The 72,089-nt window shown below is 37.5% G+C and overlaps 4 protein-coding genes across 11 annotated transcripts; 3 read left to right on the top strand and 1 right to left on the bottom strand.

Annotated features, from left to right (window-relative positions):
• The first annotated feature begins 1,528 nt into the window (after window positions 1–1,528).
• LOC139116612 (heparan sulfate glucosamine 3-O-sulfotransferase 3A1-like) lies at window positions 1,529–2,050 on the top strand. Its single transcript, XM_070679210.1, has one exon. It carries the CDS (start codon window positions 1,529–1,531, stop codon window positions 2,048–2,050), a length of 522 nt encoding a protein of 173 aa, XP_070535311.1.
• Window positions 2,051–15,343: 13,293 nt separating this feature from the next.
• Window positions 15,344–17,910, top strand: LOC139115395 (heparan sulfate glucosamine 3-O-sulfotransferase 1-like). Its single transcript, XM_070677479.1, has one exon. It carries the CDS (start codon window positions 15,424–15,426, stop codon window positions 16,636–16,638), a length of 1,215 nt encoding a protein of 404 aa, XP_070533580.1. The 5' UTR covers window positions 15,344–15,423; the 3' UTR covers window positions 16,639–17,910.
• On the bottom strand, window positions 17,168–33,250 carry LOC139115394 (uncharacterized). 3 transcript variants are annotated; one of them, XM_070677475.1, is made up of 8 exons: window positions 33,116–33,250; window positions 29,305–29,515; window positions 27,184–27,484; window positions 26,037–26,200; window positions 23,702–23,751; window positions 23,016–23,165; window positions 21,343–21,428; window positions 17,168–20,136 (listed from the first exon to the last, which is right to left on the bottom strand). In XM_070677475.1, exons 2-8 carry the CDS (start codon window positions 29,481–29,483, stop codon window positions 18,487–18,489), a joined length of 2,580 nt encoding a protein of 859 aa, XP_070533576.1. In that variant the 5' UTR covers window positions 29,484–29,515; window positions 33,116–33,250; the 3' UTR covers window positions 17,168–18,486. The 3 variants fall into 3 exon arrangements, with proteins under 3 accessions (XP_070533576.1, XP_070533578.1, XP_070533577.1); XM_070677477.1 differs by lacking the exon at window positions 33,116–33,250 and adding an exon at window positions 32,851–32,903; XM_070677476.1 differs by lacking the exon at window positions 33,116–33,250 and adding an exon at window positions 32,612–32,675.
• Window positions 33,251–35,755: 2,505 nt separating this feature from the next.
• On the top strand, window positions 35,756–48,160 carry LOC139115392 (uncharacterized). Of its 6 annotated transcripts, none has more exons than XM_070677471.1 (4): window positions 35,758–35,923; window positions 38,188–38,407; window positions 44,747–45,119; window positions 45,904–48,159. In XM_070677471.1, the coding sequence occupies exons 3-4, from the start codon at window positions 44,795–44,797 to the stop codon at window positions 46,548–46,550; spliced, it is 972 nt and encodes a 323-aa protein (XP_070533572.1). In that variant the 5' UTR covers window positions 35,758–35,923; window positions 38,188–38,407; window positions 44,747–44,794; the 3' UTR covers window positions 46,551–48,159. The 6 variants fall into 6 exon arrangements, with proteins under 6 accessions (XP_070533570.1, XP_070533572.1, XP_070533575.1 ...); XM_070677470.1 differs by lacking the exons at window positions 35,758–35,923; window positions 38,188–38,407 and adding exons at window positions 40,882–41,143; window positions 41,631–41,725 and having other exon boundaries at window positions 45,904–48,160; XM_070677469.1 differs by lacking the exon at window positions 38,188–38,407 and having other exon boundaries at window positions 35,756–35,923; window positions 45,904–48,160.
• Window positions 48,161–72,089: the final 23,929 nt, after the last annotated feature.

The raw sequence follows: 72,089 nt of genomic DNA, 5'->3' as shown, positions 1-72,089 counted from the left end.
TTTGTAAAACCCGATGTTCATCTGTAATAATCGTTGGCATACACTTACCTTTTCTGTTGTCTTCGGTATGACGACAATATCGTTTACCAGTAGGGCACCGAAACTCGACAGTATCGTTTCAAACGCTCCCTCATATTTTTTCTGATGCCGACTCCTTTTCTCTAGGTCTGGATGTTTATCTAGCAAAATGGATATTATTATCAGGTACCTTGTGGGCTTTGAAACTGATTTAGGAATAGTTTTTTACGCACCAAATCCCCGATTGACAAAATCATGACGACGCCGTTCACTAATATGCCTAGCTAACAGCACACAAAACACGTGTTCCCACACATAGCACACTTTATCATGAAACATTGAGTGGACCCTCATGAGTCTGTGTGCAGTATTAGCTTAAATTCACCATGGTAACCGACTTTGGGACACACGTCACTATTTGAATATGCAACACGTGTTAAATAGATATGTCGCATGATTAATGCCAATGGCAATAAACTTTTTCATAGTTTTGAGATTTACATATTGAAGGGGTGTATTATGAAAAACATTCAATGTGGAATATTAGATAGAATGTCGCTTGATTTCTAAACTAAAAAGAAAGGGAAGCGATTTCATCTGATTGTTTGAACTGAAGCAAAAATCTCTTTGTGAATATGTGCAAATCCGTTCTGTCTATATTCACTTGCGTTATGCTGAGCAGTTATTTTATATTGATCGACTTTAACAAGCTGACGACCAGATTATCCAAGGGGCTCAGTTTGCTACATGTGTCATATGGACGAAATGTCCATGCAGGGAGACAACCACTATCGGGCACATTGTAGTTGAGTATGACGGAGGGGTATTGCGCCGCTGTTACCGCAGTTGCACGTAAATTGAGGGAACGAATTTTGGAGATGGCCGAAGACATACCCCGTTACTTCTTACCTAGACGTGGTTTCAGATATACTGTGTATTTCTATGCCCTGATATTCGTCCTGTCCTTATTTGTATTGAGATATCTCGAAGCCCCGAAGGGCGACGGAATGACGCTTAAACTATTGGCTGACAAACCATCGTTGAGAGACTACTGGCAGGCTGCTGGCGAATCCACAGTTGCTGCTGACGGCGACGAGGACTGGGACGCCACCACCGCATATGACGAATACATTGAAGAATACGGCAAGCGCTCCTGCTACCATCTGGCCAGATGTTCTTACTGTTTGAAGTTTCCAAGAAATGCAGATGACATGGAGAGACTTGAATGCAAGAGGCGTCTTCCCGATGCAATAATCGTTGGAGTCCGCAAATGCGGCACTGGGACCGTGTCCAAGCTACTCAACATCCATCCTCAGCTTGTCTCACCCAGAGATGAGACGCACTACTTTGATTCAGAAAAAGAGCCAGGTTTGGAATGGTATGCCGAGCAAATGCCCTGTCATCACGTTATCAAATGACCATCGAAAAAACCCCGACCTACTATTTCAGACCTGTTGACGCGCCGAGAAGAATTAGAGAGACCATTTCGCCGAACACCAAAATTATAATCATGGTTTGTGACCCAGTGCGTCGTCTCATATCAGACTACCTCGAGTTTGTCAACAAAACAGATCGCGACTACACTCAGAAGAAAAACATGGCCGACACTGTGGAGGAAACTGTGTTTGAGAGCAACGTGACCAAAAATGTGAGAATATACAACGAAATGGTGGATGTTGGGGTTTATGTCAAACACCTTTTCCATTGGTTGGAGTATTTTCCCAGGAAACAAATGCACTTCATGGACGGAGACAATTTCCGAAATGACCCTGCCGATGAGTTGCGAAAGTTGGAAACATTTCTCGGCGTTGAGCATCACTTTCGGAAGGAACATTTTTACTTCGACAGTTCTAAACAAAACCACTGTGTCGCTTTCCCGAAGAACTTTTGCATGCCTTCCGCCAAGGGGAGACATCACCCTGTAGTAGCCGACTGGGCTCTACAGAAACTCTGTGAGTTCTACAAACCTTACGACAACGCCCTGACAAATCTTCTGCGACAAAGGTTTACATGGGTCGGCAAAAATTGCTGATATTAATAGTATTTAGTCTTGCAGGGATCGCTTATCATCTGCAATATATGCCTCCTTCAAATTGTGGTAATTATCAGAAACTGATCAAGTTTAAGTTTAAAAATGATACCTTATCAATTACTGACGGGAATGTTCAATGGATTAATAAACCTGTTGATGAAAACAGTTTTCAGATGTTATTTTCGACTTTCATTGTTTTCGGAATTTTTATTCCCGATTATATCACACAAATAGTTTTCCCTATGTGCTTTCGTTTCTTAATTATTGGTGCATTCATTCACTGTTACCTTCTACTGTACCTGTTCATGCATTCATCCGTGTCTTCACAAATGAATTCGAAATAACAGCTGATTATTGGGTGTTTTATTTGTTTTTATTTTGTTTTGTCTGTGTTGTTTGTCATTTGATTTTTTTAATCGTACAGATTTCTATCGATGCGAAAAGTAAGCGAGGTTATGATCATGTACATGGTTTCAAATGAAGGAGTCGGATCACCCGGATGTTGACAATTTATCACTGATTTCTTTCTAGTCTTCCTAAACTACGTGTTAGCTTTGAAAAGCATGAAAGTTTTCCTAACTTTAAAGAGAAAACGGTGGCTTTCATCTGATTTCCTACGGCCTCAGCGTCTGTCCATGATCTAAGATTCTGTTTTCAGTCATTTGTGCCTTACTGCCCTATAGAAGTTATATAGATAACACGATTGGAACTAATTTGGGATAATTGGATGGTGAAGTAATGTCTGTTTAATCAGCAAATGTAATCTCATCTGCTTTTCTTTTTAAGTTACACACTTGTTTCTATGAGTAATTTGTAATATTGCAACATTTAGCTGAAGGTCTCCTAACACTTTTGAGAAATTTGAAAAATATAAAGATCCAATTATCCCAAATAAGTTCCAATCGTGTTAGATGTTTGCAATATAAGTTTTGAAATATAATTCAGAATTCGATTTTGCATCCTTTTAAGTACGGTCTCGGAAGGAGTTTTTTAAAGATGATTTCGTCTTTAGAGAAGGGCTGTCTTGTGACAATATCCTCTGCCGTGTCGAGAATATCCGCCAATACACTTTTTGGCCTCGACCACAAACTGTCCTGTCTCTCGTTTGAAACCAAAAGTTTAAAAGGTAGCCCATTGGCAACAGCATTTATTCTTTGCGATTGACGTGAAGGTAATGTACGGTGAAATGAAGGCACTACATGGTTAAATGACAGTATTATACGGTTAAATGACGGAGCAACAAGATTACATAACGATACTACACGCTGAAATGACGGCACAGCACGGTGAAAAATACGCCTGTTAGGAACCCTTGGAGAGTTCAAAGTAAAAAAAGGCTGAGCGAGCACATGAAAACGCACAGAGGTTTATTTGAACACTTCTTTTGCACATATGTTAGACAATATGGAACAGGGTGATTCTTTGCCTTGTCTAATCCATATGGAAAAGAGGTAATCCACCTTGAACCGCTTTTATCCATATATTTACATATTGTGTCACTGCCATTCGTACTTCTTGCAAAGTCTTAGCATTATTAAAGTTGCATATACTATCAAAAACTCTCTATCTCTGCTGTCCATAAAAGATCCTTACATGTTTTGCTTCAATTACTTAGGCCCTTCCTCTCGCTGTATTAGCCCTAGATTCAGGCCTGGCTTGCCTGTAACACGCAAATACTAATGGTAAATATGGAGTGCGAGAGGGTTGATGATGAAATGACATTGGTCATCGTGATTGGTGCTTCAGAAAATTCATTTCACAGTGGGATGTTCATTTCAGTGGCATGTTTACACAAGCATGTCCACATTACATATGTCCAGACATTTCTTGAAGTAGCCTTGACCCAAAGGACATTCCTAAACCTTTTTCCACTTCCATTTTTCGTTTGCATTTTTTCAGGGGTGATATAGCGGAATGTTCTCGAGAAACCAAACTAACATGATTGGAACTAAATTGAGATGACTGGATCTTCATGTTTTTCAAATTTCTCAAAAATGTTAGGTGCCCTATAGCTGAATGTTGCAATTATTACAAATCACTCATAAAGACAAGTGTGTAGCTTAAAAAAAGCAGATGAACTTACATTTGCAGATTAAACCGACATTACTACACCATCCAATTATCCCAAATTAAATCCAATCGTGTTACCTATACACAGTATGTTATCTATAATATTTGTATCGGTGTCATATTTTTACATCGTGATTGAGTGTAAAAACCTATACATGAAGTACGATGCCAAACGACGATATCAATCTGAATAATTTAAAAAAAAAACATTCTAAAAAAGAACACATGTAGCTCATTTTGTAAAAAGACAGTTTCATTCATCAGCACTTTTTAATTCCCCTTTTCACCCCTGCGCCACGTATTCTGTAAAATCTTTTCAGGTGTCGACAACCGAATTGTGGACCTCGACGGTCTGTGTATATTGAATTCACGATACACTGAAGTCTTTTATATGAAACGCCAGTTGTGAAAACTGATGCCGACAGGATGTAAATACGACATTCTGAGAAAAGTCTGAAATATTATTTGACGCCAAAAGTGTTTGTGCAGCCCTGCGTTGTGTAATACAAAACAAGCTTTAATACTTTAATCATACTCTGGTGAGGCTTGTTGCCGTCAAACCGATAAAACCCAACACTGTAAAAAATGTTCGAAGGAATGTTTTCCACAATGATTGATTGAAAGAAACCCTATGAACTTTGACCTTTAAATTTCAGATAAACCACTCTTAACATGACAGCTATGCGCGACATCGTAACTACTTGTACGAAAACTGAGTAATTGAAGTGAAGGAAATTTACCTGCAGTGAGACAATACTATGTAGACGTCTATATGTTGTCATTGTTGTCCACCCTGAGACCCTCACTTATTTTATTATATATTTCCTAGAAATTTGTAAAAAAAAAGATTTTCCCATCTTTCACCTGTCATGCTCCATAAATCGTACCACCGTGTCATTTTAATAGCATGAGAATAATCTTCTGTGACCTTTTCCTTTTCCGGAAATTACAGGCAACGTGATTTGGACTGAAGAACAACAATCATGACAAGATCAGACATTTTACGAAACTGTCCCTTGATATCTTCCAAAATACATTACAACCTACAAAAATATAGAAAATTCATGCAAGCTAAATTTAAAGATATGTAGTCTTATTATTTTAAAGGTATTTGAAACAGTACTACAGGCATTTGCAGTAGGCGTCAGTTATGACTATTAATTACAGACATAAATTGTACGATACTCAGAATCAGAGAGAATTCATAATCTGACAGATGCAACACATGCGTTTGAAGCAGGCTGCAGCTGTGTCCCTGTCATGGTTGGAACTATAACACCTGTCAATTGAAGTAATTATCCAAGAGTTGGCAGTGCAATATATGATGATGCCTGCTAGGGTATCTGCCAGTCCGAATAAACATTGATATTAAACATATACACAATGTCATGTACAAAAATACGCAAAACGGCTTCGAGTTTTAGCTTTTGTCACTTAAGTTTCAAACCATGGTCCCTACTACAAGGGACCATGTACCAGCATGACAGCTCTCAGATTTTGAGTGTGCCAGTGGGGCGCCAGGGAAATTCATCAGTTTAAGCCAAGGATGTACTTTTTGAAGCAAAGAGAGCTCGTCAAAGGTAAACAATGAATAGAGGTTTTGTCTTCTCTCAATTCATATTAGCTAAGGGTAGAATGCGCCCCGGGAACAGATATTTGGACCGTCAAATTTTTACAATCCTTTTCTGATCTACCACTTGTAGGGTTCTTTTTAAAGCTCTTGGTATAAGAAACACTTTTGACCATGGTAGTTTTTCGAAACTGGAAAATTTAATTTTTCTCCATAGAGTTAACACAGGGATGGCGGCCATTTTGAATTTCAAATATCGGTATGAATCTTAGGTAAATTTGCCCTGATTTTTATTCATGATTTTGCAAGACACTGGTTGAATGATTCCTTGACGAAAATTTGAGCTAAAGTTTAAGTCCTTTCATTTCGAAGGGCGTTCTACCTTAATTGAGTCAACGACATTCTTACTAAATTGAGTTTGTAAACAAAACAGATCGCGACTACACTCAGAAGAAAAACATGGCCGACACTGTGGAGGAAACTGCTTTTGAGAGCAACGTGACCAAAAATGTGAGAATATACAACGAACTGCTGGAGTATTTCCCAGGAAACAAATGCATTTCATGGACGGAGACTACTTTCTCAATCAGCCAGCCGATGAGATGCGAAAGTTGGAAACGTTTCTCGGCGTTGAGCATCACTTTCGGAAGGAACATTTTTACTTCGACAGTTCTAAACAAAACCACTGTGTCGCTTTCCCAAAGAACTTTTGCATGTCCATTTCAAAGTGGCATGTTTATACCAGCATATCCACGTTGTATATGCCGATCAATTTCATAAAATGGCTTTGAATCCAAGAATTTTCCTCAACCTTTTTTCACCTCCTTTTACGTTTGGATTTTTTTAGGGATATTTGTGAAGCGAAATGTTCTCGAGAAGACAGATTAACACGATTGGAACTAATTTTGGGATAATTGGATTTTCATATTTTTTCAATATTTCTCAAAAGTGTTAGGTGCCCTATAGCTGAATGTTGCAATATTACAAATTACTCTAAAAAAGTGTACGACTTAAAAAGAAAAGGGGATGAGCTTACATTTGCTGATTAAACCGACATTACTTCACTATCCAATTATCCCAAATTACCTCCAATCGTGTAAACTCTACAGTATGTCATCTATAATATCTATGTGTCATATTTTTACATGTTTGAATTTAAAAACCTATGCATGAACATAAGATACCAAAATACGATTCCATCTGAATAATTTAAGGCGATACCGAAGGATTCAAGTTTCTAGGCAACGGTTGCTAAGGAGAAGTTGAAAAATCCAAGAAAATAAGAGTTTTTGTGCATTTATTGACCCAAAGATGCAAAAATGGCACCAAAACCAAGCAGATGCCATTGTTTGCGGTCATGGAACGCGTGATGTCATAGATATGCAGATTAGCATAGCATGATTTTGAAAAGATTAAGTCACTCCAAATTTGCTCAAAATCCCCTGAAATATTACACAGTGATTCTTGACATACTCCTTCACAGTCCCAGACATGTATTTAGTCAGCCGCGAAACAAACACTATGCTTTGAGGGAAATGGTAAAAATCTACTTTAGAATTTCGTACAATTTTTAATCCTAGTCCTGCCATATTTGAAAAATTATTGAGAATTTTCTAAAACACATGCTCAGCCTTATTTATCTTGGTGATGTTTACAATTCTGCTGAAATTCATTTCAACAGATGGAAAATTGGCCGACTATAAAGCATTTAAACATTTGCACAACAGCAGAAGGCGATAGTACATAGAAAACTATGTAAACGGTAACGATTTTCACGTGCGATTGGAACACTGCCAGCCTTAGCGATCGCGCGCGCGCGTTGAATCCTTCGGTATCGCCTTAACACCATCCAAATAATGAAAAGAATCAATGTAGCTCATTTTGTAAAAATTCATTTCCAAACGAAAGACAGTTACATCAGCACTTTTTTGTTCCTTTTTTACGCTCTGCGCCATGTGTTCTGTAAAATCTTTTCAGTTGTCGACAACCGATTGTGGACCACGACGGTCTGTGTATATTTAATTCACCAGACACTAAAGTCTTTTATATGAAATGCCAGTTGTGAAAACCGATGCCGACAGGATGTAAACACGACATTCTGAGAAAAGTCTGAAATATTATTTGACGTAATAAAAGTGTTTGTGCAGCCCTGCGTTGCGTTATGCAAAACAAGCTTTAACGACCCCTACCTTTAAAGGGAAACCTAAGTCCAGCGACATTGACCGTTTATCCCTTCCAAAATCACCCTTGATTAAAATGCAGCTCAAATTTGCAACATAATTGCACGCGCTGACGACTACGGCGCGACGAAAAGAGAAGTTGAAGTAGACGACATTTATGGAAATGAGCTCGGAATCCCATGGGCGCGAAAGGGCTCATGGGAGAAGCGTGCGTGACGTCATCGGCGATACAGACGATTGTAGCTTGCAGCTGGAGGAGTACCGTGAACAGTTTAGCGCGTTCGTAAGACGACTCTGGAGAGTTCGGACAGCGATATTTCTGACATCGAGTGTTACTTTTCCCACACTGAAATCAAACCATACTAATTTGAACCAAGATATGTAATATGGGAAAGTATCTCCACACATCGTTCGTATTCCGCGGAGGGAGTCACTGTGCTTGTACAGACCCCCGGACTGGATTGGAGACTGACACTGAGTGACTCTGCGATCCTCTTCAGCGTTACGTTTCTAAAACAGAGTTTCTTTATCAGTCGCTTAAAATTAATTTTTGGTTCGTGAATGATACGTAAGTCGAGCTTAGCCAGATACTAGTCGAGCTAGCCAGATCTTTAAGGTTGCGAAATCTTCATATATATCGAAAATATTTATTCGCAATTTGACAAATGTATAGCGTCGTCTTTTTTTCGAAGTGTGTGTCGAACTTAGGAAGTCGGCTTACTCAGATCTACAAAGTGATGAAATCTCCGATATAATGGATATTTGCCCGCTATTTAAAACAATAGTATCGTCTATATTGTTGTAAAGAATGCATTTCATACAAGACCAGCCAAAACTCTCGACGATGTCCGATATGTCCTCTGTTCAGGTCTCGATCGCCAAGTAAAAATGTATTACATGTAAAGAATGTTATTCCTGCAAGGCAATCCCCAACTCACGGTGATATCTGATCGGCCCTCTCGACGAAGTTCCGATTGTAGTGTATGAAAGTTCGTGTGGAAATTTAATGAAAAAAATCCTTTACATGTAAAAAATGTATTTCGTGCATGAATAATTCTAATAATGTAAAACATACATTATTCTTGACTATCGGCCACGGATGCTATGAACTAAGAGTCGGACAGAGGTGGTCGGGTGGTCAGAACTGTTAGGCACGTGGTGGTATCTCCGATATACATCGGATATTTACCCACATTTTGACAAAGTAGCGTCTAGTATCAGAGTTAATGTCCAAAGTCGCCGATATTTATCGGATAAATATCCGTGATTTCGCAGACCCGGCGTGCCGACACCACACAGTGCACGTAAATCTAGTATCGTCTGGTATCGATATCGATATTAGCCTAGGAGTCCCGGTGCAATTGATATTTATTGGGTAAATATAATATCGGCGATTTCTCAGACCCGGCGTGCCGATCGAGACACATTATTCTCGACCGCGGGCCATCCGGGTACTTGCGGATTCTTACGTCATTTTTGCGTCAGCGCCGTTGGAAGTTTGAATTTTTCAACCACCAAAGAAATTTTCGAAGTTTCAATATACATAAATGACATAACTTTTAGTTCTGCTTTTTTCCACACAATTTCTGTATCATTCTCTCTTCTGTATCGTCTGATCTCTCATTCACCTCGCTCGTATGCGTTTCACCTACTGACGTCACTCCGCGGTCGAGAATAGGCAAGAAGTCATTCCAGTATCTTGTAATATCAATATTACCATATATAGTCACCAAATCGCCTATATTTATCGTGTATATAAGAGCGATTTCGCAGATCCGGGCTGTCGAGATGAGAGACGCTTTCTGTAGTTTCGTCTTCGGATTTTAGAGTCCCGAAATCGCCAATATTAACATTTATCTGGTTAAAACCGGCGATAGTAGGCTGACTCAGCATGTCAAGATACGAACCGCATTGTGTAGTACCGTCTTGTATCGGTATCAGAGTCCCGAAATCCCTTATAAAATCATCCTGAAAGAAGTAGAACATAACTTTGTATCTTTTGAGATTTAAAAACTCGCCCGACTTCCTTTAGCCACTGTCTTCGAAAAAGCTGTTCTGTGGGACGACGATAAAAGCTGACTCTGTTTGTTCTTCCTTGAGTGATTTTTGCACTCAACTGAACAACAGTTAATAATTTTTTATGCTACTGATGAGAATTAAAGAGTCGTAACGTGCAGAACTGCACTCCTGCAGTCATAGACTCCAATGCTTTGGTAGGCTTGTCACACACGTTCGTGTATCGCCGATGACGTCACGCACGCTTCTCCCATGAGCCCTTTCGCGCCCATGGGATTTCGAGCTCATTTCCATAAATGTCGTCTACTTCAACTTCTCTTTTCGTCGCTCCGTAGTCGTCGGTGCGTGCAATTATGTTGCAAATTTGAGCTGCATTTTATTCAAGGGTGATTTTGGAAGGGATAAACGGTCAATGTCGCTGGACTTAGGTTTCCCTTTAATCATACACTTATGAGGCTTGTGGCCGTCAAACCGATAAAACCCAGCACTGTAATAAACGTTCGAAGGAATTTTTTCTACAATTTTAGATTGAAAGAAACCCTTTAAACTTTGACCTTGAAATTTCAAATAAACCAATCCTAACTTGAGAGCCATGCTTGATATCGTTAGTACTTGTAAGAAAAGTGGATATTAATCGAAGTGACTGAAATTCACCTGGAACAGTATGATGTACACGTCTCATCAGAGTCCCTGTAAAAAAAGATTTTCCCACCTTTCACGTGTCACGCTCCATAAATTTTGCCATCGTGTCATTTAGCGTGCCAATAATCTTCTGTGACCTTTTCCTTTTCCGGAAATTACAGGCAATGTGATTTAGAGTAAAAGACAACAACCACAACAAGATCAGATACTTCATTACGAAACTGTCCATTGATAACTTCAAAATCCATCACAACCAACAAAAATATAGAAAATTCATATGCAAGTTAAATTTAAAGATATGTAGTCTTATTATTTTAAAGGTATTTGAAGCAGTACCACAGGCATTTGAAGTATAGGCGTTAGTTATGACTATTAATTACAGACATAAATTGTACGATACTGATAATCAGAGATAACTCATAATCTGACAGATGCAACACATGCGTTTGAAGCAGGCTGCAGTTGTGTCCATTTCATGGTTGTACCCATAACACCTGTCAATTGAAGTAATTATCCAAAGATTGGCAGTATTTGGATAATACCTGATATCTACCATTCCGAATAAAACAATAATTATAAACACACAGTTTCATTAACAAATATACACAAAACTGCTTTGAGTTTTTGCACTTGAGTTTCAAGCCACGGTCTCTAGGTGGACCGTGTTCAAGCATTACACCTCACAGATTATGAGTGTGGGGCGCTAGGAAAAATAATCAGTTTCAGCCAAGGATGTACTTCTTGAAGCAAATTGACCCGTCACTGGTAAAAGATGAATAGAGACTTTTTCTTCTCTCAATATATATTACAGTAAAACGCGTCTCGGGGACAATGTTTGGATCTGATCTACCACTTGTGGGTGCTCATTTTAAAGCTCTTGATGAAAGAAATTTGTTTAACCGTCTTAGCTTTTCGAAAATTAAAAATTTCACTCCTCTCCATAGAATTAGCACAGGGATGGTGATCATTTTTGAATTTCAAATATCGGTAAATATTGGGTAATTTTTTCTCTAGGACCAAACTTTGCACTGTGACCCCTGATTTTTATTCTCGATCTTGCAAGAGACTGGTTGAATGATTCCTGGACGAAAGTTTGCGCGACAGTTTCAATCTTCGAAACGCACACTACCTTAAACGAGTCATCGACACACTTTCTACTATTAAACCTTGTGATCGCATTCACTTAATTGATAGTGGGTAGCATTAATTGTTCGGTGATATTGTAACTATGACGTAATTAAAAGTGACATGGTTACATCTGTGGGAGAGGTTCTGTCTTTGCGCGGAAAAGTTCTCCATGGTGACCTTGATGATACGTAGGAGACATGAGGGAAGACAATTGAGACGTGACATGAGCATAGTTGACCTTGTTTGAAAAAAACGCTTACGCCTTGCCAAAGGGTTGTGGCTGACTGCATTGTGCATGACACTCCCGATCAACAACACCCTAAGCTTTAGGCATCGGGGGGGGGGGGGAGGGTCCGGGTCTAAGTTGTTATTATTTTCAATGTTCCATGGCGAGGGAATCATATAGATCTTTCTTCTTCGGTGAGCTGAGAACTTCTTACTCATTGGCATATGGCGACAAAATATTAAACATGTTGCAGATAGATTCACTTTGGGTTGTACGGACTTAAAGTTTTGCTGAAACTTTCCGTAAGGAAACTCTAAATAATTCCCTGTCAAAATTATGGTTACAAATCAGGGGTCACCCTGCAAAATTTTGTACTAAAGAAACCATAGACCCTCGAGAATTATCTACAAATCACCTACACCTGAAATTCAAAATGGCCGCCATCCCAGTGTTATTCTATAAAGAAAAATGAAATTTTCGATTTTCACTAAAATTTGACGATAGAAAATTTTTAGTTACAACCCACCGCGAGCTTCAAAATGAGCCCCACAAGTGATAGACCAAAACAGTAATGTAAAAGTTTGAGATTCTGAATATCTGTCCCAAGGGGCTTTCTACTTTAACTTTCATGAATGGGATCTACACGGCGGTTATGATGCATCACTTAAAGGTAACACAGTTTCATTTGAAGAGGGATAAAATTACGCCGACGTGGAATACCGGCAAACTAAATATCACAAAACTTTATAGAAACTCTTGGGGCTACTCCAAGGATCTTGATTTTTGTACAGAACTATACTATACAGCAAGCAAACAACCTGTCCTGTCTACCGTGCAAGCAAAGTGCAGGGTAGCTGAGAGTGGATTATTTCCCCAAATCCAAAAGGGACATGCGCAATATAAGTGTGGCTGCACATCAAACCAGCTGCATTACCACTCTCGGAAAAATATAGATGACAGTTATCTTAGTCTGATTTCAGGCTGTCCCACATGTTATTTATCGAACTCAAATTGAGTGGTCAAAACACAGTGATTTGCAAACTTAACAGAATCAAGGAAATTCACGCTCAAAATGAATATAAAAGTAAATGTTTCAAAATATTCTGAGTATGTTTTGAGTATGTTTTGAGTATATTTTGAGTATATATTGAGTATATAATGCTGCTCTGTCTGTACAGAAAATCTGTGCCCTTCCTGCTACGGGAAAATTTTGTGAGGGGTCTCTTTCCGTTTTTTTTTGTATTGTAAATAGTTCTATGAGTCAATGCTCGCTTTTGGGGAGCGAATTTCTTTGCTTTTCTTTCATCCATTTTACCTGTCGGAAGTGCGTTGAGTACAACATAATACGATGACAGCTGATACCTAAATCGCATTTTGTAGTGGCGATAAAGCGACGCACGATTCATCTGAAAGCCAAAGATGATTGGCCGAGGAGACCCCTCAGCACTGCACTACTGACTTTCTGATTGTGTGTTTTTCCCAGACTACCAGAGATTGCCTGTTTGCCGCTTGATATTACGTAAAAACATCGAAACATCGTCAAAGAGTAATACATAGTCTCTCCGGTGGGTGGAGGGACTGTAATCAATGTGATGTCTGCCCAGTTAGCCCAGACATTGTTGATGGAGAAGTTTTGTTAATGATCAACACTAAGTCTTGCGGTTTGTGCCCCCAAACTACTCTCCGATTTTACGATGTTGTATCGCCCTTGTATATCACAAGCAGCTTTGTAAAGCAACTTTTGATGTGCATTCGTGTCAGTATGTTGGGGAAAGGATTATTGTGGATTTACTTTGACAAAACATTAATCCAACAATTGATTTGAATACGTTGTTCACAAACAGAGTGCATACCAAATGACGCCAGAATTGGCAATTGACAATCTCCCTTTTCAAACTGTCACACTATAAGGCATCGATGACGTTATTACTAAGGGCCACACCATGCACAAAAAGACATCAATGACGTCATTACTAAGCGTCACACGGCAAGGTATGACTTTGTTACCAAGCGTCACGTCACAATATATCAATGACGTTGTTACTGAGCATCACACAACAATATACCGATGACATTGCCATTAAGCGTCGCACGACAAGATATCAATGACGTTGTTATGACACTACAAGATATCAATGACGTTGTTACTACGAGCCACACCACACAAATGTTAATGAGGTTGTTTCTAAGCGTCACACGGCAAGATATTAATGACGTTTTATAAAGCGTCACCTGATAAGATATCAATGACATTATTTCTAAGCGTCACAAGACAAGATATCAATGACGTTGTTTCAACGCATCACACCAAAAGACATCAACACACCACAAGATATCAATGATGCAGTTATAGTAAGCGTCACACAAGGTACCATTAGTGCTGATACTTAATAGTCACACAGCAAGATAATGACTTTGTCACAGATAGACACAAATGACGCTATTACTATTAACGGTCACGCAGTAGGATACATCATGGACATCCATGGATACATGTACGTGACGCTGTTATACCAAGCGTCACACAGCGATATAGCAATGGTGCTTATATTGAGCATCACACAGGTAGACATAGGTGGCGCTGTAACCAATAGTCACACAGAAATACACCTGTGACACTGCTACTGAGTGTCACACAACAAGTTACCGAATTAAGACGTTGTTACTTAGCGTCACACAGCGAGATAGCGATGATGCTGTTCTTAACCCTCTGAGTACAGTGCCAAAGTCAACTGTTGTCACCTTCATAAAATATAACGCAGATAATTTTTTAAGATCAAGACAATTTCTTTTCAGATTTTCCCAAAATTTTGATAAAAAATTGTAGTCAATGAAAAGTTATATCCTTTTGCTCTAAAATTATCAAAACAATTACAGAAAAATTCATAAAAATTTATAAAATGTTGCACTACAATCTAGATGGGAAAAATTACAGCACTCAAAGGGTTAAGCATAACAGTTAAAGCAGGATATCGATAACACTGTTATTAAGTTACTAACACATACCACAGGACCAGTGAGGATGTTATGTGGTGAGAGCTTACCATGATCATTTTCGAAATCTCATTAAACATATCATATTGCGAAACAAAATCCACATTCAAATCACATAGCATATGATTTCCTCTAAAATTATCAAAACACTAAAATTGATTTGAACAACACTTTGCAGTTTCTGTCTTGCTACCACGCGGTTAATGGATTTGTGATGTTGCCACATGACAGTAAAGACACTTTGAGTTCTCAGCGCCATCGGGGAAGGAGTATATCATTGGCGGAAAATAAGGGTGCACTTTGTGACGTACAAAGTCAACTTGAAAAGATAAAAAAAAATCAATTCAACGAAACTTGAATTGAAACCCGTAAATTCAGTTAACGTACATATGAATCGCATGTCTAAGGGATTACGGATATGTCACGTGATTTATTATATTCTTTCAATCGACTCCCGCAGCCTGCCATACCGGATTAAATACAAAACACTTTACGCCACGACTGCAGTTCAAACATACACACCCGATACAGTCCAGGCTGATGTACAATGAGTGAACGCCCCGCATACCACGCTTTCGTGGCGATCAAGTTGACTGACCTTGGGAACAAGATCGGCAATATCCACCGTTTATGTCGGCCGAGACATTGTTTCCGACCAACCACGTGCGTCTACATTCTCGTCTTCGTGGTAACCACCCTTGTTTTGAGATACATCGACACGCCGAGGGGCGATGGAATAACGAGAAAGCTGCTGGCCGAGCAAACATTGCTTGAAGATTACGGGCAAAATGCTGACGGGTTTAGGGTTGCTGATGATGATGAGAAGCCCTGGGCAGCCAGCATTTCTTCGGAAAAGTATGTGGAAGCACATATCAAACACTCGTGTTATTATCTTGCCAAATGTACCTATTGTTTAAAATTTCCCATGGACGAAGATGACTTAGAAAAGCTTGGATGCAAGAAGCGTCTACCTCAGGCAATTATCGTTGGAGTCCGCAAATGCGGCACTGGGACCGTGTCCAAGCTACTCAACGTCCATCCCCAGCTTGTCTCACCCAGAGATGAGACGCACTACTTTGATTCAGAAAAAGAGCCAGGTTTGGAATGGTATGCCGAGCAAATGCCCCTGTCGTCGCGTTATCAAATGACCATCGAAAAAACTCCGACCTACTATTTCAGACCTGTTGACGCGCCCAGAAGAATTAGAGAGACCATTTCGCCGAACACCAAAATTATAATCATGGTTTGTGACCCCGTGCGTCGTCTCATATCAGACTACATCGAGTATGTCAACAAAACCGATCGCGACTACACTCAGAAGAAAAACATGGCCAACACTGTGGAGGAAACTGTGTTTGAGAGCAACGTGACTAAAAATGTGAAAATATACAACGAAATGGTGGATGTCGGGGTTTATATCAAACACCTTTTCCATTGGCTGGAGTATTTTCCCAGGAAACAAATTCTTTTCATGGACGGCAACAATTTCCGAAATGACCCTGCCGCAGAGATGCGAAAGTTGGAAACATTTCTCGGAGTCACGCATTACTTTCGGAAAGAACATTTTTACTATGACAGTATAAAACAAAACTACTGTGTCTCTTACCCGAAGAGGTTTTGTATGCCTTCTGCCAAGGGGAGACAACATCCTGTTGTAGCTGACTGGGCCTTGCAGAGGCTCTGTCAGTTCTACAAACCTTACGACATCGCGCTCGCTGATCTTTTAGGACAAAATTTGACATGGATCGGCAAAAACTGTTGAGTCGACCCCGTTGAAAGTGCAATGCGTCATAAAGTATAAACTCACAGTAGGACTGATTGTGACGTCAGAAAAAGATAATAATGTTAATGCATTTGACTATACTGAAGGAGCCATTCTGTTATGATAGACAAAACGTGAGGCTCTATTGATGGCCACAAGATGTGACTTCAGTCTATCAAGTGATTCGTCCTTCCCTTCGTGTAATTCCTTGAGTGCATCCTTCAAATGTTGCCGTGACGTCATACAGACGTTCGGTCAAAAGGCCTGTAATCCGTATATCCGCCGGCATCAGCTTGCAAAAGTTTTGACGATATCGTCACCCAATTCATATAAAATCCATACATTATTGGGACCAAAATAATTGAGAATTTTTATCAAATTTTAGATATTTCAGTACCAAGACATCGGCAGTATAGCTCCCCGTGATACTTTACAAAGATGTCGGAGTAATCGCCATTTGCATTCGAAATCTCACGAGACTTTGAAAGCAAGACCTAAGATCTAGGAAATTGCGACTCTTACACACATAAAAGCATAAACATTCAATTTATTCACATTGTCAGAGAAACGTTATATTACATATATACCATTTATCAAAATTATCTTTCGTCACAAAATCAGACTTGTCACTGATGGTTTAAAGCGGCACGATGTACGGGGCGATACGTCCATTTCATTTTGATGGGACACAAAGAAATGTACAGGGCGACATATATCCATATGATTTCATGGGACACAAAGAAAATTGTGAACACATAAATAAATAAATGATGACTTGTTTGACAGTCTGTGCACAGCTTGCAACAAAGTAGAGTTGTAATATTTGATGTAAACGGGTAAAACTCTTGTGGCCTTGTAATAAATGGATGTCAGACTGCCAGGGCGTAAAAATGCAGCATTCTCTTGAGCGCAATCCACTCATCGTTGACCCGAGATGCGGTTATGAGTGAAAACATCTACGAACCAGACATACGAGTATTATCAACGAATAACGCTTTGCTCTACATTCGATTCACATGTACTGAAAATCCACTGTTCCAGTCGATTTTCAAAAAAGTGATTGTTGAGATAAAGTAGTCGAAGCTCCATAAGCTGTAACCTGTGATGTGTTTCATGTATTTTTGTTTAGTTTAGAAAGCATCATTTCTTGTTCTTCTGCAAAAATGAATATCAAAAGCCAATATCAGAGTCCCACTGTTATTGTTGGATGCTGACTTTTAGTCTGAACCAGAATCCATATGTCAACAGTAACATTACATATTTTACACAATGCGTTCTGTTTGTAAGGTTGATTAATTAAGCGATAAACCAAACCAAGCAGCTACGGTATACCACGGGACTTTGGACCAGTTCTCCACATATGTGCACGAGCGATACCGAGTGCAGAGTGGACTGGTCAAAATCGAGTCGTATACCCGTCACTGAGGTGCCTTCATTGCTATTAATCATAACATTAAATGGAATTCTTCTCTATCTGACGCGCATGCCTGTTCAAATCGTGTTATATTGCGAATATAGCACGGTTATTCTCACGTCTCGGCCAATCGGATCGCAGAATCTGCGCCATCAATATACTGGTATGATATAACAGCTTATATTTCAATACATTTTAGGAAGGAGAAGCAGAAAACGCACCTGTTTTCTCGAGAAAAAGAATCTGGTCAAAAGTAAGTTACAGCTACAGACCCTCTAAGTTGAGGTTTTTCGTATGTAAATCATTTCATAGCAATATTGGTCCGGGATGACAAATTGAGAAAATGCGTTGTTAACATCTACTGAAACGATCATATAAAGGACTTGTGACGATTGAGTTATATTCATAAATCTGAATTCTATAGTTTCTGAGTGTCAGTCTGTTTTGAACGGATGGAGTTGCCAACAATTTAAGACCCTGACGTACATTTTATCGACGACTGCGATACTACCGTTTCCGGTCGCAGCGACTCCCTGTGGCTTCGACAGCTTTTTGTCTCCGTGACAACGCTTGATGCGGGCCTTCAGTTCTCCGTCAACGTCGTAGACCCAAACATATCCGAGTTTATCATCGGCAACGAACAGGTTGTTGGAATTATCAATAGCGATCCCGGTGATGGACGGAAATTTCTGCTTGTCCTGAATGCAGTTGAGAGGTGCGCCCTCAGTGTTCAGGATCTGAATCCTGAAATTTCTACAATCTGCCACGAAGAGGTTGCCCTGCCTATCAATTGCAATGAAACTTGGCGACTTAAACTGCCCTGGAGCGCTTCCCTGTTTGCCTATGACCCTCTCGACGTTTCCCTCTCTTAAAACTACGATGCAATGAGATTTGTTGCCAATAACGAAGACAAGTGATTGGTCGTTTTGGACAATGCCCCACGGGCCACGTAGACGCTCTGAGCGATATTGGCCAATCGTATCAACTGTTGACACAGATATTTCGAAAACCGAGTCGCTAGCGAAGTCCGACACGATTATATTGCAGCCATCGCGTGATATCGTCACGTCTCGGGGATCAAAATACACTTTCTTCGTAGACCTGCGGTCAGAGTTGTCTCTTGGAAATCTCCATGAAAAATCTTTCACCAGAGAGAAACCCTGTAATCTATGATTTCCAGGGTCGCAGACGAACACAACGTCATCAGGGGACACTGCCATGCCGCGAGGAGTACGAATGTCATATTTTGGTGACGCTGAGTTGCTGACTTTGCATTTCAGTTCTGGTTCGTACGCACTTGCATTTGATTTCATTGATGTGAGGTTAGGCATTGAAGTGGACGTGTTTGAACGTTTTCGGGCGATGGACAGACTCTCGCCACTCCAAGACAGCTGGTTTAGCTCCTCCGAGTCCCGAGTTTTCCTTCCGCCCTCTTCAAACGTATAGGCACTCTGCGTTCTTGACAATGACCTACTATTGCCAAACCACGACGTCCTTTTCTGAAATTTCTTAGTTTTTTTGCTTTCATCGTTTGGTACAAACCGACGAAAGACTGGTTTTTCTTTTGATGGTTTCTTCTTGCTTTCGAACCGAACAGTCTGAGTATCCCTGGAACTGGCGCGATCCACAGTATGGTCCACTTCAACAAGATTAATGTTTTCCGTGTCTGCAACATCGAGGAGCTCACCGGCGCTCGCCGTTCTCTTTCTGGTTAATTTCTGTTCGACTTGAACGGAATCGTCCAGGGCTAGGAGGCCTTCCAGTACTTTATAAAGATCTGCTGTTGTAGGTTTGCCAACAGATGCACCGGTTGCATTTGATTGTCCCTCCATTTCTACCAGTTGACTACTTTTATCGCTAGAGTGGTTCTCGTGATTTTGTATCGTATCATTCACGGTGGCATTGTCATCCGACGAAGCTGGTTTCTCGTTCCTAACCTCACCCACGAGCGCTCTGGAATCAACAGAGCCTGTTCGGTCGTCTGCCCCGGACAAAGTCACACCTTCAACAATCCCATCATCACACCGCGCATCAAGGTCTTCTACGATGACGTCATCGATACCTGCTCTGGGTGATGGGCGGTCCTGTGTAAGAGATAGGTCCTCTTAATGTTTACATATTGTCGATAGATTACAGCCATTAATTTGAAATGCAAAACTAGCCTGACACTTGACCAAAGTTTCCACAGTGATAACATTTCTTTTTTGTACCGCTATCGCAGTAGCTTCTCAGTTTAATATTAATCTACTAGAATGAAATCGTTTTTCCGAGCAGAAAAGAAGCATTTTTGGACAAAGGTCGGACAGAACAGGATACTGTTGCTAAGATTCTAGTGGTGAGACAAAACACGTCGCGAGTATGTTTATCTTTGCGGAGTGGTAAATTTTCTAATGATTCTGAGATCTTTAATACCAGGGCTGTAAAGAGTTGAACCTATAAAATCGGCTTACGTTCCGTAGAAAATTATTCTCCAATTTTGAACCACTGCTTAAAGGGAGGGGATCGTCGGAACTCTGCTCAAAGGTCGCCAGGGACCCCTACGACCGATGTCAACACTGTATCGATCTAGGGTACGTTGGCGATTGATAAAAGTTAAAACATGTTTGTTAACGATGAATATCCTAAAATTTAAATGTTGCAGCTATGTTGACCTGATGCATATAGATATCATGCATGAAATACATTGTTTATAAACAGGAAAGTCGCACATGCGCAGCTCCGACGACTTTCTTCCTAAAATTCACTGGAATCATACTTAAGGGACAGAAATAATATATTTCCAGGGCAACATGGACGATATCGTTTGCAGACGACAGCCCCGTTTTCAAACAACACTGATACATATTGGTGAATTTTCGCAGTGATTCAAAATTGACGAAGAGTTCTCGGCGGAACGTCTGCCGATTTGGTTACGGCTTTACCCTGGACAGTTACATGTAGAACAACAGAGTACAATTCCGTTAAATCAGGGTTCAAAAGTCTACAGTTTGGCCAAAATACTGGCGTCAAAACTCTACATTTGCGACAAAATAGTGGGTCAAAAAACACGGATCAAAATGGTACAGTTTATCGACATTTCTTTGGTCAAAAGTCCACATCAAGGCGCAAAAGGAGGGCCTAAAACAAGATACATTTGTGTATACGTAAACCTCCCCACAGTAGCGTCTGGCTTTGATCAGAATTCTGAGTTCAAACACGACTGCATTCTCGCCAAAGATAACACCATCAACACACTATTCACACCTGTGAGTTGCAACAACATTTGACACCGTGACCATCGAAACACCTACCAGTATCTCACGGACTTGGAGCACCGCTTCTTCGATCAGATGTTCGTAGTTCGCTCGATACTCAGCGTCAATCCGCTTTTGTAAATCTAAAGACAGGGGACAAGGGTTACAACACTTTTACCTATTTATCGGGCAATCACTGATCAATTAAGAAAATGGCCAGCGCGAAATTGATATCCGTGTAAGCGTTTACGAAAAGCGCAGTATGCAATATAGTCAAACAAATATGCTTTGTGTTCAAGAAATGCAATGTCGTGTAATAAAAGACCGAGTTTACGAATGCGCCCTATATCATCACAAAATATTTATCTGCTCCCTCAAACGAGGTTATTTATTCATTCATTACTTCACCTATCCATGCGTTTGTTGACTGACTAAATATCTGTTCATAGGATCCGACAGTACAGATAATTGATGACGGTTAGTGTGTTTACTTTGATATCGAAGAGTATTAACAGGGAAGTCAATTAGCAATCACGTGACTCCTGCATAGGTGTTTTCACAAAGAATAGCTGTATCAGTCTTGGGCTGTATTACAGCGATAGAACTAAAAATGGTTTCCTTGTAAACTCATCAATCATTCTACCAATGTAAATGGCGGAGACAGGTGCAAAACTGGGTCTCACGTGGATACCAAAACCAAACAAATAACACTTTACACTTCGTTAGAAGGAAGCTTGAAAGAAGACACGTAGAATGCGCATGGGGGGGGGGGGCAGATATTCGGACTCTCAAACTTTCACAAAATGTTTTTGGTCGACCACTTGTGGGGGTTCATCTTGAAGCTTGTGGAGTGCATAAAGTTTACACCAGCTTATTTCTGTGAAAATTGGGAATTTTATTTTTCCACTATAGAATTAACACAGAGATGGCGGCCGTTTTCGAATTGGATATTGGGTAATTTGTTTCTCTACTACCGCATTTCGCACGGCACACCCCTATTTTTATTCTTTATTTCGAAAGGGAACGGTTTACCTTTCTTTACTGAAAGTTTTAGGAAAAGTTTGAGACTTTCAATTTCGAGGCGTAGACTACCTTAAATATAAAAGCGGTTCGAGGTTTGTGTTACGTTCAGAACATTTTCAAAAATTCCTATCACACAGTTGCACAGATGCCAAGGTCAAAATAGATCTCCTTTCTTCGTTGATTATATAAAAAAAAAACGGAATAAAATGTTTTAAACAGTTCACAACTTTTAGAAATTTTCGATCCTTCCGAGAACAGTAGAAATAAATATTACATTTGTGGAACAATGTCCCTCAAAAATGAATGTTTTAAATTTATGCTCATGCATTGAAAAAGGGAATTTCCAAAGTATCCTAGTCTACTTTCCCTTTGAAACAAAAATCAGGGACATTCTGAAATATCATTCTCCTTTTCCTTCAGAGACTGAAAAAAATCACCCCCAGTCCGATGGCATGATATTTTAAATCATGAATAGCAATTCTCTATTGCATAAATATTCATATCTAAATAAGAATTAATGTTCAATTTTTCAGTAAAAACGTGACGGTAAGATTTAAGTTTTCTCATTACAAGAATCAAAACGCGTCAGCACAAACTAGTTTACCCTTGGTATATTGTAGGATTCCAGGAAATCGAATATGTGTTCCTGGGACAATACCCTTACACAGAATGCAACTGTTCTTCAAAGTAATGATGTCATCACTTGCCTTGAAACGATGGACGTTTTTCGGGAATTTCATGCCAACATTCTTGCATGATCGACGTCAGGAACGTTGGACAGTCCTCAGGAAGCAAACTGATATCTGGACGGCATCCTTGACATACGGCAAACATCATGTGTTCGACTGTTTGAGCACCTTAGGAAAAAATTAATAACAATTTCAAAATATATGTGCGCACAGAGTCGAGAACGACAAAAAGAGTAAAAATTAGTCACGTGCCTCTCATGCTGATCCAATGAAAAAGAAACACTGAGATGGTTCCAATTATGAATGATTCATGTACAACCAATCATTGTTTGAAAAGTTTGTTAAAAAGAGGAAGACTTCTAAGTTGTTTTGGCGGTAAATGTATTCCGCAAGTAACATTTTACCTTCAAAAGTTCATGACAGTCACGTGATATGACAAAGACCTGTAAAATTAATGATTCACAAGACTTTCCAGAAGTAATCAGTATTTGTACGTCATCGGTTTCTGTGTTAAAATACCGGAACAAGGCTAAATTTCACTATTTACTAGTACACTGATGCTGTTTCAATGAATATCCCAAGTGAAACTTCATGAACAGGCAAGCTCCAACTCTTCGGATCTGTACTGAACATATTGCGATTCGAATGTGACGTGTAACCACAGTCCCTCCACAAAAGACTGTGGTGTAACCATGGTAACTTACTGGGATAACATTCCTTGCCGGTGACCAGTTCCCAGAGTGCAATGCCAAAGCTGAAAAGTAGACGACAAGACCATGTCATACGCAATCCATTAAGTACAATAACATTAATACTATCATGAAGTCTGATGCTATTAATTATCCACCTCACATAATGCAATATAATCAGTATCGGACCGGACGGAACAGGGCAAAACATGTACTCAACATTTGGCTCTGTGAGTACTGAGTTGTGCATACTGTGAAATTTAAATAAGCGTAAGTAATTATAATTTTCGACATCTCTCACTGTAGTGTTATGCGACATATCTAGTCAATTTTTACTAATCTATCATTAAAAGCATGCCGATATAGAAAGTATTTGGCTTGACATTGCAGATCATATTATATTATATTATCCAGTTGTGATTAATCACCCTGTATCCGTATGTGAACACATGATTACAGACTGTGTTAAAAGTCGAATTTGGGGCATTTCAGCATACTTTCAGCAGTAGACCAGAACATTGCAGTTGATACATGAAGCAAATATCGAAATTTTACTGCCCACCGCCCTGACCGGGATTGAACATTGCGTATAGTTGCCAATTTACAGTAAAAGCTTTCTAGATGCCAGATATAAATTATGTACATATGTTTTAAAATAAACTGGCCTTTCAATCGCGCGGATGAGTGGGCTATTGTACGTACCGATGACGTACGGAATGACCAAAAAAATGCTAATTTTGAACATCGAGTAATTCCTATAGTCATCCAAGCACAGAATGTAACATGCTCAGAGATACATCTCTGTTACTGTTAGACTGTTACAAACAAACAAGTAATAGTTGATCCTGACTGAGGTGACATCATCATCTGACCTCGACCTGCAACTAAAACATCTAAGTCAACTGCAACTTCACGATCCATGGAATATATCTTTGAGTTTGTTTCTGTAGAGTATATGTAATTCAACGCATCATACAGTGAGGCCTGCATTTACAGAAACAAATTCGACAAACAATGCAAATATCAACTTCATGTGTTACACTGTTCCCTCCTACAACTCAACCTCAATCCGAAGTCCAGGAGTAAGCACTGCCAAAGGAAGGGTACACACATATAAACAGGGTCTTAGTCCCTCTTTTCGCCTGATTTAGATCATTGAACGATGTAGAAAACGTTCAATATCTAACACAACTTTTGACCAGGCAATAAAACTCTTTGACATATCATCTTTACGAAAATTTACAGTTTTGACAAATGTATTCGGGCAAGAATGTAGATTTTGTCACTTTCAATGACGGGAACTTGTAGTTTTTGATTTATTGTAGTTTGGATTGTCAAGGTAAAACATTACTGTACCAGAAACGGTGGGGGAGGGGGCTAAGAGTCCCCCTCCCCCGGGTCTAAAGGTTGCCCTTCAAGGGAAACTTTGTCAGCAATCGGCAAAATCAACACAACGTCATATCACCAACAACGACCACAACAAAGCATGAATGAAATTCGGTGAAAACTTGACACAGACACTGAACATCGAATTATAAGGAAAAAACCTAAAAAATGATAGAATCTCCAACAATGGATAATTGATCTCTATAAATTACCTTCCATCCATTTCCACGCACTGTTCAAGATTACTAAATCATTATGCTAAAGGAAAATTATATTTTTCAATAGTATTTGCTTTAAATTACCCATTTCGCCCTGGACAATCTTTTATTTTTGATTATCACATCTTAATATGTTCACTTGTAATTATAATTACTATCCATTGTTATGTAGGTCATTTCCCCCACACTCATCATGACCTGAGTTCAATTAGTCTAGAACATTCTCAAGGTCACTGCCCTTGATGACCTCACAACCTTGAATTCAATTAGTCATGTTTGGAATGTTCTGGAATGTTGATTAGTTGTGTAAGGGAGATAATTTTAGAACAGTAATTAGCATGTCAATAAAAGTTCTAGATTGTTCTTATATGCCTTTATAAAAGGGACGTGCTCAGCTTCCAGTCAGACTTTTGGGATCGTGTCTCTTGTGTGTTACTAAACTCCAGCAGTAGTCATTCTCAAGACCTTTCAAGACCTTCACTGCCAACGCTGGATTTATACTGTGGACTTTGTGCAGTTTCAAGCCTGCAAGCCAAAGGACTGTTCATTCATCCGACTGACTGTTACAACTCTGAGACTGGAGCTCTGCCGTCCCCAGCTGAGATAAGTAGTCTGTACACTTTTAAAGCTTGTACTCTATCCCTGACTTAGCAATTAGTTTTATTTTCGTAATAAATTTTGTTTAAACGTTAACTGCTGAGTTCACCCTTTTGTTCGTTTTTCTCTGCACGTAACACCATGTGTACCTGTAAATATCATAGGATTTATTCATCTGTTTATTAGGATCCATAATATACTCCGGAGGAACGATACTCATGTTTCTTGAGGGTAGACTCCTTCTGTTGTTGTTGACGGGACTGTCTTGCCTTGTGATTTGCGATTTGAGTGACGTCATACCGTAGTCGCTTACCTGCGCAAAAATTACGATTTTCAGAGTTAGATGGTGACTATTCTGACCTAAAATCTCGCAACTGTTAATACACTATTGTCAACGGTGTCATTCTGAGTTCACAGTGAAATTGTAAGACTCAACAAAGGCACGTTTTGTTCACAAGGCCGAAGTATTTAAAAGCCTTTCTTTTGTGTCCCCAACCGCGTAGGTTTTGGAGATTTTCATGAAAAATACAACAGTACAAGTATTTCAATACAATAAGACTTTACCACTCACCCTTTCTGCATACACATTTTTGTTCACACAAATTTTGTGAAATATAGAATGCCAGCATTCTTGGAATATGTAATATTGTAGTGTAAATAGTGCAAATTATAAAGGTGAAGTAGAAGTTTCTGCTTTGATTCTTGAATAGGTACTCATATTACGTGCAAGCAATCAAGTAAACATAAAGCTTGCTGGTGCAAACTGGATTGTCCCTAACTGTTTTTGATACGCAACTACCCGCTTACCTTTGGGACGCAAAACAAAGACTTTAATTATTCTGGTGTAAAATTGTTGTGTCAAAATGTAACATGTATGCGAAGGCAGGTAGATACACTCTCTGATGATAGTACACTTAAATATGCAAATTATGTCGATGATTTGTTTGGAAACGTACGCATAGAAAAGTAATCAACACTTATTTTTTTTTTAAAATAGATCCAAATGATGCTGTGAATTGCTAGGAACGTTACGTTGATTTGAACTGATGGCAGCATAGAAAAGTCATTTAAATTTAAATTTCTCTTAATAAATCACATATTTTACATTATGTATTACACCTTATTTACATTAAAGACCTCCTTGCTAGGATCAGCTCAAGGGTTATTAACCTTTGTAAAGCAATTCTATGATTAATTTACGTGAAAACCTTTATAAAATCAACAAAGTGTTTCTATGATTGAATTATGATGTATAGAGGGCGCAAAAATGAATCAGTAAGGTCACAATTTACATACCTTGGCGTGAAACTCGTCATCAATCAGAATATTGTCACTTTTCAAACTTCCGTGAATGACTTGATGTCGATGGAGGAACGCCATAGCATTCACTACCTCGGCGATTAGACGGTATTGCAATGGCCATGGAGTCACGTGATTGCATTTACTTTGAAACTGTCTCAACGATCCATGTGTTACAAACTCTGTCACGATAGATCGATTTCCGGGTTCTTTAATTATCCCGTGCATCTTCAGCAGATGGTTCGTGGTCGCCATGGCAATCAGTGACGTCACCTCTCTTTCGACTTTCAGCGACTCTCTTCAGGATAAGAAGAAAACAAAGACGTATGGTGCACATCAAAGCTCGGTTCAAGATGTTTCTTTTATGCATAGATGAGTCGGGAGCATTCGTTGCTAGGCAACATAGCATAGAGCATTTGAAGACATCAAAATGATTTTGAAGAGCTGCATCTGGGGATCACTTCAATTCATTGCGTATCGTTGCAGAGCACTGCGGCAGTAACCGCTCGAAATTCATAATACATACACAAGTGTCATTCACGTTAACACGTCGCAAGATTTTATCGCATTTTGAAGATTTGCTGGTGCTTGTAACCTGCAAGGCTGTAGCTTATGTAACCGATACGGTACAGAGGAAAAAGACAAATACCATGCTTCACTGTTTTCATTAGATTTAACGTAGCGCTGAATTCCAAACTTTACGCAATGTACGGAGTTTACATTCGTATCACTTCACGTGTATATTGCACAGAGCTTCCACGCATACAATGTAATGTATCAAGTTGTCGCGAGAGTTGACATGCATGAGAGAGGATACGTTTGATGTTTGATAGTACTCATACCCGACAACTTAAATGATAACGGTGCAGATCATTGTACGGTTAATGATATAATTATTATCATTCCTTTCACAATAACATTTTATCGGATTGTACAATGGAAAATGTAATAAAATTGGGTTTTGTAACAAAGGGGTAAGATATTGAATCACGATGAAGTTGTTTAATTCTTCATTTTTGAATTTTCAAGTATTCTTCGGACCTCATATCAATATCAACGCTTTTGTTTGTGTTTCCCGACTGTTGATGGCCAGGTGGAAGTGACATTTTCGATTCTGTCACGAACACGCGGTTGTTTCATTCATTTCCCATAAACAGCCTATTATTAAATATTCAGCCATCTAGATAAAATAAACGACCTTTCACATAGAAATAACATTTTCAATTGCAGCGAAATTATTTGTGAATACTGAAAAATTTAAAGGGTCAATATACTGTTTTAATCCCCTTTTCTTATCCTCAGGTCGGCCAACAGATCCGATCAGAATACATCTTGAAGGGTCAGTAATTTTAATATTTTTTTAAATGATTTTTAAAACTACTTTTTGTTCTTATTGTCAGCTACGGTTTCTTGTTCAAAACAATATTTAGCCTGTCAAAGTTTACTCAGCCCGTACATGAGTAGACTGCATCATTATTGTTAGAAATACCTGAAGTGAAATCTGGTCCGGACCAGAATTGAAATGTAAACAATAACCGGGCAGGTTACATGTATATACACTGTGCTGACAAACTAGTAGTAGTTGCTTCCAATTGTTTTAGAGGGTAAAACAAGAACTTACAACTGACTTAAAAAACAAAAACAGTGAAACCGTCATCAACAGTTACTACTGTCCCTTTAATCAAATAAATGTCGGCTTAAGATAAGAGACACGGAGCATGTACGTCATAGCACTGATAAACAGACTGTTCACGAGCGATTTGTTGTGTTTTCCACTTGTTTGTAGTGTCATTTGTCCTCTAGTAAGGGGCCGACCATTAGATCACGGGGGGGGGGGTCAGAACGCCGACATGCATATCCACATTTTGCATGGCATGTATCTATTTTTCGCCAATTTCCTAACCCTTTTCGCGAGATCTCTCTCTTAATTTTCTTCAGAAGCGGCGTGGCTGCAAAGTTCAAAATGTTACTCGTCCATCCTCTTCCCCTATATGGTCGGCCCCTTAATCCCTCGCAATTACAACTCTCACTTCACTAGTTCTACTGAATAAATTGTTTTGACTTCCAGAAGCAAGGCAAGCAGACAGATCTATCTACAGTCACTTTATTGACACTTACTTTTCATCTGTCGGTACAGTCCGTACCATAACCAATCCAAAATCTCGATGTTTACCCTGAAACAACTCGCCATAGTTACTAGGACCAATGTACCTGATTCGCTGAACATCATAAGCATCGATAAAGACGGAACTGACGTCATCGCTGTCTTCTCCGTGTATTGCTGTCATGGTTACCATCCATTCATTTGCTTCCGACAGACAGATCTAGACTATAGAGAGACACAAGAAAAAAACAAACAAACAAACAAACACACAAAATCATTCTTTTTGCGGTTGTGTAAGGGGCACAAGGAAAATTAACGAAAGATCAATGATTTTATCTATACAATGATAAAAATAGTTGGTATTTGTATACATTGCTTGCAGTAAATATTTACATTTTAAGAACTTTTGTTCTAATCCACCTTTACAATTACTGGTCATACACCACTTGAATCACAATATATTCTTCGCGCCATATTTGTACAGCGGCCAGCAGTACTCGATTTATCATTGAGGTAGGTTTGCTAGATGCTGTTGTATCTTCAGTTTCCTCCCGTCAAAATTAATTACGCAAAATATAGTTATTAAGGCACCCACACATTTCCTTACAACTCTATTACTTTTTCATTTGTAGGTATTTTCAGTATCTTGTCTTGTGTTTGTGAAATTTCTTGTTTAACTGCCAAAGTCGTGTCGAAATATTTACCGTTTAACTTGTCAACACAGCCTCCATATTTGTAATGTTCTATGACAGTGTTATTGTTGACATTGAAGTCTAGTCTGATAATTCATTTGTCAACAATAGTACTAGATAATGTTCACACTGAATTCAAGCGTGTTTCAACGCGCATACGAGAAACGCACAAACGTACAAACCTGTTTTGCAGGATGAAAATAATCATAAAATTTACGAAAAATTACAGCTACACCAGATTTACACTAGGCACAAACATTTGCCTTTCCCGTAACCAACTTGAACTTTCTAGATAACATAATGTGAACATAATATTTGTACTGGAGAATATTATTGGCCACATCTAACACACAGTAGAAATCAGTGAAAAAGTCTGAAGATGGCTTTCATAGAGAACAAAGTCAAACATACCCCTAAGATAATGTTGAATTGTACTATGGCTTATAATCAACCGACTATTCCCCGAAGTCTTGTTTCAGGGGTCGAGAATGAATTACCGTATGGAGATGAAATACCTTGAGGGTTGTACTATATGAATACACAGAGTGCAATGTTTTAAAATACGAAGTTCTTTGTTAATTGGGACAAAACACGACAGCAGTAATTGAAGAAAGACTGATAAATGTGAAAATTGAAGTTTGATTCAAGCTTCAATCCTCTGACTCAGTTGGAATGAACACAGATCGACAAAGGTTTGAAAAATCTTAACATAAAAATCCTTGTAAGGCATAACTTAGATTTCGACAAACAGGGCAAATTACTGACCTTTCTGTGTAAAATAATTGTTTATTGTCAAAAGTTAGGACAATAGTGAGTCACTGTGGGCTTTAGTGAGTTGAAGTGTCGTAGGTCAGTTTGTTTGCGAATGAATGAGAGACTCAAACTCATTTTGCCAAAGTTAGGCTACGGAGACGGAAGTTCAATAAGTTCACTCCGGGGGCGTTCTCAAACGCCCAGGACCACTCTGAAACATAATCAGCTACACTGAGGCGAAATTTTTGCTTTCGGTTTGTCAGTTGTGAAACATTTTGTCAAAAGGCGAAACAATAAAACAGATTTTATAACCTGTTAAGTGCTTGTCCGCCTAATTTGCAGGCTGTTATATGCGTCATTTTAGAGTTAATTTATCCGACGATGTAGCCAATATTGACGATGTAGGCGTGAATAAATATTTAATAGGTAAATGTTCATGATCCAGCCGAGCAAAGTTTAATGTAGACGCTGTTTCGTGACACAAGATAACATAATTAGAAAACTTGGCTAGACGTCAATTTAAACCACTACGTACAATTCATTAAGGATTATAACAATGTATGATTTTTGTCATTTTTTTACTATCCTATCCTCATGTGTTTATTATAAGCATATTTTCCCGTTTCCATATACTAAGTAGATAATATGGTAGAGAGATTGGGCAATAACAGTTACCTGTCATTGTGCCTTATAAAGTGTCAGCTAAAGGTTTACGGATAATTTGAAAGGCTAAAAATGTTTAAAGACATAATGATGTTTAATATTTAATACTTAGCGTCCATGGCGGCCCGTCGTTTATTATATAGCCACATCTGGTTATGACAGAACCGCAATAGGATCAGCTGTGATGGACTGTTCTCTCACCCAACACCGTCAGGTGTGTCCTCCGGGTGATTTTTTTTCCAGAAATTTTGAGTAATTATGACCCTGAACTGCTTTGATTAATGGCATTAACACAGTAATATTATCAGAGACCGTGACCTATGGAAACCTATCACTGCAATATCAATCGAAAATTATATTGCCCGCGCTAAGTGTTGTTAATGCATTGGCAAATAATTGGCAAATAATTCGATCCGAAGTTGAACATGACCACTTGATCACTACACAAATTTAGACTCACACCCGACACGGCATTATTTATAGCGAGCCACAAATAAAATGGCAGATCGTAAGCTCGAACACTGAGCCAGCGCCCGTTAAATGGAGATGTACGACTTGTCGCCATGGTAACGTAAACATTGTAATAAATAGAAGCTTGCGACTGAACGAACGGCTGCATTTACGGTTTCCGTGAAGAAGTAGACTTCACAATAGCCTTCTTTATTACTGGAAGACTATGGGATTTTTATTTTCGGAGTACTATTCGGGTTCACTGAAGCCGTTTCAGATCCGTTTCAGTCTCAACGGCGCACTGAAGTCATAAATATATTGTCATTGCATGTTAATTATTTTTTGGGGTCACGTTTTGTTCCCTCAACGCGATGTCACGGAATGAATGGAAGGCAGAAAGAATAGAGCATGTACCAGCACGTCTGAATCAATACAATTCAATCGTTTGCAGGGCATAACCAGATTTCTTGATTTATCCCCGTATTAAAACGTGCGCGAACAACGAGTTGGTGCGAATGAGTCTCGAGTAGACGTCGACTACTGTGAAAAGCTTACGCAAGCTCGTTTCTACGAATGCGGATCATTCTTAAACCGAACACCTTGCAGGCTGACAGAGCGACAGGTGGCCATCTTGGCATTGCGTGGCTAGAGATTACATAGTTACAAGGTTTTTTAAAGTGTATTTCATAGTGGCACGTGTTGTGGCTGAGGTACTCAAATAATGCGTATGCAGCACAGCATAGTGAAGGTTTGGCTACTTTACCTGTTTGCTTGTACACAGCAAAATGGACGAACCTACGTTGAAAACGTAACGTGAAATAGGGCACACTCATACCCGTGACGATCACAACAAAGGTGCTTGTGACAATGACTATACGTCATGAGCTTTTGTTAAATTTCTGGTTGAAGACACTTAAATTGTGTTTGCCAACAAATGAATGGAATTTTTCTCCAAGATGAAATCCTTTCAGAGGGGTCGAGAGTAAGAGGTTAATACGGTACCTTTCTAGCTCCATGATCAGAGCAACCATGTCACATATGCCAGTGCGCCACATGACAAAAACAAACAGGTCAACTATTCATTAAGGGGTTAAAGGGCTATACTAGTAATCGACGACGCGATTACCGTATCCCAGACTGTTTAGGATATGAACAAGCTAATAATGTGCTTTGCCTACTGAGTTTGAGAACCCACAACGGTCCAAATCATCGCGTACAACGTACACATGAATTAAGCATAAAATAAAACAAGATATCTCGCACTTACGTATACTTTAAGTAGGCTTGAGGTAGCAGTGCATTCATTGCGTGGCGTACGACACGTCACTGACGCCGAAGTTCTGACCCAACAGGTATTCAGGTCGACATTCCAAATAACAACACGAGGGGCGTCCTAGAAATATCAGAAACCTTCGAGCTTCTTGGCAGACGGTTCAATGAACTTTGACATTAAGTGTGACATGAGAAACCATGCATTATCTGGTAATTTTGTTGTTGTTTTTTATCTGAGCCTGTTCTCATTGACTTTAAAACAGCTAACACGAAAATGCAATGTGTTCTGACATAAACCTGGTCATGAGGTGCCTCCTCTCGTTTAAAACAATCCGAATGGCAACTTAATCAAGCCAGTGACTAAAATAGGGCGCCGCCAGAGTCAAAAGGCTGCGTGTGCAGAACTCACGTTGAGATCACAGCTCACGAAATGCAGTAACGCGTTAATGTTTATACCGACTACATTCTATTTACAAATTTGAATAATTCCATGTGAAAAGAGTTCATCATTTCACAAATTTGGACCAATTTCATGATTTGCTGATTTACAATAAGAAATAAATCAAACTTCTCGATTATAGAATCTATCCCAATGTCAATAGCAACACTGCCATGGACGAGAGGAAATATGGTGGGGGAGGGAGGGGGGGGGGGCTTTCCTACGGACTAATGTAAGTGCGATGCAGATGCCAGCATTAACAGAGAATAAATAAATAACTTTTTTCAGGATCAAGGTACGTGTTCAATAACTTGGATTACAATTTCCAATGACTTGTAATTCATCGTGATTTATCAGAATTAAACAGATGATATGACAATGCCTAATTTAAATATCTGCATAAAAACGAAGGAACGTCGACTAGAAAAGCACACACAATTTCATCTTTGCCGAAATGCAAATTTAAATTCACCATGCGCCCACCGTACGGAGTCACAGTTTCTGCATATAGTAGTAGAAACGTAAATCATTTGCAAAGCGACGATTTCATTTTGATTAATAACTCGAATGTAAACATATATCATGATAGATTTCAATGGAACGTGTTAATGGCTGACTAACATGTCTCGTCTAGAGGGCAAAACGAGAACAGCACACGCGAGATGTTTGCATTACCTTGGTAACGGCACACTTACGATTAGTATTAGAAAGACAGGACTCGGGACAGAGCGGAAACTCCAAAGGCGTAGCTGGGTTTGCTAGTTCTAAGAGTGTTCACTCGTGTATACGGATCGACTGAAAAACACATCGGAGACAAAAATCACATGTTTTCACCTTTAGGGCGATACTGCCGATAGCTATTGATAGCGTAACTAGATGGCTGTGTTGTCATGGATACTGGAAGAGGCTTCAATGTTATCGACAAGCATGGTCCGATCGATCATGATCAGTAGCAACCTCTGCGTTACATAACGCTCACTGCATATATACATAACAAAATTAACACAAACAATGAGAAATAGACACTGGTCTATATACAGAAGACAATAGGAGAGAACATTCAGTTCATCATCTAAATTTTATATAACCATTAAGGGTGGAACTATTAGAAGTAATCTTCACCATTGTAACGTATTTTCTGAAGTGTAAATTAGCTGTAGCTCTCAAAGTGCAGTAGATGTAACTTTTGATTATTTTTTAAAACTATTTTTGCGCTTGTGTGTCAATCACTGTTTCTTGTTCTACTCCCAAAAGCATGTTCAGATACACAGTGTTCAGCGTGTCGACTAAGCCTGTACATTTGTAGACTGAATTGTTGACAAATGAATTCTAATGCGAACTACAAATCAAATGTACTCAATAGTATCAGTCCTCTTTACATGCGAAGACGCTGTACGATATGTGCTGTCATTAAAAAACAATGTATAAAAAAACCCCCAAAATCGACAGGATGCCTCGCTCCCTTTCAGCTGCTTCTCCCATTAAACCTGATAGCAAAGAGAAGAAAAAACAACACGGAATATGCAAGCGCGAACTACATTCAGTTCTTCATATATGTTTTATAAACCATGGAGAGTGATATTTACAATATGGACGGTGAAAAGTAACCCTCCCTGTGGTTGCGTTTATTCTTAAGAGTAAAATAATTTATAGCGTTTTGAGAAGTTTCCCGCTCCCTTTCAGCTGCTTCGATTCTCTCACCGAAGAGACAGGAAATTATATGACAAATGTTTGCATACTTTTACTATTGACACTTTAATACACTAGCATTATGATTAGTTGCACCAGATACACGACCAGTAGCTGTAACATTCGATGTCGTTTCTACCATTTTTCCAACAAAACGAATACATTCCTTTATTCTCCCTCCTTATTTATGTTTAGATTCAAAACGTTAGCCTTTTCAACACAAGGTAGTGTGTGGATTTGACTGTCTGTATGAAAATTCACCCGTTAAGTTTATGACAATACACCTACGAAGACTGAATGTCGACAGACTTTGGGAGTAGAAAGGGCAACTGTATTTCATAAACAGAACCAATATACCTGAAAACACGTAGAGTAGCTGTAATAACATGAAAACCTTATTGCAAAATCCGATGTGAAGACGAGGCGCACTTTTACCGTTGAGGGCGACCTCTAGGACCCTAGTCTGGTTCCCTGCCCCATTTCTACCGCTGACTGCGCTGTGCTAACTAAAAGGGGCAGGGAACCAGACTACTGGGACCCATGCAGCCGACTAAGTTTAGTCCGACAGCAGGATTTTTGAACGCGTGACATTATAGTTGGCAAGCTCGAACTCAACTTAGATTACTCCGCTGCGCGGAAACCAATTTGATGATCACATGCATCACGTTTTTAAAGGTAAGAATGATTGGGTTTCTATGTTACTTTATATGACCTACAGTGCTCGGTGAAATTAAAAAAAGAAATCGGTGTTTCCGGTAACCAGGCCAACCAACCCTACTTGAAAACATTCCGAACCCACCGTATGTATTGGTCTCAGCCAACAAAGAAAGAAAAAAAATTCCTCCAACCTTCCTACCCTTATTTTCGGAGGCATGAAAACAACATTTTGTTTATTTATTGACCTTATTATCATGTGATCGCATGTGACTGAATAGGCTAGAGCAAGTATTGACGAATAGATTACGTTATACCAAATATGATAATTTCCTAAACAAAAGGGCTTTATTTCAACTCCATGCCTGTAAGGCTAAACGAGAAGGACATCTTAGACTATACCGATTGCATAAAAAGTTGTTGATTAATTGGATACGAAAACATTTGTATAAACAATTCATGATTGACAGCATAGCTCCAGTGTTGAACGACGCGATTTTTATCATCAAAACGAAAGTGAAAGTGAAATACCTAGCTTATGTTTGGGGGCCTCTTTTATATACGAATGCAATTTTATACTCGGGGATTTCCCTAAATTCTATTTCACTTTTTCCTGTTAATTAGCCGCCACATCTCCTGGCCTTTTCCCTAAAGAATAACGATGTGTCGTTCGTACAGACTCAATACACAAACTCGTACCCAAACACCCTGAGCTTACAATTCACTACCGGTCTATAATTTCGGGTTCGTTTGAAAACTGTTGAGCTCGAGAAATTAACCTTCTTGTTTTCATTCAACCTGAAAGGCTGTGAGACAAATTTCGAAGATAATTGTATCCCTATCTTAATATCAAATAATCGAAAAAGTTGGGTAATATGCCGATACAAAACAAAATTCAAGAATATTCCTGAACAAGTATCAGTAAACTTCAAGATAAAAAAATATCAACGAAGTGCTTGCTTGAAACAACTCTCTGCCATCAGCGAACAGCTTCACCCTCACCCGACCCTTCTCGATGCATTTTAATATATGGTATGATAACTTTTTGTAAAGCGATGCTGTTAAGGTAGAACGCGCCTCGGGGACAGACATACGGACTTTCAAACTTTTTTGAATTCTTTTCTGATCCACCACTTGTGGGGGTTCATTTAAAAGCTCTTGGTGTAAGCAAACTTTCTACTGGTGTATTTTTTCGAAAATCGAAAATTTTATTTTTTCTCCATAGAGTTAACACAGGGATGGCGGCCATTTTGAATTTCAAATATCGGTAAATCTTGAGTAATTTGTTTCTCTAGTTCCAAAATGTGCACAGTGACCGCAGATTTTTGTACTTGATTTTGAAAGAGAATGATTGAAATATTCTTTGAGGAAAGATTGAGCAGAGGTTTAAGTCTTTCACTTTCGAGGCTCGAACTACCTTAACGCTGCAGTATGCAAATAATTGCTTCAGACCCTGAGTCCTATCTTGCACAAATAAGCTAACTCAACTGACGACCTAGCAATACACGTACAAGGCCAGTTGAGAGTCCGAAGCTTAATGAACAGCTCAAGCTTGTAATAATTATTTAACCATGTAAAGACTACATCTCTCAATTTTATATGTATTGGGGGGCCTACATTAATTTTGATGGTATAGGCCTAAGATAAAAATAGAAGTTTTAAAGGCACAATATAATCGTCGATTTTACTTTCGTTTTATGATGATTATCTGTCAGTTACGCCTTTCATGTGTATGCCTATAGGCTGCTGGGTGTTTCTTGGAAACGGGATAAATTCGCGTTCAACGTAAACAAAGAGTGGTTTAAGCTTACGCAATAAAGAATGAAGTGCCTTGATGACTGACGATTGTCTACGTGCTTTTCCGTACACATAGCCCTGAACTCAAATGACGTCATTTATCTCTTATTAATATGCAAAATAAATATTTGTCCCAAGAACGACGAAAATAAAACCTGCTGGTGCTACTATGGATACCAAAAGTCGCACTAATTTATGGCCCAGACTACAAGCTGCAACAACACTGAGTCACGCATGCAACAAATAAATTTGTCTGAATTGCAAGCAGTAGGCCTGACGATGTTGCGAGCGTGCAGATATAATTTAGTAACAAACCTGAAATCGCGTTTTTAGGGCTATTCTCACCAAAATTTTTCTTCGTTTAGGCCTACATCTTTGAAAATGAAACCCAGCCCGACAATGTCAGAATATTAACGGCAGCCATATTGAATGATGAGTAAATTCGAGGTATTTTTCCAACCCCAAACTTTTCATTGTAATTCCCTCAGAATATTTATGATCAAGAAAGACATTTCCTATGGGGCAACGGAGTAAAGTTTCGTTTGGACTGTTTGGAAGACGACACGCTTCAACGATCAACTTTGACCCCAATATCATGTTTCCTACGTCACACCATGGAGCTTTTGTAGCTCCACGGTAAAGGAAGGGACCTTCCGGACGGTGGAACTGACTTCTTCTTGTCATTGTCGGCTCAGGATAAGCGATCAGGCAAGGTTTTAATATGTATCTACGTGGGTTTGTGTGTCACAGATAATATCGCTAGAATTGTACGAGCATAATATATCGTTGATGTTGCCACGTCAATGTACCGCCCTCGATTAATCTTCAGACAGCGCACTATGTAAGACCAACATTTTGCATCTCACATTTTGTCTTGCATGTCGACAACTAGCTGTGGAAACGCAGCTATCTGTTGGCGGGGTAGCGGGGATCGCTATGCGCGTCAAAGGTCAACTCCGCGTGCCGCATAGCGATTCCCGCTACCCCGCCAACAGATAGCTGCGTTTCCACAGCTAGTCGACAACGAGCATGCCACGGCAGATCCTACTAGAATCAAATGTGCTTGTGGGCCTTTATTGGTGCTTCTTTCTCTCTCATTTGATTGTCCTTGACACGGGTCAAGATTGTAGCTTGATCAGGGCCACGACGTGTCGCTAATTTATGAAAGGATGTATGTCGCGTCGGGGCGAGACTTCATTCCCTTTATTCCTGCCTCACTCGCGTCTACCTACAAGCACGGAGATAAAAAAAAACGGGAAGTACAACTCTTCCGGCTTCCACTAATTGGACCTGCCCACCGGTTACCGTGCCTGCTACTAGTGCTACGCTTCAACCAAAAAAGCGCTGGAGACTCATGGTTGTCTATGGGTAAACTATAAAACATTTTCGCTGACAATCTGTGCATTTATATGTAAATTTTGTGAAATATCATTTATTTTTGAACTGCAATAAGTGTCTTCACAAACAAAAAGTGTAGACTGTCAATAGTCTTGTGTGCCTCTTCTTTCTATTATTAGTATAGTCTCTCACATATCATTACGGGAAGGCTCCAAGTATAATCCATTTCTCATGGTTGTCTATGTGTAAACTATAAAACATTTTCGCTGACAATCTGTGCATTTATATGTAAATTTTGTGAAATATCATTTATTTTTGAACTGCAATAAGTGTCTTCACAAACAACAAGTGTAGGCTGTCAATAGTCTTGTGTGCCTCGTCTTTCTATTATTAGTATAGTCTCTCACACATATCATTACGGGAAGGCTCCGTTAATTCCCTACTTCCCCAGAGGATCAATTTCATAGACCTCCTTTTCCTACAATGGCACTACAATAGCACCAGCTGGATTAGATAAACATAACAATGGAACATTCACACCTTGGGGATTAACAGCTCTGTTTGTCACCCAAGTTGCTCAGGCAAGGACTCGAGTTTCAGGTACCATGCAAGTTTAATGCAGTTGTCCCCTAATGTGGGATTTGGGGTTCACAAGCGTAGAGCCTAAGGGGCAAGTCAGGAATATACCTTAATAGCAAGGCAAATCATTCGACTGATAACAGTCACTTGTGCCAGACATTAAAATGGCCCATGACTCGGCCGTGGCCAGTGTTACTGCAACAACGAAAATGGCGCAAAAGACTGTCAACAGTCTATAATGGTGCTGTCTGTACAACTACCGTACAAGCCAAACTACAAATGATGATAAACATTACAGCTTGTCCCTTTTGATTTTGAGAGCCAATTGTACTTCAAATTTTTAATAGAAGTTTATTGTGAAATATTCTCTTTTATCTTTTTAATCAAATTACTGTAAACCTCACAAATAAGTGATTATTTGTAAATGTTAAAAAGTTTTCTTTGAAAGTTCAAAGGTCAAATGAGAAATGTACATCATTTAAGATACTATTGATATGGACTAGCTGTTACACGCAGGGTGAGAGTCTGACTGTTTTCTGTGCATGGATATTGAGGAGAGTCACTTATTTTCAAAGGGTCACTATTTTCTGTGCGGCGTCGTTTTGAAAAAAAACTGGCCCTCCCTCTTTAATTTTTGTCTAGTCCCTTAGAGGTACCGAATTATGTCATTGCTATATATGTTTTGGCAAACAAGATATGTCATCCTCTTTCTCCCAAGTTGTAGTTATTTCTATGGCTTGTCTGTGGAGCCTGGTAAAAAGAGAATTAAACATGTAGAGGAGGAAAGAGTCTCCCGTTATAACTTTGATATATACCATAGCTGCTGGCCAGTCGTGTACTCGTCATTTTCAGTTTACAGACTAAATCACAGTCAAATGGACTGTATTCTGTACCGATTTTCTGTAGTTCTGTTGAAGGGGTCAAGAGTCAAACAGCCTGTACCTATCAATCTTGGCAGGTTTGTTGGACCTTGTCAAATGTTGTGCTATGCAGCTGCCCAACCGACTGTACCATTATTTTGGGGAGATGGCTGTCGGTGTGAGGGACTGTCCCTAAACTGTGCTGTCTTGAGTTGAAACGAAATGTATTGATTATGATTTCTGATTCAGAATAATGCCAAAAGTTTTGTGGTATAAGTAAGTGTCTAGAGAGATTCAGAAAAAATCCAAATGCATTGAGTTTCCAAAGATTTTTAGCTGCGCAAAGTATACCTTTATAGTTATCGCTTTGCATCCTGTTTCTGTAGGTGAATTGATTAGTGATAAGACAGAACAAAGGATTGATTGTTACCTCCTTGAACGTCTAGGCTTTGTTGAACTGGTCTGTGTGCAAGCACATACAAGACACTGAGCAAGACAAAACACATCTGCACCATGGGCATGAACAGTAGAAAGTTGTAACTGCTGAAAACAATTTGTTATTGTGTGACCAGGTGCAAGGAAATTGGTGACTGATCAGTAGTGGTCAAGTGGCATCCATGTTCTTGCTAATCATGCGGCTCATTTTGTTTGTTGGCTTCCGAAAAAGGTATTGGTATTTTCTCTTTAGTCCCCACAGACAATGTCTGTTGAGACTATACATTCTGTTCTGCCTGTGTGTCTGTGTATCTGTCTGTACATCCATCTGTATGTGTATCTGATCACGAAAATTTCTCAGAGATCCAAGGAACAATTTTTTTCAAACTTGGTATAAGGATTACTCCTTCAGTCATATATATGCATGTTGATTATTTTTGTGATACAATCCAATATGGCCACATTATGGTCATTTTGTTTCCTGTACGTACCGGTATATGGTGTCTACAGTCAATACTCAGACAGGTTTTGACCAATGTCTTTCATACTTGGCACAAGGACAGTTTACATTTGTAACTTACGGTACATTTGGACATAAAATATTTTAACAATATGATCTAATATGGCTGCCATACAGCCATGTTTTGTTTTTGTCGGTGGTGTGTTATTGAATAAAAAATTAAAAATTAGCCTCAATATATCATATACTTTGTACACAGGCAAAATGTGGACAATAAATGTATGTTTGTTTGTTATTATTGACATATTGGATAAAAATTGACCGCGAGGACAAATGTCAGCTCTAGAAGTACCGGTATGTAATGAAATTAATCCAAATCTGATTCTGAAATTTCCTGACTTTCACCATGACATTTCAAAGACCCTTAGTTAGAAAATACAGCTTTGTGAAATGCAGTTTTGTTAGTGTTTGTGATTTTGTTAGTCCCCGTGACGAAGTCCGGCGGGGACTTATAGATTGGGTCCCGTCTGTGCGTGCGTGCGTCCATCCGTCTGTTCCTCCGTCATCAACAGTTTCTCAGACACTGCTGAACCAATTTCGTTCAAACTTGGCACAAAGGCATAGCACTATGACCTACAGATGCACGTCGATTTATTTTGTGATATGATCGAATTTGACCGCGAGGCGGTCATTTTGTTGCGATTTTTCACGTCTTTGGACCATAACTCAGATATCCTTAAGCAGATTCTGTTCAAACTTGGCTCAAAGGCATAACACTATGGCCTACATATGCATGTAGAATTATATTGCAATACGATCCAATATGGGCGTGAGGCAGCCATTTTGTTTGCAATTTTTCATGTCTTTGAACCATAACTCAAACATCCTTGAGCAGATTCTGTTCAAACTTGGCACAAAGGCATAACACTATGGCCTACAAACGCATGTCAAATCATATTGCAATACGATCCAATATGGGCGTGAGGCGGCCATTTTGTTGCAATTTTCATGTCTTTGGACCATAACTCAGATATCCGTGAACCAATTCTGTTCAAATTGGCACAAAAGCAAAACATTATGCCTTTCATATGAACACCAATTTATTTCGTGATATGATCCAATATGGCTGACAGGCGGCCATTTTTTTGCGATTTTTTCATGTCTTTGAACCGTAACTCAAACATCCTTGAACCGATTTTGTTCAAACTTGGCACAAAGGCAAAGCACGTACTATGGCATGCATAATAGGATCCAATATGGCTGCAGAACTGCCATTTTGTTGGAATTTTGCATGTCTTTGAAGCGTAATTCAAAGGTCATTACACCCATTTTGTCCAAACTTGGCACAAAGATCAAGCACTATGGCATACATGTCAATGTACTTCGTGACATGTTCCAATATGGCTGCCAGATTGTCATTTTTTTCCAATATTGCTGCCCGATGGTCATTTTTGGATTTTTTCATGTCTTTGAGGCTTAATCATATGCAAATATTCCTAACCAATGTTGTTGAGACCTGGTACAAAGATAAAGTACTATGGCATACATATGCATGTCTACTAATTTTGTGCTATGATCCATATGGTCAATAGACAGCCATTTGATTTCAATTTTGGTGTGATTTTTTTAATGTCTTTGAAACATAGGTCACTGTCCCTTGATGGACTGATTTTGTGTTTAAACGTGATACGAAGATAAAATACTATGGCTGCATTCTTGTGCACATTAATTTGTTTCATTATATGATCCGAAATGGCTGATGGCTGATTACAACAACATACCCGATCCCATACCATTTTGAAAATTCCACCAAACCATGTGTATAGTATGTGCCGTCATGACACTAGAGGCAGTGAGGGCATCATTATGTGTGATGTAATCAAAAGTTCCTTCAATGGTCATTACCGGCAGAGATTGGTCAATTTATTGAACGTTCCTCAGATTACTTTATTATGCAAGTCACAGGCCTGCGATGCACCCGTTGCATCAATGTCATACCACAGCTACCTAGACCACAGCTACCTAGACACCAAAGATTATAACAAAATGGACAAGCGGGGACTGTGTCATCAACGATGACTTGTTATGGAATAGAAGGGAACTATAGGGATATTAGCTGCCTTTCATGCAGAGAAATTTCTTGTAAAATAACGATGAAGTTTGCTGAATTTTAGTGCTAATCTGAATCCATTTTCCATAAAGCCATTACATTGGCTTATACAACCCTCGAGGAAAGCCAAAATTAACGGGCTCGGCAAACCTCGCCCGTTAATTTTTGGCTTTCCTCTCGCCTTTGCCCACAACTTACGTTAATGGTCAGAGCATCGCCTGTTATTTCTATAATGTGTGAGTTAAAATAATATGCCATTAATGATATGAAATGCAATGAAATCAGATGTTATGAAAATGTGGTGATTGAAGATGTTATGAAAATACATGTACTGGGTAGTGTGACTGAAAACCACACTGAAAAATGAAAATTATCAAAATGTTTTTTCCAAGTGTTTTGCATGGTATCTGTCACAAGAATTGAATTCCCCCCTGCTTGAAAATGCTGAGAGAGGATTTGGTTCTGATCGAGGGGACCTCAATAAATCATGCCAATTTAAGATATGCAAATTATGGGTTTTAAAGGTATTTGCACAATTTAGGTTAAAATGTAGATCAAATCTCAAATTACATGGAGTTCTCTATTTATTGTTCTTCATATGGCGAATATTTAACATATAAAGGTATACAGTCACCTGCAATCTAAATATGCCAAAATATGGTCAAAGGGGCGTTCCTTGGTATTCAAAATGCCAATGTGAGGGTGCTGCTTTTTAAAAGCAGCCACCCACTTAAAACCTGTGATTGGTTAGAGTTTCTCTTTCCATGGTAACTGTGGCAAAATTGGAACAGGTGACAGTATAAGCTTTAAGCATACTCAATTATCATTCCAACTTCATTTACAGCAGTTCAAACAGAGTTTCATAATCTGAAGGCAAAGTCTAGGCAATGGTCCTTCAGCTTCTACAGATGTCTGATGTTTTGTCCTTATTTTTAGGGGCATGTAGATGAAATAGTTGGGGAGTCCCATAATTGCATATTCTGTAGAAAAAACTGATGGTCAATTAAGAGCCCCAGAAAGATGTTATAAAAATGGGGCACTTATGGACATGCTGAAAATTGAAAAGTAATGACTGCAAGTAACTTCTCCGTGCATTAATTTTTATTCCATATCTGCATACAATCTTTTTCATTTTTCATGCAATCCTTGATTGGATTGTTTTGAAACTTCAAGGCAACATCTTCAAATCTGTTTTCTGAATACACTTCCTAGAATATCAAATGGTCCACCCCTGAGTTTTATTCACATTTATTTTCCAATTTCAGGTAATCAAGTTCAGTTATATTATCTACAAGTCAACAGGAGACATCAAAATGGCAGACTCCGGTGCAACTGTGAATTCATCCGAGACAGCCAAATCCAAGGATGCAGTCATTCTGTTTTCAAAACTGCTCTCCTTTCAGAAAGCAAAGTGTGAGGTCAATAGTCAACTTAATGAAATCATTGGAAAGGATCAGATAGTTGAGATAATGGAGGATAATAAGAAAACATACCAAACATGTGATTATCGAACAGTAACTGCAGTGGTTGTAATTGATGCAAGACAGACGCGTACATTAATCACACCTTCACGAAGGGATGCAAATGTGGATCATTGGGATGAGTTGGAAAGGCTAGAATCTGTTACAAAACCAAAAGGTGAGGCATAATCCTTTTCCCACAAAGTTTGAGAGTGTTAAGATAAGGAGTTTCCATGAAAGTCTAATGAAACAATGAAAACGCTTCCATTGTCTGGTCCAAGCATTGTACGAGTAAGTGTACCTGAACCTAAGTAACTGCCAAACAAATGTCAAAATGACTGCATATAGTTAAGCTGACTTAAAAGATCTTAGAAACTGATACCAAAAATTAATACACAGAAATCTATATTTCTTTCATTTCACTTCACATAGCAAACACAAAGTGTACAGTGCATCAAATCTCGCAAATAGCATTAATATTCATGCATTGAACCATGTCTGTATATAAAGGCCACGAACTTAGCACAAACAAAGCATGCCACAGCCATTGTGACACTTTGTTTAGTTGACATATCAGTGCCTTGGTATGGCCAATCAAAACTCTTCCTCAGACAATGTTGTGATCCCACTTCATGAAGAACATGCAAATTTGTCAGTGCAATGCATAATAGAGATAATTATGATATCAGGTATGAACAAATGCATTTTGTGAGTAGCGTTCCCAAAACCTGTGCAATTTCCAGCTGTATTGCAGTCTACATGCAGTTGTCAGGTTCAACCTTCATTGCTAATTCATATTTTGTATTTAAGGGTCTATATAGGGACAGTCAAAGTAAAGGAAAAATGTTCAGCAAAATTCAGTGGTTCTTGAACTTTGACCGCTAGATTTAGTGATTCCTAGGTCATATGGATGATAATTCTATGTAGATAGTAACATTCACTGTATGTGTTCTTTTGTACAGGGTCTATTTTGCTTGTCATCTATGGAGATGAAGCTTCCAAGAGGATGGAAAACAAACTGGTGGCAGATAAATGGTTAACTGTCTGGAAATTCAATGATGAACATGCCACTATGTTTGTGAAAAAGAACCGATGTTTTACTCTCTGGGACAAATTCAATCCGGAACAGGAAAAACAAATCAAACAATACATATACACCTTACCATTTATAATCTACAAGAATCATTTCAATATACTGGTGGTGGGTGATAAGGAGGAACCAGGAAAATACCACGATCAATATTTGAAACTCCATCCATTCTATGATCTGTCTGAACCAAAAGAAAGTAATGGCAAGTCAGGAAAGATAGACGTGTATGAATATCAGTCCTTAAATATCACTAAAACCTCCAAACAGCCACCCCGTGAGAGCTTCAAAGTCCATTACGCTAATGATGACACCATAAACATCTGTGAGAAAAACCAAGATGAAGTGACCAATGAGCTTGGAAGATTGAAAGATCTCATCACCAAGACAACATTCCAGAATAATATTGTCTTCTGCCATTGTATGAGGTGTGTTGAGAAATTGCTCAAAAAAAGTTTAGCTCAGAAGACCTTCAAGCCAAGCACTGTAAGAATATGGCACACATTTATGCAATACATGTAGCTACATGTGGACTGCAATGTCAGAGTTTTTACCAGACATTGCTTAAGACTGAAAAGTGTAGATTATTTTCAGTGAAAAAAGGTGGGTCTACCATCTTACAGTGAGGGTATTATTTGAATCTTTCATAAGTGTTAACCGATAGACATTTGCTGGACATATGTACTGGTACTTTGCAGATTTCCCAAAACAAATATTAGTTTCACTTTGTAGAGTACTAGACAGATCAAATTCTCCCCTCTTGGATGGCAATTTTGAAAACAATTCAACCAATTTCATGCTCTTAGGCGCAATCTGAGAAAAACAAGTGCAGTCCTATTTTTCCTTATGGACAAAAACAAAGAAAATTCACTGTTATAGTCGGCAATAAAGCACACCCAGGAATGGTACACCAGGAGATTTTGACCAGTTCAAGACATATATGCATGAGTGATAGCCAGTGCATATATGAAGTGAACTGCATGGTCAAAATCTAGATAAAGTCTTTCTCTGGTGTAACCTTGTTTAACAGTTTGTAAGAGAGATGGCTATGTCTCTCTACAAAATCACCATATGAATTGCACGCTCTTGCATATAAATAAGCTGGGAAATATACCGGTATACCCCATAAGCTGGTGAGAGTGGAATATTAGTGATGAGGTGTGGGAAATTAATGATATTAAAGTTGAAATCATCTCTCTTGTCATATAGCCTAGTAGAAAGGTGACAATGAAAATCAAGGAAAATATACAGATATGAAGCAGAAGAGGCTGTTTCTGTAGTTTCTTTAATCTCCCATTCTGGAGGATAAATCATAGCGAGTTATTCACTGAATTTGAAGTTATTCAATGAAATACATTGTAACATCGTCTATGTATTTAAATGTTAGGTTAAAAGTTCTAGCTACAGAGACCTGTTTATGTTTGATTAAGTTCTGGATAAATTCTGCCTCGTATGAGTAAGATATAAGTCAGCAATCAAGGGAGCACAGTTAGTATCCATAGGAATTCCTATTCTCTGTGGGAAATGTGTCCTCCAAATTCAACAAATATGTTGTCAATGAGGAAATCGAGCATACTGGTAATGTCTTTCTCTGTATAAAAAACTGTAGCATTGGTAGTATTTTTAACAAAATATGTAGAAATTTGTAAAAAAATGCTTGTTTGATGATGTTTTTCAAACGTTCTTTCAATTGTTCATGTGGTATTGTTGTAGACAATGTGGAAAAATCAAAAGTTTTAATAGATGTTATCTTGGAAATATAACTTTTTATTTCAAATTATCCAAGTAGTCCGTGGGCTAGAGGGGGTCTACGTGCACCCCCCCACAGGATAACAAACCTGTATTTTTCAGAACCCTTGGGATCCCTAGAATACGAAATGGAATTTTAACAGAAAAAATATAGGGACGCAATAGCTGTTATGGTCATGTTTTGAAGGGTACCGAAAAATCACGATTTTCCAAGCCAAATGCATTTTCGTCAAATCTGTCTTCTTGTAAGTCATGTGCTGAGCTCATTTTTTAACATAACCTCACTTGTTTGGTATCATTAGAAAGGAAATTTATTCTTCTTTAAGATGACATATTGCACTATGCAATATCCTCTACAGTTTTTGTCAAATATAACCAAAACTTACCCTTACCCCAAAATTTAACATTACAAATTACAGAAAATCTCAAATTCTACCAATTTTTTAGCTAGGCATAATAAAAAATGCAATGCTTTGTCTGAAATATGTTTTGATTGATACAGGGACATGTCAGAAATATGAAATAGACTTTTAACAGAAAAATATTGGGAATCTACAGCTGTAACAGTCATATTTTGAAGGGTACCGCAAATCACAGTGTTGCAGATTTGCATGCATTTTTGTTAAAACTGTCTTCCTATAAGTTATCTGCTGAGCTTGTTTTTGAATATAACCTGGCTTGTTAAGTATCATTAGAAAGATAATTTACTAATCTTTAGAATGACATATTGTAACATGCAATATCTTGTATAGTTTTCATGATATATAACCAAAATTTACCCCATACCCCAAAGTTTACATTCAAAATTTCAGTCATAGCTAAAACCAAATTCTACCATTTTTTTAGCTTGACACAAAGAATCTGGCCGTTTTAGCTACTATAGACTATAGTCTATAGAAGCTATTGGGATGGGTATCCGTCCGGCGTCCGTCGTCAGTCTGTATGTATGTATGTATGTATGTATGTATGTATGTATGTATGTCCGTTTGTGAGGCGTCCGTCCACTCAAATATCTTGAGAACCACAGTACTTACTGATTTGATATTTGTTGTGTAGATGAAAAATACGATTTTGAGAAACTATTTTTTTTAATTTTTTGATATTGTTGAAAATAGGCAAATTAATGCCAAAAAAGGTGTTTTTGGTAAAAAATCTTCTTCTTCATAACCGCTGGTCAGACAGCTTTGTTATTTGGTATACAGGTCCCTAGGGGTAACCCAACTTAGACTTGTTCAAATTGTGATGAAATATGCAAATCTGTATTTTTAAGGATTTTTTGTCATTATTGGTCAAAATTTGACTTACATTGTATGTAATTCTTGTACTGTATAAACCCTATCAATTCACCCAGAAAAAAATAATTAATATGATTTTAAATAATTGAATTAATTAGGAAATCATCAAAGCCAAAATAATTTTAGTGTAGAATTATCAGAAAGTTCAACTTTTTTGACAGTTCATAGTGAAATGCTTACCATCTTGGAGGATTAAAACATGTAAAGGCAACTTTCCTGAATCCCAACTCTGACATATTCTGAACCGTCATTTATTGTGCCCTGTATGTTATCTAAAAGAAATTGCTCAAAATAGTCAATAGAGATAGAGATAGAGATAGAGATAGAGAAAGTTCTAATTTCCATTATGGTTGACTTGGTACGGATAAAATAAAATTACTTTTTGAGGAAAAAAATAGAGTGGTCAATTAAAGAGTGGTCAAAGTGATAGGGTTTTTATGGTAAAGCTGGGCTGTATAAAGATTCCTCATGTGCTATTTATAGCAATTATGCAATCTGTGTAAACAGTGCAATGAAAGTGTAACATGATTCCTTATAATGCTTTTGATGACCTTGAACTTCTTAAGTTTCAAACCTTTGTCTCTTCAGTGTGCTTTCTCTGAGTATGTACAGTCTCAACTTATTAAACAGAACTCACAATGTTAATCAAAGATATCCACCTTCTTCATCAATACATGTGTCACAAAAGGTTATTCTCTACATAACTCAACAGAGCTCTGTCAACTGTTGAGTTGCTTGTTCTTTCAAAACCGCTGGTCAGACAGCTTTAATATTTAGTTTACTTGTCCGTAGGATGACCTTAGTGAGATAATTTCATACAGTAAGGAAATACTTAATTTTGTATCCATGTCTATAGTAGCTTCAGGGACTTTGGCCCTATGTTTGCTATAAATCTATTTTATTTGTACAGAGACATGTCATAAATATGAAATAGACTTTTAACAGAAAAAATATTGAGAATCTACATCTGTAACAGTCATATTTTGAAGGTTACCGCAAATCATAGTGTAGCAGATTTGCATGCATTTTTGTTAAAACTGTCTTCTTATAAGTTACCTGCTGAGCTTGTTTTTGAATATAACCTGGTTTGTTAAGTATCATTAGAAAGATAATTTACTAATCTTTAGAATGACATATTGTAACATGCAATATCTTCTATAGTTGTCATGATATATAACCAAAACTTACCCCATACCCCAAAATTTACATTAAATTTTCAGTCATAGCTAAAACCAAATTCTACCATTTTTTTACCTAGACATATAAAATCTGGCCGTTTTTGCTATTAAATCTATTTTATTTGTTACAGAGACATGTCAGAAATATGAAATAGACTTTTAACAGCAAAAATATTGAGAATCTACATCTGTAACAGTCATATTTTGAAGGTTACCGCAAAATCATAGTGTAGCAGATTTGCATGCATTTTTGTTAAAACTGTCTTCTTATAAGTTATCTGCTGAGCTTGTTTTTGAATATAACCTGGATTGTTAGGTATCATTAGAAAGATAATTAACTAATCTTTAGAATGACATATTGTAACATGCAATATCTTCTATAGTTTTCATGATATATAACCAAAACTTACCCCATACCCCAAAGTTTACATTGAAAATTTCAGTCATAGCTAAAACCAAATTCTACCATTTTTTTAGCTTGACACAAAAAATCTGGCCGTTTGTGCTATTAAATCTATTTTATTTGTACAGAGACATGTCATAAATATGAAATAGACTTTTAACAGAAAAAATATGAGAATCTACATCTGTAACAGTCATATTTTGAAGGGTACCGCAAAATCATAGTGTAGCAGATTTGCATGCATTTTTGTTAAAACTGTCTTCCTATAAGTTATCTGCTGAGCTTGCTTTGAATATAACCTAGCTTGTTAGGTATCATTAGAAAGATAATTTACTAATCTTTAGAATGACATATTGTAACATGCAATATCTTCTATAGTTGTCATGATATATAACCAAAACTTACCCCATACCCCAAAGTTTACATTGAAAATTTCAGTCATAGCTAAAATCGAATTCTACCATTTTCTTTACCTAGACATATAAATTCCGGCATTTATTTGTATGAAATCTATTTCATTCGGTAATGGGTCATGTCAAAAATATGAAATAGACTTTTAACAGAAAAAAAATTGGAATTCTGTAGTTGTAACAGTCAAATTTTGAAGGGTACCGCAAAATCTCAGTATTCCTGACTTGCGTGCATTTTTGTTGAATCTATCGTCTTTTAAGTCAACTGCTGAGCTTGCTTTTGAATATAACCTGGCTTGTTAGGTATCATTAGTAAGATTATTTACTAATCTTTAAAAGAGACATATTGTAACATGCAATATCTTGTACAGGATTTTATGAAATATGACCAAAACTTACCCATACCCCAAAATTTACATCGAAAACTACTGTCATAGCTAATGTCAAATTCAAGCAATGTTTTTACGCAGACATAAAAAATTAGGCAATTTTTTGTATGAAATCTGTTTTATTTTGTACTTGGCCATATCAGAAATATGAAATGAACTTTTAACAGAAAAAATATTGGGATTCTATAGCTGTAACAGCTGTATTTTGAAGGGTACAGCAAAATCTCAGTATTCTGATTCGCATGCGTTTTTGTTAAATCTGTCATCTTATAAGTCGTCTAATGAGCTTGTTATTGATTATAACCAGGTTTGTTTAGTATCATTGAAAAGGTAATTGAATAGTCTTTACAATGACATATTGTAACAGGCAATATCTTGTATAGTTTTCATGGAATATGACCAAAACGTACCCCATACCCCAAGGTTTATATTGAAAGTATTGTCATAGATAACGTGATCAAATTCCGTGAATTTTTAGCTAGACATGATAAAAATAGCTCTGTTTCGGTATTAAATCTGTAGTATATGGTACTGGGTCATATCAGAAATATGAAATAGACTTTTAACAGAAAAAATATTTGGACTGTATAGTTGTAACAGCCATATTTTGAAGGGAAATGCAAAATCACAGTACCGCAAACTGGCACCTTTTTGTTAAATTCTTCTTCTTGTAAGTCATCTGCTGAACTTATTTTGTGACACAACCTGGCTTGTGAGGTATCATTAGTAGGGCAATTTATTCTTCTTTAAGATGACATATTGTAATATACAATGTCATTCATAGTTTTCCTGGAATATGGTCAAACTTTACCCCATACCCAAAAAGTTCAAATCGCAAATTACAGCTTATCTTAAATTCTACCATTTTTTGCTGCACATAATACAAAAGGCAATTCTTGTTTAAAATCTGATTTATTTGTTACAAAAGTATGTCACAAGTATAAAATTAACTTTTAACGGGAAGATGATACAATTTAGTAGCCATTTGGATCATTTTTGGAGGGGGAACCCATATATTGCAAATGTATGTGTTTCGGCAAATTTGCCCTGATACCTGGGTACCCTTCCAAATATGATCCAAAAGGCTACAAAATCATATTATGTTCCTGTTAAAAGTTAATTTCATATTTTTAACATACTTTATTAACAAAAACACATATTTCATACATTGCATACAAGCATTGCCTTTGGTATATAAAGTTAATAAATTGTAAAAAATGGTAGAGTTTCAGATTTGCAGTAATTTGCTGTGTAAACCTTGGGGTATGGGGTAAGCTTTGGTCCTATTTCATGAAACCTAAACAAGACATTGCATATTACAATATGTCATTTTAAAAACTAGTAAATTACCTTTCTATTGATACCTAACAAGCCAGGTTATGTCAACAATCAAGCTCAGCAGATGACTTTTAAGAAGACAGATTTAACAAAAAAGCAAGCGAGTTGGCAATACTGTGATTTTGCGAGACCCTTCAAAATATGACTGTTACAGTTGTAGAGTCCCAATATATTTTCTGTTAAAAGTCTATTTCATATTTCTGACATTCCCCCATACCAAATAAAAAGATTTCATATAAAGCATTGCCTTATTTGTTATGTCTAGCTAGAAAATTGGTAGAATTTGACGATAGCTACGAAAGTAATTTTCGATATAAACTTTGTGGTATGGGGTAAGTTTTCGTCATATGCCATGAAAACTATATAAGATATGGCATATAACAATATGTCATTTTAAAACGTAGTAAATTAGCTTTTCAATGGTACCAAATAAACATGGTTATGTGATAAAATAAGCGCAGCAGATGACCTACAATGGGACAAAGTTAACAAAACACATATGAGTCTGCACTGCTGTGATTTTGCAGTACTCCACAGAATATGCCTGTTACAGCCATAGAATCCCAATATTCTTTCTGTTTAAAGTCTATTTCATATTTCTTACATGTTCCTGTACCAAATAAAATAGATTTAATAGCAAAAACGGCCAGATTTTATATGTCTAGGTAAAAAAATGGTAGAATTTGGTTTTAGCTATGACTGAAATTTTCAATGTAAACTTTGGGGTATGGGGTAAGTTTTGGTTATATATCATGAAAACTATAGAAGATATTGCATGTTACAATATGTCATTCTAAAGATTAGTAAATTATCTTTCTAATGATACCTAACAAGCCAGGTTATATTCAAAAACAAGCTCAGCAGATAACTTATAAGAAGACAAATTTAACAAAAATGCATGCAAATCTGCTACACTATGATTTTGCGGTACCCTTCAAAATATGACTGTTACAGATGTAGATTCTCAATATTTTTTCTGTTAAAAGTCTATTTCATAATTCTGACATATCCCTGTAACAAATAAAATAGATTTAATAGCAAAAACGGCCAGATTTTTTGTGTCAAGCTAAAAAACTGGTAGAATTTGGTTTTAGCTATGACTGAAATTTTCAATGTAAACTTTGGGGTATGGGGTAAGTTTTGGTTATATATCATGAAAACTGTAGAAGATATTGCATGTTACAATATGTCATTCTAAAGATTAGTAAATTATCTTTCTAATGATACCTAACAAACCAGGTTATATTCAAAAACAAGCTCAGCAGATAACTTATAAGAAGACAGTTTTAACAAAAATGCATGCAAATCTGCTACACTATGATTTTGCGGTACCCTTCAAAATATGACTGTTACTGATGTAGATTCTCAATATTTTTGCTGTTAAAAGTCTATTTCATATTTCTGACATGTTCCTGTACCAAATAAAATAGATTTAATAGCAAAAACGGCCAGATTTTTTTGTCAAGCTAAAGAAATGGTAGAATTTGGTTTTAGCTATGACTGAAATTTTCAATGTAAACTTTGGGGTATGGGGTAAGTTTTGGTTATATATCATGAAAACTATAGAAGATATTGCATGTTACAATATGTCATTCTAAAGATTAGTAAATTATCTTTCTAATGATACCTAACAAGCCAGGTTATATTCAAAAACAAGCTCAGCAGATAACTTATAGAAGACAGAATTTAACAAAAATGCATGCAAATCTGCAACACTATGATTTTGCGGTACCCTTCAAAATATGACTGTTACAGCTGTAGATTCCCAATATTTTTTCTGTTAAAAGTCTATTTTATATTTCTGACATGTCCCTGTATCAAATAAAACAGATTTCAGACAAAGCATTGCATTTTTTATTATGCCTAGCTAAAAAATTGGTAGAATTTGAGATTTTCTGTAATTTGTAATGTTAAATTTTAGGGTAAGGGGTAAGTTTTGGTTATATTTGACAAAAACTGTAGAAGATATTGCATAGTGCAATATGTCATCTTAAAGAGGAATAAATTTCCTTTCTAATGATACCAAACAAGTGAGGTTATGTTAAAAAATGAGCTCAGCACATGACTTACAAGAAGACAGATTTGACGAAAATGCATTTGGCTTGGAAAATCGTTATTTTGCGGTACCCTTCAAAACATGACCATAACAGCTATTGCGTCCCTTATTTTTTTCTGTTAAAATTCCATTTCGTATTTTAGGGATCCCAAGGGTTCTGAAAAATACAGGTTTGTTATCCTGTGGGGGGGGGGGGGTGCACGTAGACCCCCTCTAGCTCACGGACTAAAGAGTTTCTTGAATTTTTTAATTCCACATTTGATTTATACCACTACGAGAAAAGACAACATCACTATGCGTAAAGTCCCCGTTTAACAGTACAAAGAACAAAGTCAGTATCTTTGATAACTCTGTTGTTCAACATTTTGAAGATTCTGCGATAAACCTAGCTTTGTATGGTGTTTTGTGAGTTTTGGTATCCAGTATAAACTAGGCAACTTAATGTGGTCACCGTTTGTTGTTATATTAAAATTATAAATGAATGACTTATGGTTTACCAAAATTTCAGTTTTGTTGAACATTGACTGTCTGTAAGTGAATGTGGAGGTCTTAGTTATACTAAGTTTGGCTATAAGACATTCAAAATAATACTTCTACAGACAAATAAACAATGATGTTATTGGCAGCTTTATCAGCAGGGATGACAACAATTTTGTCATGGATGTCATTCAAACAGCGGGATCTTTTAGTACATGTACAGAATAGGGTCTTCTGCAAATATGTATTTTAGTCAGCCAATACGGCCACTGACTATTTTCCTCACAGATTTGACCAATTCTGACAGTGTGTCTACTCTACATCCTCCCTTTTAGCCCATTTCCTGGCATATTCCTCAACAGAGTCCATAATGATCTTACAATTATGGTTCCAGTTGATCCTGTGAGGTTCCCTGAACTTTGGTCCACAAGATAATATCTTGTGGAGGAGGTGATGTTCAACAAGTTCAGATCACCAGTGATGACATGGCCAACTGGAGTATATTTGAAGGGAGATGTAGAGCAGTCACAGGATGCTGGTGTTTGAAGGAATTCATCAATTTTTAAGTGCCGCAATGCCTTATTGTAATGAATATTTTATTGGAGATTGTCTTGGTGTATTGATATGACAGAATAAATACAGACTGGTTCTTATATTATATATATATATATATATATATATATATATATATATATATATATATATAATATATATATATATATATATATATATATATATATATATATATATATATATATATATATATATATATATATATATATATATATATATATATATTATATATATATATATATATATATATATATATACCGGTATATATAAAATATATATATATATACCGGTATATATATATATACACACACACACACACACACACACAGAGGTAACACAGTGCTTTGATTCTGCTGTACAGTAAACATGCAGATCTTTTTATCTATTTCAGGCCTTACATCATAGTTGATGCCACTGATCCTCGTGATGGGACATGGGAAGAGTTTGTCCGTAAAGAAATGGAGAAGCGACTCACAGTGTCGGAAAGAAAAATACTTGTTCACTTTGATTCCAAGCTATTGTTTTGGTTCTATGGATTGTACATTGAGAACCAAATGAAAGTTTCAAAAGGTAGTGTAAATCATTTAGATGAGTACTATTCAAAGCAGTAGCTTTATAAGTGACCATTTCATTGCAAAGTGAGAAAGAAAACTTCAAGTTCCTGTACGGTACTTCCGTGTAAAATTCTTTAAACTGAAAAGTGCACACGAAGACCCAGGTCCACATCTAATGGTTTTATGTATCACTCGTACATACATTTTGTAAATGTTTGTAACAACGATATCTTGGCAAATTATACAATTATATAAGTTGATAATTTTATGATTTCTATGGAGTCTGCGTACAAATTGTATTTGCTGAACATATGAGACAATCATTAGCATAAAGAGTGTCCATAATCACGACACTGTGAATTATTTTTTCTGATTGACTGTCACTGATGCAGAGCTAATTTGACACAAGCATAATTAGGGTTGAGTGTACATTGTTGTTTGTCATTGCCCATCATTGTAATTACTCCCAATCAGGAAATGTTATTCTTTGTTTAACAAGTGTCAAGGTCATGATCTGACATGGATTTGTTCAAGTAATTATGAAAGTCTCATTTGAAAATATTTTTGGGCTTAAGCTTAAGCTTAAGCTTGGTTTTGTATATAAATACCAAAAGAGCTTATATGATGAGTCGGTGGCGTCTGTATGTATGTGGGTATGTATGTGTTGGATGTATGTCCGTCACACACAAGGCTCCATACCGCCAAAGCTACCATCTCAGTATTTCAGGTATGTAAGCGGTCTGAATCACCAAAGTGCGCCGGCAAACTGCGCGGCGCATTTCAAAGTGCGCCCCCTTTTTGCGCCGGTATATTGCGCCGCCCAAAACTGCGCCCCTACTCTGCGCCAAAACACCTCCTCCGAGTGTCACAACAAGATCGAACACTCGCACTTGCGTAGCAGGATTCGACGCTTTTAGTGTAAAATGTAGATATTAATATCCGTTACAATGACAACCACATGACCTGAAAAATGCAGCTCGAAAAATGACGTGAACAGTACATGTAGTTGTTTTGGGACTACACACATACGTTACTTCTCAAACAAGAGCTTGCAGTAAAGAAATTTTCTTTCAATAAGGTGTGAAAATAAATTTTTCGCCAGTGAGATTTTTGACATGTTTTCAGAATGGAGTCTCGGAGGTACGAGACCATGTTATGTTTGGATGGGACGGATTACACTCACTTGGCGGTATCGTGAAAGGATATGGCTTCAGCAGCAGTCAAAATTTGTGAATTTTGCATCTCCATTAAAGGCCAGGGACTTGATACCCGGGATCAAGTTAATCCCGTTCACCTTTGCGATTCACAGACGGGATCGAATGTTTATGTCTGTGTAAATTACGGTCACGATTAGTGTGCACAGAGTTTGTACACAGGCCAATGTGTTGACATGCAAACAACAGATTATACGTCACTGAATATAACGGCGAGACCAGTATACATGTACTGGTACAGAGAAACAACGTTTCATGAAGCCCGCAATGCTTGTAGCAATAACAGGTGTACTTCAACAGAAATGACAAAGGTACAGTCTATCCACGACGCCGCTGCAACTGACATTCTTACGGTACCTTCCGAATTCGGCTTACCCAGGGCTCTGGCTGCGTTCATTAGGGGACGTTTCCATCTAAAAAACAGTGCATATTCAATGCACATTCACCCCTTGAAATAGGGGTTTGAAGGGGTATGGAGCTCCTAATTAAAGTTATTTGCCATCTGGTAAGCTGTTTGCAATATGTGATTAGAGATAGCGATTAAGTGGGTGTACAGGGAAGACATCTCTGCCTTACACACTTCACTCATACAGATAATCGTTCGCCTTGAACTTCTTTGAACATTGTACCCTAATTTTCACAGATTAGGACCTATAAATATACTACAAGCCATATGTTAGTTCAAATTAATAAAAGTAGGAACAAATTCCGATGTCCTGAAATGATAATACTGTTGTCAAGGTTTACACGAGATAAGTTTGTGCCGCTTCACTGTACAATACCTTGGCATAAAGTAGTACCGGCCAAGCTATTGGTATCTGAAGTTGTTGACTAAGCGTTATGTAATATCTGATTATATCTGATATAACTACGTTAGATTGCATATTATCAGTGCAGAAAGAGCCCAAAAAAGTGTACTGTTTTTTAGATGCGAGCATCCCGTCATGTATTGCAGCTAAACGATAGCGTAGACGTCGTGCTATTGCCAAGATCCTCTGCCGGTCCAATAGTTTCATCACAGAACTACTAAAAAGTCTTCAATTCGATCAAAAAAAAACAATTACGGTTTGAAATCTGTGCATTATATTTATAAAAAATAATAAAATGTGACATCACCGATCATAAGAAACGTGATGTTGAAGAACGTATATTTTTTGAACAGAAGACTACAGCGACCATTTTCTGTAAGTATAATTTAACTTTAGCAAACTTGCAAGTCAAACATCAGAAGAGTAGCCTTACTTCAACATTATTGGTTTTGTTCTACTCTTGTTATAAAATAAGTCAAATTTCGGGAAAGTATCAGATTCTGTACATTTTCGATGTCTGTGCAGCGCAAATGTGTAAACCAGACCCTGCATTTATCCATCCTAAAGACCATGATCAGTTCGCGACTGCATAAACCCTCCCCTCCCTCCTCCCTCCCCCCTCTCTCTCTCTCTCTCTCCCAAAAATTCAGCTACTTGATGTTTTATATTTTGCCGACATTTATTTAACGGTTCACGATCACCGCTCAATGTTGATGTCGATTTCCATTTACGAAGTTTCTTCATAACTAGAGACATGGAGCTAGTTATCACTATAAAAACAGTCTGTAAACGTTTTTGCTTCCAAATGGATGTGACAGGTGACTTTGAGCGTAAAATATTGAATGGGCAATATGAATTTCACCGTTAAGATAGTCTATGACTTTCAAACTAGTCGTACAAACAACAATAAACATGGCGGAGCAGTGATTAACAGACCTGCTCAAACCATAGACAGTAGAGGGGGGGGGAAGACTGTCTATGCTCAAACTACGAGGGGCGCTAGCTGTTTCTGCTGTGCATGTTGCCAAAGTTGACCTCCAGTACCTAAAGTTTCAGACCTTATTTACTTTTGTCATTCTTGTTTTTATGGTTTAAATATTTCTTGTTGTTTTTCTTGTTGTACTGTGCAGATTGTCATAACATCAACGTAGAATTTTTCCTGCACTGAACAGATAGAAACGACATTTATTGTTGATCTTTGGTACCATACTGGTATATACCAATTCTGATCAAATTTGAGCAACACCGTATAATTGCAGTATTTTCATCTTTGTTAAAGCATCGTGATGTCACTCAAGAGATAACTTTCAATATTGATATATAGTTCATTATATTATAGCTTTGGCAATACCAGTGAATTTTGTGACGTCATATCCATACATTATTACTGATAATGTATTCCATTATTCAGCATTGCGGTCCCACAGCGAGCAAGTTTTTCTTTTGAAAACAAAAAAAGGACTGCGCATTTCAAAGGAGGGAAAGTATCGGATAAACCATGTGATACACAAAACTATAAATCTTGATAATGGTGCACAATATTGAATGTCTTCTTCTAATCTCGTTGTTGAAGTTTTTGCGTTGAGAAATTGACCTTTTTTATGAAGTCCATATTGTTGTTGCATGTGTGAACATATCTGAGTAATTCACCTTTCTTTAATGAATCATTTGAAGGTTGGTGGCAGATAATATCATCAGATAGTTTGGTGTGGGTTTTGCAGTCGAGCAATCTCTCTCAATTGTGTCTCAGGCATTTGAAGACCACAAGGTCAGGGTATGAGATTTTGTCGATGGAATGTTCAATTATGAATTCCAAAGTTGAACGTAGGGTACATGGTGTTGCACTCGACAAATTTCTGAATGTTATAGGTTTATGTTCTGTTCCTGAGTAAATCATGAAAATGTCGGCTTTTAAACGTTTCCATACAATTATTTGACCGGATTAGGATTTAATATAACTTTCTCCGTTTCATGGTATGTGATATCAGCTATTTCTGGTGAGCCCATGCTGCATCCATAGATATGTTTGTAATTTTCTCAGTTGAATTAAAATATTTTGCGTTTCAGAATAATCGGCAGTAAGGCTTTCATGTACGTTGTTATTGGGTTTTTGTATCATATCAGCTGACTGGTACTGTTTCAGAGTCCAACGCTATGATCGCTGCATTTATGGCTTCATTTTTGGCATGTTTTTCTACATGGATACAAGTCTAATGTTACCAGAATAGAGTTTGTTTGTATTTTATTGGTTCTTACTAGTTAATGAAGTTTTTGTGTCCCTGACATCCATGCATGTAAGTCGTAATTTTCGTGATTGGTTTTATGACAAAGTCTAGAAATTCCAAAATTGGTTTATTGGGCTTGAGCAGCCATTTTTAGCTCCCATAGCCATATGTATATATGGCAATGGAAGCTATTCTTATAGGCTAGGGAAATGTCTGTATGTCTGTATGTCTGTATGTCTGTATGTCTGTCCGTCAACATCAAAAACTCCAAAACCGCTGCACATTTCATCTTGATATTTGGTGTGTACATGGATGATGGGATGTAGATGAGATTTTGTTCAAATGAAGTTGTCATTGCCAAAAATATGCAAATTAAGTGAAAAAATGTACAAACAGTCAAAATTGAAAATCTCAATAACCACTGAGCAGATTACATAAAAAATTAGCATGTAAGTACTTTGGGCTGACCTGAAATAATTGCGCTTTTTTTGATTTTTTGATATTGTTGAAAATATACAAATTAGTGCAAAAAAGGCGTTTTTGGTAAAAAATCTTCTTCTTCATGAACCGCTGGTCAGACAGCTTTGATATTTGGTATACAGGTCCCTAGGGATAACCCAAATTGGATTTGTTCAAATTGTGATGAAATATGAAAATCTGTATTTTTAAGGAATTTTTTTGTCATTTTTGGTCAAAAATTTATTTCATCAAAACCGCTGGTCATGACAGCTTTGATATTTGGTATACAGGTCCCTAGGGATAACCCAATTGGATTTGTTCAAATTGTGATGAAATATGCAAATCTGTATTTTTAAGGAATTTTTTTGTCATTTTTGGTCAAAAATTTATTTCATCAAAACCGCTCGTCTGACAGCTTGATATTTGGTATACAGGTCCCTAGGGATAACCCAATTTGGATTTGTTCAAATTGTGATGAAATATGCAAATCTGTATTTTTAAGGAATTTTTTGTCATTTTTGGTCAAAAATTTATTTCATCAAAACCGCTCGTCTGACAGTTTTGATATTGGTATACAGGTTCCTACAGATAAACTAAATATGATATAGAATATATGATGAAATCTGCAATTTTGTATTTTTGGTGCAATTTTTGACATTTTTGGTCAAAAAATGTTTCTCAAAAACTACTTGTCTGATGCCTTTGATATTTGGTATACAGGTTCCTGGGGGTTCTCCTAGTGTGATATAGTGAAATTTGATGAAATCTTCAATTTTTGTATTTTTGGGTCAATTTTTGCCATTTTTGGTCAAAATATTTGTTTCTCAAAAGTTACTCATGTGATAGCTTTGATATTTTGTATACATTTTTATACATAATTATGATGAAATCATCAATTTTGTATATTTGCAGCTAATGTTGCCATTTTAGGTCAGGCCATCCTGAAATGAGCTATCAAAGATCTCAACCATCTTCATCAATACATATGTCACAAAAAGTTGCTCTCTACATAACACAGCAGAGCTCTGTCGACTATTGGGTCGCTTGTTTTTTTCAAAACCGCTGGTCAGACAGCTTTAATATTTGGTTAACAGGTCCCTAGGATGACCTTAGTGAGATGATTTCATACAGTCAGGAAATACTTAATTTTGTATCCATGTCTATAGTAGCTTCAGGGACATTGGCCCTATGTTTAAGATAATGTTGTGATTCAGTAAGCATTTGAAATGGTAAACTGTATTTGGTGTTGAAATGCGGTAAAAAATAATGAGAAAACATAGCTGAGGTGATTTTAGCAGGTTTGGTTTCCAACAAATATATTCAAAGTTTTTTCAATGTTAAGAGTGATGGAGGGGGGGGGGGGGGGGGTCCTGGCAGATTTTGAAAAAAATCCAAACAAATGTCAATAAAAAAATCAGCCACAGAAGGTTTGTCAAAAAGAAAAGGTGGGATAGTGGGAAAAAAAGAATGTACAATGTATCGGATAAAAAGATGTTCCTCATCAATCTTCCAGACAACCCCCTTTTATCAAATGGTACACCCCTGATGTATTTTTGTGTGCCATTAAACATGCAGTGTATTTTAGTTTAAGATGTCAATCAAGTTAGGTAAGGATTTGAAAGGAATAGTCAAGTTCACCACAGTTTAACTTTATCTCTTGTGTCATCATCCTTGTGTAATTGGTTAAGTTTGTAAGTTGCTCCAGATGTGGATATACCAGCTGTTCTGGAAGAAAACAATGTTTACTTTTCCCTATAGGGTTTCTGAGTTAATGATTGCATGTTGAAATCTCTCCATGTATCTGGTGCATGGGCAAAATGTAAATATTTGTTGCATGTTATGTATTTCAGTCTATGTCAAATATTGTAAATGAAAAATCAAAAACAGTTTGCTGTGTGCTTGTACAAGATAACATGTATGTCAATTAAATTATATAAAATAATTAAATATTAAATTAAATTATGTCAATTAAATATTAAAACTGCCTTGCAGTTTGATTGTCTTAAAAATTATCACAGAAGTAGAAAATGAAAAGAAACTAATCAAATTGCTGTAACATATTCACCCTCAGTGTCTGTAGGCCTATACTTAACTATTTTATCATTACATTCAGCTTTTTGTTATATCTTTATCACTCTCCATGGGCCAAGGCACACTTGGGGTCAATGTCATCACTCTGTGCCAGTCTGTGAATGTCAGTCTGTCTGTATTTAGGCCCATGTTTTATACAATTGGTGGTTTGTTTTGATAACTATATTTGGTATATAGGGATAACCTAGCAATACAATTTTTTTGACAAAATGTGACATGACTTCGGTGACCTTTGACCTCAAATATACATATTTGTCCATAACTCAGTAACCACAAGTGCTACACCCTTCATGTATAGTATGATGGGACACCTTATGATGCCACATATTGTACCTCATTAATTATGTGCATATCTAATTTTGAGCAAGCCAATAGAGCCAGAGGTCTGATTTTTGATACATAGGGATAACTATAGGAGAGAATTTTTTTTGACAAATGTAATGTGACCTCGGTGACCTTTGACCTCAAATATACATATTTGTCGATAACTCAGTAACCACAAGTGCTACACCCTTCATATCTGGTATGATTGGACACCTTATGATGCCACATATTGTAGCTCATTAATTATGCACATATCTCATTCTGAGCAAGCCAATAGAGCTGGATGTCTGATTTTTGGTATATAGGGATAACTATAGAAGAGAAATTTTTTGACCAAATGTCATGTGACCTTGATGACCTTTTACCCAAAATATATGTTTATGTCAATAAATAAGTAACTACAAGTGCTATGTCCTTTGTATTTAGTAGGATGGGAGACCTTATGACAACACATGCTTTACCTCATTAATTTTGCACACATCTAATTCTGGGCAAGTGAATAGAGCTAGAGGTCTGATTTTTTGGCATATAGGGATTAATTAGCAATATAATTTTTTTTTCAAAATGTCATGTAACCTCAATGACCTTTGACCTTGATTATACATATATATGCATATCTCAGTAACCACAAGTTCTATACCCTCCAATTTTGATAGGATATTAGACCATAAGATGTCACATCTTGTACCTCATTTATTATGCGCATATGTATTTCTTGGCTGGCCAATACTGCTAGAGGTCTGATCTTTTTCCCGATTTAGAACCATAACTTAGACATGCCTCATGTGTTTCAAATTGGGAACAACGACATAGACCTATTTGCCCATAGATCTCAACATATACACTGATACTTCTTAATGACCACATTTCCTGCCCCATCAAGACTAATACTCCTATTACAAGTGGGGACTGTCATTGTCAATGACTTGTTTAGTTAATGGTTGTATCACAGTATACGATATTTCTAATTCTGTATTTTTCCATTTTATATTCTGAATAAATACATTAAACATATTTCACTGTCTCCAGTACATTACATTTAAGTATTTTCACTTCATGCACTTTATCCCTTTCACACATGTTCAAATATCTGACCAGAGAACAAACACTAAATAGTCCAGGATGGGAGCTACAGTGTCATTGACGCTATTTTTATTGAGACTTTGGATATGATTGTTCCTTCTGCTTGGGTTCTGTGTATGTTTGGCAGGAGATACCATCGTGGTGTACAAATTATATTACTTATGGGGATGGGGAAACTGTAAATCACCTCGTCAAGGATCTTGTGTCACAGATAAATGATTCCATATACAATATACAACATTATAGTTAATGTCGCCAAGTGTTGCCTAACTTTCTTTAATGTCATTTTACATGTGGTATTTACAATTGCTATGCCTCTTCCTTTATTGATTTGTTTTATTGCGATTTGTTTGTTTTCAGTCAGATTGTTCAGAGCAGTCCTTTCTATTAGAGTTATGTTCTTTCTGATGTGGGTTGCGAATAGAATTTCCTCTATCGATCTAAGTTGCTTTTAGACAGTTTTACAATTTTGGGTTTTCCGCTGTAAGTAGTGTCGACATTGGACTTATCTAAGAACAGATGTCTGATTGATTGATTGATCGTTTGTTTCTCATGATATTGATGTGATAATGCACAATTTTATGCTGCGAATAAATTTGTTGATATCTGATAGGACAAATTTTCTGTGTAGGCACTTTGGAATTGAAATAAATTTCAAGCCTTTGCTTAATGCTTTGATTTCAACATTTGGTTGCAAGTTTTTGATGAATCTGAGAATCTTTCTGAGTTCTTGTTGTTTGTTTAATCGTCGAATTTCTGTTAATGTTCTTCCTGGCGTTTTTTATGTTTTTGGTTTCCAAACAGCAAAACGATGCCAAACGCGAAAGGCAAAGACGTTTTTCATAAAATTCACGAAAGCTGAAAAAAGGCAGGGTAAGCTACCTTCAAAAGGCAAAAAAAGTATTCTCTTTGTTCATATAACTCTGACGAAATGGTCTTTTTAGGCCAGCACATCCTCCGAAAAGAGAAATACTGTAGTACAAAATTATGTGTCTGTCACCACACATCGAGATACAAATAACAGAAAATTCAACAAACGAAAAAGGCTTCTCAAACAAGGAAGCAAAATACCCAAATCACAAACATAAAACCTTTTTCAGGGACCAAGGTCACATGAAAAAAGGTAAGGCATGATTTATTCACCGGTTTCACGCCATGTTTTTTGTTATCATGAAATCACACTAATATAATTGATCTACTAAATATCGTAACACTTTCAAAGGTAGAACCGATGCATAAAGTTGCCCTAATTTCCTTTACATTGATTCAGTTTTTCAGACAGAGGCCATTGTTAAATAATCAATAATTTCATAATAGTTTTGTAGCTTGTGTTGAGGTTATGGCTGAGTTTTGGTACATTTATCATTTATTTTGAGTTCATGGATCATCAAGACAAATTGTACATTACTTTTGAACTATCATTTTGTCACATAAATGGGTCATTGTACTAAGCATAGTGAACGTCATAATAGGCCATTTTGTAAATTTCAGTTGCGATTTTGGTTTTATGACATCATCACAATAATTAATTTTCATCAATTATAGGTGTTGTCCGTAATTTGAGGTGTTAATTTCAGCTCAGGCACTAAAATGCTGGACACAGACTTAATTAAGAGTATTTGAACATTATCACATGATATTATGGGGGGTATTTAATTTGGTAGGCCATTTTGGCTTTATGACGTCATCACAATAATTGATTTGCATCAATGTTATGTTGTATTTGTAATTTGGGATGTTTCTGTCAGTTTATTCAAAAAAAAATTGAAAACTGCCTGAATTAGCCGTATTTTAACATTTTTAAGCAATATAACGGCGGCCATTTGAATTTATGACGTCATCGAGCCTTTTCCGCTGGCCCAAATTTTTGGAGCAATAGCTAATTTGATCTATACATACGGTATATGCGAACCTCTGTACCAAATTTGGCACTTTTTGTCATCCATGTAAATAATTTTTGTTAAGCCGCCTGACTAATTGTAAAAAAGTGTTGCATGGAAGTCGCTATGAGTGAATCTAAAAGAAGTTATGGTGTACAGATCTTGTATACAACCAGTCTTTCATTTTCAAGATGCAGTCATCTGTATACTGGTAGTCAGTAAACTTTGCTGCTTAATCCAACAAGGTCAGGTTATTAGTTACAAACTCTTACAACTGTGGATGTAAATATGACAATTTTGTGTGAAAAAATGTTCCAACTTTGATTTCAAAGGATTTTGTTTTTTTCCATTGTCATATTGTATATTTATGGAATTGCTTGTCTGTGTAAGTAATGGCTTCTACACAAATCCCTGGTTTGATGCTTTGAAAGTCGGTTAGAATAGCTTTAAAACAGATGTACATATCTGATGCTTCAGGCTTCTTGCTATATGTTTGTGTTTGGAAATTTCCCTATTTGTCTATGTCACTGCAATGTTTGTTTAACTTGGTGGCAGTTTGGGACATACCATTATCATGTAGGTGTGGCAGCTTCATTAACAGTGGAAGGTGAGGAATGCCCATTATTACATCTTACTTTGTCTTCGATTGTGCAACTATAGACCGTAGAGAGACCAAATATTGTAGCTACCCTTACCGAAAATTATTTCTACTGCAAATTTGCCGTAAGTTTGCTGCAAATATGCAGCAAGCATATAGCTTGCAGGAAGGAGTTGCAGAAGTTTGCAGGTAGATGTGACCCTCCTGCAAACCCTTAAGTCAGTTTGCAGCAAATTTGCGGTAAACGACTAAGTTGCTGCAAATTTGCGGCAAACCATATTATTGCTGCAAATATGCAGCAACACATGATTGACATATTTCCCACTATTTCATTACCAGGGAGTACACACTACACACTGAGTACTGTTGCACTTCGTGACCAGTCATGTGTAAGCAACATAAAATTGATCTTTCATTTATATTTTACGTTCCTTTATTTCATAACAGACAATCCACTTTTTAAATTATAATAACTGGTAATGCTAGATAATGAACAGCTTCAGTTATGCTGGTGAAAGCATTGCATGGATATAGAGTGCATCTATAGTATATACTGTAGTGACATGATGTAATAAAAGTGCCCTTTGACAATCTGGTTGGGTAAATTATGGTTGGATCGAAAACTGAATTTTAGGGAAACAAATTTTGAAACAGGGACTTGTCTGTCTTGCAAGTTACACCCTGTATTTTCTGCGAATGATACCAAAATGCAAACAGTTCGAACGAAATGTGCGTTTGATGATGGTCTGTAAGGACCGTCGTAGACTTTTGTTACTGCAAATCTGTACAGTAATGTTCCGCTACTACCTCCAAGCAGAGTAGTGGCTGTGCTCCAAGCTATTCATCCCATCAATATAGTACATGTATACGGTACGTACAATGCACTGCAGCTTACAGTCTGTCCCATCGATGCCGCTGACAAAATCTCGCCTTCTGATAACATGGGTCGAGGTAAAAGGCTTTTGTCCATGTTTTCAGCGTTAGAGTTGTATTGCCGAGCACAAATTTGAGATTTAGGATTACACTCCATCCCGAGTCGCTGTACGAAAATTCAAAGCGCCGCTTCACCAACTTCCAACCCACACGTACTGTGTATCAGCTGCGAGCAGCCGACATGTTTACACTCTCGGTCACGGTTCATCAAGGTCAGTTCGCGCATTGATATTGATTCTTCGTGCTGAAAGAATTTTTACTCTCTTTTTAGTCTTTCTAAGATAAAAATAACCATTTTCATTAAACTAATAAATTAAATGCTATATTAAGTATGAAATATAACGGATTGGTGCAGATGTAGAGTCAATTCCAGCATTAAAAACGGGACTACATTATCAATCGCGTAATGATTTATAGATCGCACTTCCGTTATCGTCATGAGGCTTGATCGGCGCGAAGTTAGATTTTAGTACCATCGGCCAGTGTCGGCTGCGTACTTGTGAGCAGGGAGTTTTCTAGTGGACAATTTCGTGATCTTTCTATGGAATCGCCAGCCAAATGATATCACATAGTTGCAAAAACGTGTATACAGTACCAGGGACAGGCGGAGTTCTAAATTTGTGAACGCGAGCGGCAGTAAAGATGCCGACTATATTTTCTGAGTACGGTATTTGACACAGCACGGTGAGACCTGCAACCGGACCGGGAATCGTCCAGCGTCTGCGAGCCGTTCAGAAATGTAAGTCAATGTACCGTTCGTCTGTACATCGATCGCTATAATTATGTTCTGTAATCGTTGTATTGCAATCTTTACCGAGAGATAAATTTTCGTTGAGTACTGATTCATACTGAATGCACTTTCGTTTCACAACAGTTACTTACAGTAAGTGCTGAGATTTGCAGATTGTCGCCGTCGTGTATGTAAACAACATACGGCGAGTTGTCCGTTGTCGGACATTTTAATCAGTATTAATTTAATTTCGATCATGAATATTTATGCATTTTCTGCTTCAATTTTTCAACTTGATTTTGTCTCATTTTCAAATAATTATCGATTTCTTTCATGAAATTTACAATGTTTGGTCAAACGGTAAAGACTTACACTCTTCCCTGAACGATTTATATTTTTCAGAAGCCATTGCTGGTACACTATAGGGACAAGAAATTCAGAGAACAGAAAGCCAAATCGCAGCCTTTGACAGTAATGTAAATGTTACATGAAACTTCTCAAGTCAAAAGAAAATCTTGACATGATCATGACACTTATGTGGCATGAAATGAACATGGCATATAAAATAAATTGTACCACAATTGAATTTAACCTTTTTTTCTCTGTCATCTTTTTGTTTATAATAACTTTATTTGCGCTGACCATTGTTTCTCGTGAAACTGGTATTTCAGAGTTAAGTTGGATAAATAATATTTATATATTGGCCGACTGTGGACAGCACAAGATGTGTTTTATCCAACTAAACTCTGAAATACCAGTTTCACGAGAAACAATGGTCAGCGCAAATAAAATAATTTGCTGTATGGAGTTTGCGGCAAATTTTCAGTAACATTCAAATTAATTTGCCGCAAGTTTGCTGCAAGGATTGTGCCGCAAATTTGCTGCAAAGAGTTTGCAGCAACGTTGCGGCAGGGAGTTTGCTGCATATTTGCAGCAAGTTCACAAGAAAACCTAATTTGCATCTGAAAAATGAACCACCCGCATATTTGCGGCAAATAGTTTGCTGCAAATTTACTGCAAAGCTTGCGGCAAATTTGCAGTAACAGTTTGCGGGAGGCCTAAAATTTCGGTAAGGGTACATTATTTTATGCATTTATATTTATAAGGGACACGTTTAGTTTGGTATGGCTGATTTTATCACTAGTTATGATGTACTACGGTAAGTTGCATTTATTGTGTAAGTGTATGTGATCAACAGTTGCAAGTTGCCAACCATTCCATACTTCAATGGATGGTGTATCAAGATTTGTTCAAATGCACTTGACTATGAATATCACAAGCTAAGGTACATAGAAGTGTGTTAAATATCGTGTACCGGCATAGACTCATTCTACCTTGCCACATGTAACCAAATGTGAGCAAAGTGTCATTGACGCTATTTTTGTCTGATTTTGACAGCACTGAGTGGTAAAAATGCGACAGTGGCTGTCATGTAGGGGGAAGCAAACTGTGAAAAGTGTGAGATAGAGATAAAACTGTACTTCAGATCATCAGGATTTGGGTGTGAAAAGGCCACGAGGCCAACCTCAGAGGGAGTACCATGAGTGTGGCTCTTGCTTTGTATGGGACACTCTTCAAGATAGGATTCATCGTACCATTCATCTTTGCCATACAGGCATGTTCCACAAACTGGAATGGCAGCATTTGCAGAGCATTTGGAACATGATGGTATGCAATTTCCACTCAAGCCTATGTACAAACTGTTATTTGGATTGTCACAACTAATACTCCTTATTAGAAAAGCGTTGAACTGAAACAAGTGAAAGAAGGAAAAAACTCTTAACGCATTGTAGGGCTTGTCATAAAGAACCTGTAGATTCTTGCAATTGTTTTGCAGTTAAGTTATGGGTATTATTAAACTAATATCCTGGTACTGTAATATCATAAAAAAGTAGAGTGAATACTTTCAAACAACACTTGATAATGAATCCAAAATCTGTAATGCATGTCATAAAAAGGTTCTTTATTTTGAAACCAGTGTCACTTGCATCATCTGCCAGATAAGTCAACCAAAAGAATGGAGTTTTGGTGGCGATAATTACAATGCTTTCAGAGTTCTTTTGAAGTGATTATAATTCAGTCTCCAAAATGGACTTCTTCTAAATGATGTCATTTGTGGCGCTTGTTCACTATATCATATTATACCTGTATTACCATGCCCTGTCCATCGCATTTTGATTGGTCAAGCTGAACCACATTCTGCCCACAAATACACAGTAATGGTTTGTTTTCATGCCCATGAATATGAATAATATCGTAAACCTAGAAACTTTACAGCTAAAACAAAAATTGCGATTACCGGTAATACAAATTCATAATCAACCACAAAATAAATGGAGCATTTGTCGACCAAGTTTAGACTCTTTTTTCAAAAAAATCGCTGGATTTGCAAAATTTGGCCAGTGCGCGCACTACTCACTTATGGGGTGAGGACACCGCCAAAATTATTTTTAAATCTTTGTTTAAACTCATCATTATTATTCCATTATTTGGTGATTTGGTCATCATTATTTCAGCATTTAGCAATTATTATGCCATAATTTGACCCGCTTTATCATCTGAACTAAGAGGGACTGTGTTGATACATTCCTCTGCTATGCATGTTGAAAAAGTTGACCTCCAGTACCTAAAGTTTCAGACCTTATTGACTTTTGTCATTCTTGTTTTTCTGGTTTAAATATTTCTTGAATGGACCTATTCAAACCAAATATGAGCACACTGTCCTTGACAGTAATTTTATATTTCACACCTGTTGTATGGAACAAGATCCATGAGAGGAACTGCTGTGAAGAACTGTCCAGCCAAGCAGCTGATTATGTATTCAACATAAGCATACATTAGCATAAAAATAATCAGCATATCAACGGACTAGCTAGTGACGTATGAATTTTAAGTGAGGGCGTCTTGACCGATGGGAGGAGAACTCCGCGAAGGTGCTAATTGGTGTTCATTGACAATAATTGGCGCTTGACTACCGTCTGATCGCATATCCATTACATTTGTTTGTTCAAAAAACAAACTTGTCTAACTCTTGTAAAAAAACAAGCCAGATTGCACTGCTTCTTGTCTCTTGTCACACGCGTCTCCCTATTATACTGAACCTGCTTTCTGTTCGTAAGTTGCTTCTCTAAATACTACGTTATCGTTTCTTTTTGGAAGTGGCTATTCCCACCGCAGCCATGCGGATAAGGAATCTAAATTTCTTATTCGCACTAGGGCTTATACCCAATCAGATAATGGTTTACATATACAACCAATAAATTGAAGCTTTAACACATACAACGATATTTGGT

Source organism: Ptychodera flava, chromosome 17 (assembly GCF_041260155.1).
Source record: "Ptychodera flava strain L36383 chromosome 17, AS_Pfla_20210202, whole genome shotgun sequence".
NCBI classification, from domain to species: domain Eukaryota; kingdom Metazoa; phylum Hemichordata; class Enteropneusta; family Ptychoderidae; genus Ptychodera; species Ptychodera flava.
This window is presented reverse-complemented; position numbering and strand designations above follow the sequence as displayed.

What these genes read in the sequence shown, in the direction of transcription:
- LOC139116612 (XM_070679210.1), top strand. Translation starts at nt 1,529, where the DNA reads ATGGTTTGTGACCCAGTGCGTCGTCTCATATCAGACTACCTCGAGTTT.
- LOC139115395 (XM_070677479.1), top strand. Translation starts at nt 15,424, where the DNA reads ATGAGTGAACGCCCCGCATACCACGCTTTCGTGGCGATCAAGTTGACT.
- LOC139115394 (XM_070677475.1), bottom strand. Translation starts at nt 29,483, where the DNA reads ATGGTAACCATGACAGCAATACACGGAGAAGACAGCGATGACGTCAGT. An exon ending in ACTGTACCGACAGATGAAAA is followed by an intron (nt 27,485 to 29,304) that starts GTAAGTGTCAAT and finishes CTTATCCTGAAG; the next exon opens with AGAGTCGCTGAAAGTCGAAA. An exon ending in ATGACGAGTTTCACGCCAAG is followed by an intron (nt 26,201 to 27,183) that starts GTATGTAAATTG and finishes ATTTTTGCGCAG; the next exon opens with GTAAGCGACTACGGTATGAC.
- LOC139115392 (XM_070677469.1), top strand. Translation starts at nt 35,897, where the DNA reads ATGATCACATGCATCACGTTTTTAAAG. An exon ending in CATGCATCACGTTTTTAAAG is followed by an intron (nt 35,924 to 44,746) that starts GTAAGAATGATT and finishes TTCCAATTTCAG; the next exon opens with GTAATCAAGTTCAGTTATAT. An exon ending in ATCTGTTACAAAACCAAAAG is followed by an intron (nt 45,120 to 45,903) that starts GTGAGGCATAAT and finishes TCTTTTGTACAG; the next exon opens with GGTCTATTTTGCTTGTCATC.